The sequence below is a fragment of the Tenrec ecaudatus genome, chromosome 10 (genome assembly GCF_050624435.1).
Source record: "Tenrec ecaudatus isolate mTenEca1 chromosome 10, mTenEca1.hap1, whole genome shotgun sequence".
Classification (NCBI taxonomy): Eukaryota; Metazoa; Chordata; class Mammalia; order Afrosoricida; family Tenrecidae; genus Tenrec; species Tenrec ecaudatus.
Window position 1 is genome coordinate 111,449,119 of NC_134539.1, and position 53,510 is coordinate 111,502,628.

General features: G+C 53.1%; 2 protein-coding genes across 2 annotated transcripts; both read left to right on the forward strand.

Annotated features, from left to right (window-relative positions):
• The first annotated feature begins 5,952 nt into the window (after positions 1-5,952).
• On the forward strand, positions 5,953-6,654 carry BHLHA9 (basic helix-loop-helix family member a9). The gene has a single exon (XM_075559235.1). The coding sequence runs from the start codon at positions 5,953-5,955 to the stop codon at positions 6,652-6,654; it is 702 nt and encodes a 233-aa protein (XP_075415350.1).
• Positions 6,655-14,894: 8,240 nt separating this feature from the next.
• TRARG1 (trafficking regulator of GLUT4 (SLC2A4) 1) lies at positions 14,895-32,573 on the forward strand. The gene is made up of 3 exons (XM_075559236.1): positions 14,895-15,636; positions 28,967-29,099; positions 31,371-32,573. Exons 1-3 carry the CDS (start codon positions 15,250-15,252, stop codon positions 31,373-31,375), a joined length of 525 nt encoding a protein of 174 aa, XP_075415351.1. The 5' UTR covers positions 14,895-15,249; the 3' UTR covers positions 31,376-32,573.
• Positions 32,574-53,510: the final 20,937 nt, after the last annotated feature.

Sequence of the window (53,510 nt, forward strand, 5' to 3'; positions counted from 1 at the left end):
GTAGTAGTCTACATACGTATATACCATAGTGTGTTTACCCACTCATCCACGGATGGGCACGTAGGTTGTTTCCCTCTTTGGGCCATTGTGAAGAGTGCTGTAAGGAACGTAAGTGTGCACTTGTCTCTTCACGCCCCTGCTCTGATAGCTCCAGGATACATGCCTCGGAGAGAGGCTGCTGCCTCAGAAGGCATTTCTGTTTCTGGCCCGTGGAGGAAGAGCTATTGTTTTCCACAGTGGCCGCACCATTTTACAATCCACTTTTGTTTGAGAGTTCTAACACCCTCCCACCCATAATTTCACCAACCTTTGTTGCTTTCTGTTTTTTGATCATTGTTAGTGTCGTGGGGATGAGGTGGTGACTCATTGTACTTTTGCCTTGAATCTGTGAGCATCTTTTCATGTCTGTTTTAGTTTCCTCCGTGTTCTCTTTGGTGAATTGCCTGTTCATGCCCTTTGCCCATTTTTTATTGTGTCGCTTGTCTTTTGTTACTGTTTCTATATAGGTTAGAGATTAGACCCTTACTAGATTCATTGTTGCCAAATGTGTTTTCCCCCAGTCTGCAGATTCCCTGTGTATTCTGTTGGATGAGCGTAAGCATGTAATGTTTGTCCTCTTGGGTGGGCAACAACATTTGATTTTTGGTGGTTCATTATCTAGCGTCTGTCACTCTTACACTTTTCATTTTGTTTGATGTTTTTCATGCCGAGAACGAAGTCCCTAGTTTTGGCCCTAAATAATCTTGCAGGGATTTCATGGTTTTAACTTTAATGATGGGGTCTTTGCTCCACTTTAAGTTAGTTTTTGTGTATGTTGTGAGGTATGGATCCCGATTCATTTGTCTGCTTATGGATAAGCAGTTTTGCCAGCGCCATTTGTTAAAGAGATGGTTTCTTCCACGCCGAACGGGTTTTACCCTTTGCCAAAGATGACGAAGTTTACTTCTCGGTCCTTAATTCTACCCAGTTGGTCCATGCGTCTGTCACACTCCTGGTACCTGGCTGTTTTGATGACTGTAGCTGCGGAGTAAGCTTTGAGATGGGAAGTGTGAGGCTGCCTGCTTTGCTTCTTCATTCTTGTTTTAGCTGCTCCATGGCCTTCTGCTTGTCTGTGTAAAGTTGGAGGTCGGAAGAGCTAGTTTATTGGCAGCACTGGGAGTCAGTGGAAAGAACCGCTGCACAATTAAGTTTGGGAAACTCACAAGAGGCACCTGGAACTGGATGGTTGGGCCCATTAGCCCAGCCGGAAGTCTACGGCGGATGCCACAAGGACATCGGAGGCCACCTGCTTTGGGTCCTTCCACCTGCTACTTTGGGTCACTTGTCCCAGATTCAAGCCCAGGAGTCAAGACAAAATTTCATTTATTTGTACTTGGAAAGATATTTCACAATATATAATTACATATTGTTTTTGTGATTAATCACTATGCTTTAATTATGTCACAATAAGATTTAATTTGTCACAATGAAATACATCCTGCATATCAGATATCCACATTATGATTCCTAACAGTAGCAAAATTGCAGTTATGAAGTAGCAACAGAAATAATCTTATGGTTGGGGGTCACCACAACATGAGGCACTGTATGAAAGGGTCTCGGCATGAGGAAGGTTGAGAACCACTGCCTAGAGTCACAATGAGTTGGAATGAACTAGATGGGTTTGGTTCTTTTTAGTAGGCTCGAGGTGGCCCAAATGATTAAGCACTTAACTACTAGCCAAAAGGTTGGCAGTTCAAATGCACCCAATGGCACTGTGGAAGGAAGGCCTGCTGATCAGCTGCCATTGGTAGCCAAAAAAGTCTTTCGGGGCCATTGTACTCCACAACACAGGGACTTTCATGAGCCAGGGCCAACTGGATGGCAGGTAGGCAGAGTTAATTTGGTTTTTTTTTTTTTTTTGCTTTGGTCTGGTGTAGGGAATAGGGAGTGTTCACTATCCCTTAAACAAAATCCATCAAAATATTTAAATAGCAAAAAAAATTAAATAGCTTCCACCACGTGAAAAAATGAACCGTGCTTAGACTGAGATGGAGAAAACTTATAGTGGGGGGGCAGGGTGTGAGGAAAGAGCATGTGGGCCCCCCAGAGGGAGAGAATCCAGCAGAAGAGGAACTTGACCAGAAGCTAGGGAAGTGCCCGGCAGCCCAGCTGACTGCCTGCTGAGGCTGATGTGTACCTGGGCTTCCTAGGCTCATTCTAATGCTGATGGACCCTCCAGAACTGGCAGCTGCTGGGCTCCCAGGGAGAGGGAGCACTTGAGAGAAGTGCCAGGCCAGTGCCCATCTGCTGACTCCTCCTGCAGGAGAGGCCCGAAGCACTAAGCAGTTGTCTACTGGAACTGAGCCAGACCTCTGTCCACCAGGCTCAGCCTAGAAATCTGGGCTCTGCCCAGGTAGCCTGCAGAGGGGTCACCAGCCTCAGCGGTTTGCTAACCTTTCCTCTTCCATCAAACCTGCCCAGTCCTCTCCAGCGGGCCCCCTCTCTCTGTTTCATAACGGCACCTTAGAATTTAGCAGATCCTATTGCTGCTACCTGCCAGCCAAGGTCAGTTTGAAATCACCACCCGCTCCGTGGGAGAGACGGAGCTTTCTACTCTTGTCCAGAGTCACAGTCTCAGAATGTCCCAGGAGCAGTTCTACCCTAAGACTGCCACAGTGATTTGGTTGGGAGGCGGGGTGGGGTGTTTGTTTTTAATTGCATTTTTTTTATGTTCATTCATACTTGTCTCCATTGGACTGGGAGTGCCGGCTTCGCCCTTGGACCCACAGCCTCCTTCCCATCCCCTCGGGAAGTAATCTGGTTATCTCTCTGGTGCTTCGGTCTCTCAGTCTCCACTCCTCTCCCAAGGCCTGCTTCCCACATGTCTCAAACACGCCCGCCTGCGGTGGGGCTGTCCCAGGTTGGGGGGTGGGAGGGACATGCCTGTGCCAGTGGAAAAACTCCAGAGGGGTTTCATTTTCCACCAGAGCCGACTTTCGGACCCTCTACGTGCGTTTGCACCGGCTAGTTTGATGTCCAGCGCTTCACCGTGAGCCACAGGAGGACGCTCTTGTCCGGGACCCCGGGGAGGTGGAGACGGGCTTCAAATGAATAACCCTGAGAACCAATGGCCCTTATCCTCCCCCTCCCCCCTTGGCCTGGCCCTGTGTTGGCTCTGGCTGTGGCTGCCAGGGGTGGGGGACAGGACGGACTCTGGGCGACTTCAAAGACAGCGGTGCAGCAAGTATTTCCGTGGCACCTGCAGCTGCACCCCGGCCTCCCTCCCGCGCGGCGGGGACCCGCCCCTGCCCGGGAGCGCGGCGGCTGGGCCGGCGGTGATTTAGGGCCAGGAGGTTCCGTTGGCAGCCGCGAAGGTGCCTATTACCGCTTGGCTGGGCCCGGATTTCAGAAATTCCTCCTCTGTCTCTGGAGTTCCGGCGCCCACCAACCCCTCCCGGAGGACAGATCTTGGGCGAGAAAGCCCGGGACAGAGGGGTGGGCCTTACAGCGCAATAGAGCACAAGTGGGTCTGAAGCATGGTGTCCCAAGGGTCTCAGTCTTCACACCAGGGACTTGGACTCGTAGGTGGGCGTACCTGCATGGGGCGGGCAGGCAGGCCTGGTTCCTAAGACCATTGGAAATGTTTTACAATGGTTTTAGGCGACCCCTGTGAAAGGGTCGTTCGACCCCAAAGAGTTCACAACCCACAAGTTGAGAACCATTCCTGTATAAGGTTTCTAAGGCTTTTCATCTTCATGGGATCACATAGCCCCCTCTTCCTCCCCAGGAGCACCTGGTGGGTTTGAACTACCAATCTTGAAGTTAGCAGCCCAGTGCCTAACTCACAGCATCCCCAGGGCTCCTAGGGGGCCTACTAGTGAGCCTCTAACTACAGGCTAGGGGGAGAGGGGTGGTACAGGGGCTCTCACTGAATCAGGAATGCAGGGTCCAATCCAGAGGGTAAAGGGACTCGTCTTTGGGGGGGAGTAACAGCCCCTACTTTGAAAGCCTGACTCAGCCAGAGCTCAGGCTGACTTGTGGCAAGTTACTTAGCTCTTTCTCTTTCGGTTTCCAGGTCTAGAAAATGGATCTAATAATTATTAGGTCCTTCTTTATAGCTGGTTGTGAGTCTAAGCTAGTGTATGTTAAGAGGCATTTCCTTCAGTGTTTGGCCTATATAATCACTTAATGGTAGTCAGTGCCAATATCATCATTGTTACTGTTATTACTAGACAGCATCTTCTCCGACTGTACACGTGTTTTCAGGAGAAACCAGCCCCTTGAAGATAGGTCACCTCCGTCCTTCCGTGGAGGGGCTTTGAGTGTCCAGGGGACACCACAGAGAAGGACAAATCTGTTTGTGGTTGTACACAGGGGTCAGGGTCCTCTTCAAGGGAATCGGATGCAGTCTTGTATCACTTTATACTGTGAATTGGGTGGAGGTTCACAGAGAAAACCCATTTTCCGTTCAACCAATCACATACATTTGGTTTCATGTCCCTGATAACCCATCCCATGGTGTAGCATCACTTCCTCCACTTCTCTTGCTCCCCATCTTCATCCCTCCTCTTTTCGAACCCTTCCTGCCTCCTGAACTTTGTCCTTGGGCAGTCTGACTCTCCTTCAACGCTGAGTTCCAGCTCCCCTGTCCTCTGGGGCTGATGTCACTCGCACTTGGTAGGTAGAGAATGAGGCTCAGGGATCTCTCCAGGTTAGACTTTTGAAAGTAGTCGAGTCAGGTTCTCAGAGGATCATAGCCCCAAAGCTTGTGCCCTTTGCTCCTATACTATCCTGCCCTGCACTCCAGGGACACGGCACCTTGCAGTGGCTCTGTCCCCATGCTTAAAAGGGCTTGGTGTAAAGCTTTGCTGTCACCATCTGGAAATTCTTAATCATTTTGAACCAGGAATGCCACATTTTCAATTTACACTGGACGCTTCAAATTATGTAGCTAGTTCTGCCTACACTCCTTCACAGGGAGGGTGCCTTCTTAAGAGAGAGAGAGAGAGAGAGAGAGAGAGAGAGAGAGAAGACACACAGTATCACATAGCAAATTAGTGGCAGAACTAGAACCAAGCCTCCTGATTCCCAGATCAGTGAAGCACACATGTGTCCAAGTGCACCCTGGATGCAGTTGAAATGGGAGGCAGGGGCTGCCCATCAGCCTGCCCCTCCTACCTAGAGGGGCTTCCTAGTGTGCCCACAATTAAATGTGGGGATCAGGATTTCTGATGGGCTTGGCAAGGCACTGAACCCCAGAATCTTTGAGAGCAGGGGAGAGATTGGACTCTCTAGAGTGTCAAGGAGTTCATGGCCAGGGGGTGGGACAGAGATGATCATGGAGCTGGAACCAGATGATCTGGGCCTTGACCATTGAGTTGATTTTGACTCATTCTGCCCCTATAGGACAGGGTAGAACTCCCCCTCAGTTGCTGAGAGTGCTATTTCTTTCCGGGAGTAGAAAACCTCATCTTTCTGCTGTGGAGTAGCTGGTGGTTTGGGACTGCTGAATAATCTCATAACCACTCCGCACCAGGGCTCCTCGCCTTTGAGAATAGGACCCTGGAAATGCAAATGTGCTAAGAATGGTTATAGCCTAGTGGGTGAAGACAGCTAGGAAAAGAAATAGTCACAGAAAGAAATACAGATATTCTGCTTCCTCCGTGAGGCCTGCTCTCGGTGGCAGCCGTTGGAGCACTGCCCAGGGCATGGCTGGGCTGCCCTTCTGGTCCCCTGGTACAAGAACCTGCATGCTTCCTTCCTTCCTCTGGTTCCTCCCTCCCCAACCTACCTGGGGGCAGGTAATAAAGCAGGAGGGAGATGGATAGAAGGGGAGGGCGGGGAGCCACGTGGTGTCATAAAGCCTGGCCAGAGAGGGCTTGTTGGGGGGGAGTGTCCAGCCCACAGAAGCCAACACTCAGAAGGTGGACTGTCAGCTTGGGAGCCGGAGCCGAGGCCCGGGAGAAGGCCATGCTCCGAGGCGGGCCAGGATCAGGCCTCAGGGGCCTGAAGGAGACCGAGGGCTCCGTGGAGGGCTCTTTGCTGGAGGTCGGAAGGGATTTTGGGGTGCTGAGGGAGAACGGCGGCCACCGCAGCCTGGGCGAGGCGGAGGAGGCGGCCGGCCGGAAGCGCGCGCGGCCCGTGCGGTCCAAGGCGCGGCGCATGGCGGCCAATGTGCGGGAGCGCAAACGCATCTTGGACTACAACGAGGCCTTCAACGCGCTCCGCCGCGCGCTGCGCCACGACCTGGGCGGCAAGCGGCTCTCCAAGATCGCCACGCTGCGCCGGGCCATCCACCGCATCGCGGCGCTCTCCCTGGTCCTGCGCGCCAGCCCCGCGCCCCGCTGGTCCTGTGGGCACCGGGAGTGCCAAGGGCAGACGGCGCGCGCCGCCGGGGACTACGGGGACGCCGACTCCGGCTCCAGCCCGCCGCGGCCCGCCCCGCCGCCGGTTGCGCCCAGCCTCGCCCGCTGGGACGCCGCCTGCCCCTTGGCGTGCGGGCACCCGCACACGGCACTGGGAAGGCAGAGGGCGATGGCTCAAGGGCCAGCTTTGGCGCCAGCCTCCGGGGGAAGCTGGTACCGATGTCCTGGGGTGGCCTCTTCCGGTTCACTTCCCTGGCCGCGAGGCTACCTGCGAGCTGGCCCTGGACTGAGCTATGAGCACTCCTGAGCGGGTCACAGAGCGCACCGGTGTGCTCGGAGGAGCGACTGGCAGGATGATGGCATCAAGGCCCTGGCAAGAAGAAAACTGGACAGGACCCAGAGAACACGGAGGTGTCCGCGCTCGTGGTTGTGCTGAACCTTGGGAGCCGGGCCCGCACCCCTCGCTTCGCAGAAGGGCGAATGGAGCAAGATCTTGGCTGACCCTCCTTCGATAGCAACCTTTGCCTTCCTGTTTCTCATGCAGCTTTTTAGGAGGATGGGGACTTTGGGACAGGACACTGTGTGTGGGGTGTGTGTGTGTGTGTGTGTGTGTGTGTGTGTGTGCAGGCACTTGGTGGGGGTCTCCTCCTCCTGGCCTGTACTGGTGCCCCTAGTTTGCGATCTGGGAGATGCAATCAGAAGCAGACAAATAAACAGGAAAAGGCATGATGTGTCTGTTAGCACAACTCCTCTTGGCTCAGCGGTTCTGGGGCAGGAAGACCTGGTGGGAGGGGCTGGTGGTTTGAGGCCCCAAGGGCTCACCTTGGAGCACTGGGTCAGAGCCCAAAGCCTACAGGGCCGTGCCAGGGAACATTGGTTCATGACAAGACCCAGGTGGGCTGAGCACTATGGGAAAAGGGAATGGGACCCGGAGAGGCCGGCCTGGTCTCCGGACCTTCCTGTGAAGCTGCTGTCCACAGTGAGTCACAGTGGGCGATGCTCTGAGAGCAACCAGGCCCGTCTCCAAGGGCAGGGCCAGGGACTGGAGGCCAGCAAGGGCATTTGGTGGGGCAGTGGTTAAACACTTGACTGCTAACGGAAGGGTCAACCGTTCAAATCTACTAACTGCTCTGTGGGAGAAGGAATGGGGAGGTTTGCTGCCATAACAATTTCAGCCTTGGAAACCCAATGGGGCAATTCGACTCTGTTCTGTAGGGTGACTATGAGTCAGAATGGACTCCGCAGTAGACCATGGTAAAAAAGTCCTGCCTGTATCTTTAGAGAGGGGCAGGTGGAGCTCCCAGGGAAGAGGAGGCCTGTGCAGACAGAGCCTCTGTGCTGGTGGGCAGATTTAGAACCCAGGCAAGATTGTGAGGTACCCAGGCTGAGGCCGTGGGAGGCTCAGCTAAGGGTCCCTAAGACCGACACCCTTAGGTCAGTGGCTAGCCTCGCTGGGGTGGCTGGGCTGATGACGCAGATGCTGGTTGCTGGGGTGAGGACCACTTGCGTCAGGGGAGGCCTGAGGGCATTCTGGTCTCCTTAGAGAGCTGGACTCTTGGGTTCACATAGGCAGCCTGGAGTATGGGGCTCCATGCTCTTAGATACAGACTCAGTCAGGAGAAGGTTCCCTAGAGGCGGTGAGGTAAGGTGCAGCATCATAACTAAAGATGCCTTTGCTTGGCATCCTCTCTCCAAAGCCCAGGTGCTAGGGCCCCCAATGTCATGGGCAGGGCTGCAGCGCCAACCGAAGGATGACTTTGACTCTGGGTTGCAGAGATCATTGGGTTCACCTGGGAACAAGATGTGGCTCTTTGGCCCCAGCCCAGGTTCTCACGGAGAAGGTGTGCTCTGGTTTGGCAGTGCACAGAGAGGCACTGGGTCTGGGATCCAACACCTGCTCACGCCCTTCCCAGATGTGATGCCCATCACATCACCTGGGCCCCGAGCTCCTCACCTCTGGTGTGAGTAGTGCCTCTGTCTCAGGGCAGTGTGAGGATTAACACTTGCTACAATGTAGCTTTCGACTTAAAAGGTGTTCAATGCACAGTTGTTTGATAAGTGGTCGCAATCATATGATAGGCCTGCCTGGGCATTGCTGGTTCTCGCTTTGGCCTCTGGTTTTTATTCCCTGGGAAGAAGACAGAATGAGGTGCAGCCTCTGCTCTCTGAACTTCCAGAGTAGAAAGAGATGAGGGTCCATCTCGCCCAGCTGCCCTCAGTCTGCGCATGGCAAGGGTGGCCCCACCAACAGGCAGTGAGCAGGTGCATTCTGGGAAAGGGATGCAAATAATCCCCTCACTTCTTTTGGCGGAGGGACCTAGGGCACATCACCCACCTACCAGGTTTGAACCTTGGCTGCACCTCGCTTTCCCTACCTGTGTAATGGGCTAACAATAGTACGTCAGCTTTCAGACTAGAAGGAGACGGGCATTGAAAGCACTTCGCATTGTGCCTGGTCCACGTACGCACTCACTGCATGGAAGCTATTCAGAGACTCTAGTCACAAAGGCGTCGTAGGAGAGCACGCACGGGGTGGTTTTGGACATCAGTGAGTGCTGTTATTTGACCTGTACTCATCATGTGTGTCCACATCTGTATATGTGCATGTGTGTTTGTCAGGAGCCCTGGTGCTGTAATGGTTAACATTGAGCTGCGATCTGCATGGTCTGTAGTTCAAAGCCGCCAGCAGCTCCGCAGGAGAGAGACTGGGCTTTCTGTTCTTGTAAGCAGTTACTGTCTTGGACCCCCAGGGGGTAGTGATGAGCCAGCAGTGAGCTTGGGATGTGTATTTGTAATCCTGCAAAAACAAAGCAAACAAACCCAAAACAACCCTCCAAACTCACTGCCATCGATCCAGTCGATGTCGACTCCCAGCGACCGTCAAGGACAGGGTAGAACCGCCTCTGTGGGTTTCTGAGATGGTTACTCTTTATGGGAATAGACAGCCTCGGCTTTCTCCCGCAGATCTCCTAGTGGCTTTGAACTTCAGACGTTGGGGATCGCAGATGATGCAGTGGTTTAGCACTCTGGTGCTAACCAGAAGGTCGGCCATTCTAACCTGCCAGCCACAAGAGAAAGATGTCACCGTTGGTTTATCAAGATTGCAGTCTTAGAAACCTCGTTCTACCCTGTCCTATAGCATCACTGAGTCGGAGCTGACTGAGGGTAGTGTTTGTATCTTGGGTTGGTAGAAATGGTTAAACTCATGGCTAATTTACTGGAAGGTTAGAAGCACTCGGAAGAAAGGCCTGGTGACCGGCTTCTTAAAAGTCACGGCCTTGAAATCCCTTGGAATGCAGTTTTACCCTCAAACACATGTGTCACGAGGAGTCAGAATTAACTTGATGGCAACTGGCTTGGCTATTGTTTTCCTTTTATGAGTTTTTTTCCATGCACACGCGTGTGCTTATAGAGAGGCGTGTGGATGTGGGAATATTTGCGTGTGCGTGTGTTTATGTCCCAATCTAACTCCTCCTCTACCTGATGTTTGGGGACCCCAGGCCACAACAGTCATAGTTACATACACAAGGAAAGCTTCAAAAAGTTGGTTGAAATTTGGAATAAAAAGATCATGGAATTTTCCCACAAATCTTTGAGCCCATCCCCATTCCCACCCCCACCCACTCCAATGCCTTCCAGGTTTTCTGGAGGGCTGGCTTGATTCTTAAAAATTGGCTTCCCAAGATCAAATCCACTCTCCAAAATTACTGATGTGTTGGGGCCAAGAAAGTAAGCTTGTGATTATTAAAGACATGCAGGTCATTAACTAAGCCCAGATGGGTTTGTCAATGCTGCTACAATAATACGAATGAGATGACTATAGAGAGGAATGTACCAGAGAGGGCAAGCACACCTTTAAGTCAAAGTTATGCTACAAGATACATGGAGCACATAGACACACAAAGAGAAATTATACATAAGATTAATACTTAAATCATGTTCAAAGGAGACATCGCTCCCTTTGAAAGGACAATGGATAACAACAATGACACTTTTCAGTAGCATCACAGGGCTCCTGTCGCAAGTATGCATCTTCCAGCTCCTGCCCTGGTATGTGAATGTAGTATGTGCATGTTTGGGCACAACCCCTGGGAAAGCCCTGTAGCAGGTAGCAGGGTGGGCTGGGCAGAGAGCTGCCTCTTAGAGAGAGGAATTGACTTAATTACACCTGCTCTGTCAGCCCCTAGGGTTTCCCTGCCACCCAGAGAGATGCCAAAGATAAAACACACAGGTAAGAGGGGCCTGTATTACCTCTTCTCCTTGGATTACGCTCCAAGGTAGCTGTGTGCCTGTACTTTGTATCCCAGCCCGGCCTGCTCTCTCCCCAGAGGACAGTATCCAAGTGCACATTCCCAACCTCAACTGCTGCTCACATCCCCAACCTCAACATCCAGGCTGCACAGGAGGGGCGGGGCGGGCAGAGATGGAATTAGCGTGGCTGTGGACATACCCTGGGCACTCGCTGGGATTTCCTTGCTGCTCTGTTCATCCAGCCAGTGTTAACTGTGAGCCGGGCGCCCCTGCCCACCACTAGGAGTTCCCTGGGGAGAGAGGGGCGTTAATTCCCTCAGTTCTCAGGGTGGCGTGCACAATGAATGGTCCCAGGCCTGCCAGGGCTCACAGCTCAGGCCCTGCTAGTCTAGGTGGGTGCTGGGAGTGTAGAGTTGGCCAGGAAGTTCTGTGCCACAGCGGGTCCCGCTGCTTGTCATGCTGCAGGAAACGGGGCCGGGGTTCTCAGCTCTTCCTGCTAAAATTCCGAAACCTCAACTTTGTGCGTGTAATCCACTTTTTGAAAAACGCATAGTGAGCTAATATTGAGCTGGCCAAACCCATTCTGTAGCGGTTGAAAGGTGTCTTTCAGAATGTTATGTCCACCTTATCTGGAAAAGAAGTCTTTTGCAGCTGTAATTAAACGAGGGGTCGTAAGATGCGCTCATCCTGGATGATCCAGTGGACTCTAAATCCAATGACGAGTGTCCTTCTAAGAGACAGGAGGAGGAGGGGACATAGACCCCGGGTTTGATGCTATGCAACCCTATGGTAAACCAAACTAGAGCCACCAGAGGCTGAAGGAGACAAGGAAAGAGTTCCCCCTAGAACCTTCTGAGGGAGCATGGCCCTTGATTTGGAATGTCTGGTGACATTTCTGTTATTTTGAACCAAGTTTGTGCTAATCCGGAAACTCATACCGCCTCCTTCGTGAAACCGAGATGGGGCACTATCTGCAGATTGGAGTTGGATCTGGAGCAACTGGGGCATTTGAGTTCACCAGTCTTGGAATCATGGCTTGGCTGGGCTTGCCAAACCATGGTATTTTAAATCGCCTCCTGTGCATGTGAAAGTTGGACATCGTATGAGGAAGACCGAAGACCTGTGAATTGTGGCGCGGAAGATGGAAAAGCACAGACCAATCTGTCTAGAGGAAGTTCGGCCAGAACGTTCCTTAGAGGCAAGGATGGCAAGACTTCATCTCCCACACTTTTGGACATGTTGTCAGGAAAGGCCAGTCCCTGGAGAAGGGCATCATGCTTGGTAAGATAGAGGGGCAGCGAAAAAGAGGAAGGCCCTAGATGAGGTGGACGGACACCTGGCTGCAGCAATGGGCTCAGGTATAGAAACAGTTGTGAGGAAGGCGCAGCCCGGCAGCGTTTCGTTCTGTTGTGAGCAGGGTCCCCATGGGTGGAAACCCACTTGGTGTCATTCAAATACATTTCCTTTCTCTCGGGCTCAGACCCTGTGTGTCGCCACCAGGCCACTAGATGGCGCTGCGATCCCAGCGTCTCACAAGTCCCTGAAGCCCATCCAGGTGAGCTCACTGTCTCCCCTGGGGACTCCTTGACTTCTTTTCTCTTCAAATTTCCATCAAATTAAAAGGACCCCTTTATGTCAAGTTCCTTCTGTCCTCAATGCCAGCACTGTCCAATAGAAACATAATGCACGACACTTTAAAAATCCAGCCGGCATATTATCAAAGAAACAGATGAATTTAAATAACCTTTTTTCTTTCCAGCCCAGTGCAGCCAAAATATAATTCAATATATAATTATACAGATTGAGATATTCCACGTTTTTTGTTCTAAGTCTTTGGTCACCATTGTGTATGCTACACTGATAACTCAATTCAGACTAGACATATCCAAGAGCTCAAAAGCCTCCCGTGGCCTTGTTGTTGTTAGGCGCTGTTGGGTCAATTCTGGCTCAGTTTACCTAGTACAAGAGATCAAAACGCTGTCCAGTCCTGGAGCACCCTCGCAGTCTTTGCTCCGCTCGAGCCCATTGCTGCAGCTATTGTGTGAGTCACCTTGTGGGTGACGGACCTCTTTTCACTGGCCCTCTAGTGTGCCAAGCTGGCTGCCCTTCTCCAAGGACTGGTCTCTCCTGCTAAATTGTTCAACGGACGAGCGATGATGGCTCACCACCCGCGCTTCTAAGAAGCATCTGGCTGTGATTTCCAAGACAGATTTGTTTGTTCCTTTGGCAGTCCGTGGTGTTACTCTATATCCTTCGCCAACACCATGATTCAAAGGAATCAGACCTTGCACTGTCTCCCTTATGCGCTGCCCAGCTTTCCCGCGCAGAGGAGGCGATTGGAAATACCATGGCTTGGGTCAGGCGCCCTTCAGTCCTGTGGCTAGTGGTTACTAAATGGGGCTGTGTAATTCGGGCCCTAAGGGGGACCTGAGTCCTACGCAGGGGACAGTTTTCAGGTTGTGACATGGAATTCTGTCCAAGCTGGGTACTAACTTGAGCCTAGGAGTCCTTAGAGACCCAACATGTGTTTCTGGAAGCTCCCGAATAGAGGAGCCCAGCGGGTACCCTTTCTCCCGACTCACCAGGTTGAGTAAGAACCTTCCAAGACCTAAGGGAAAGAGGAAATTGTCTTTCGAGAGCAAGGCCCCAAGCCCAGATCCACTGCCATCGAGCTGATTCTGACTCATAAAAAACAAACCAACCTTACTGCCATTGAGTCGATTGTGACTCCTGGCACCCCTATAGGACAGAATAGGATAGACCCATTTGGGTTTCTGAGACTGTCAAGTTTTGCTGGAGAAGAAAAGCTCATCTTTCTCTCTCGGGGTGCCTGGGGAGTTCAATTTGGACTCTTAGCAGCCCATGTTGGGGTTCTGAGAGACTAGGAGCAGAGAGCCTCATCTTTCTCCTGAGGAGTAGTTATGAGTTTGAACTGCCAACCTTGTGGTCAGCAGCCCAGTCTTATCCCACAGCGCCACCAGGGCTCCATCTAAGCAGAGCAGGGAGCCTCAATGTCACTGCTCAGGAAGTCTGCACTTGGGTTTCCTTTATTGCAAAAAGAAATCATAATAAAATAAAAAATCTAATTCTAATATAGTCAAATTACACAACCCCAAACTGCAAACAAAATAGTTAAAATAAGAACTGGAAGTGCTCCCAGGTGTCCTTGTAGCTCCTCGGGCTCAGGGGCAGGCCAGCCTCGGCTCTTATCCCTGCCCTTCCTTTTCCTGAGAGCCACTCTGCACTCTCTGTGCATGCACCCCTCCTCTACTGTCTGTTTGCCCCCCCCCCGCGCCCCCAAACCCCTTTGCTGGAAGCAGCATTCCAGAGGCAGCTCCCGTCCATGTCCATTTTCACAGAAATAAATAAAATAGTCTACAGACACAGAGTAGGGAGTGCCGTCTGGTTGGGATACCATTTGAGATGGACGTCTCTTTCCATTTCGGAGTCTCCGTTTTTAAATCTGTAATATCGACGGATTTGAACCACAAAATCTCTGGGGCCCCTTCCATTTCTCACTTCCCATCCCTATAAGACCATAGGATCCTAACCTTTCTCTTCCTCCAAACCATACACACGGCCCCTGGTGGTTTCAGGTCCCCCTTGCCACTGGACGCCCCCCCTGGAGCAGGTCTCTGTCCAGAGCAGGATGCCTTGTCTGTCTGCTCTTCAGTGCCCCAGGGAGGCACTGATGGGCGGCAGTGGAGGCCTGCCCTCCCTCCTTAGGCGCCCTCTTGCCCCAGTCTCACCAACTGACCGGTCAGTGGACCCCTCCCGGCTCGGTCCAGGCAGGGACCTCCACTGACCAAGGTCGAGCCCTCACTGTTCTCTGAAGCCACGTTCTAGATGTCTTCTGGGAGCTGAGAACGGGGTGGGGGTGGGGTGGGGATAGACCAGAGCCTGGCATTGTCCCAAGAGATGGGAGGTAGCATCAGCCTACTCCAGCCAGAAGGAAGCCAAGGGCCGGCTTCCCCAGCGGAGCCGAAGCCACATCCCTCTGGGATGCATTTCACTCTGTTCTCCTGTCTAGAACCCCCAACTCTGTTGTGGGGCTGCAGAGGAATCAGACGCTGGCTCAGGCCCTCTGCGCTGGGCTGGGCCTGGCCCGGGCTGGAGTGGAGACGGATGCAGAGAGTCAGAGGCAGTTACTGAGCCGTCCTCTGGGGAGATGAGAGGGGAATTGGAAAGAAAAATCCTCTCAGAGGAGGGCGGGTGGGGGGTGGGGTGGACAGGCAGCGGTGTGGCTTGCACACACGGATACACACACACACACACACACACACACACACACAGAGCCGTCCTGGCTTAGCCTACGCCTCACTCCTTGGAAAAGAACCACTCCTCTCTCTGCTCTCTGAGCTTTCTGTTGCTTCCCTGCCCATCTGCGCCGTCAGCAGTGCCTGCAAAGTTGGCCTCAAACTTGATCAGCGCCATTGGAGACTCCAGCTCGGATCCAGCAGCAAGCAGGTCTCAGGCCCTGGGCTCAGCTGGCCTGGGCGTGCCCATTCTGACCTTCCCAGCCCCGAGGCAGGCTCGCTCCACTTGTGTTCTGCCCGCTCTGCCTGCGGGGCCTGTGTGGGCTGAGGGATGGTGCACTGAGGTTCTTCTGGGGCCTGGAGAAGAGGCAACCTGCCCCCCACCCCGGGGCAACATGGCCCACCCTGTAGAGCCTCAGTTTCCCCTGGCACAGGAGCCAGGGACCACCTCACCGCTGGAGCTGCCGGAGATGGAGAAGCTCCTCACCCAGGCTGAGGTCAAGGCTGAGAAGACTCGGAAGCTGTCCAAATCCCTCTCGGGGGCCCTGGACCTAGAGCAGAATGGCCATGGCCTGCCCTTCAGGGTGGCCTCTGAGCGGCACCTGGAGGCCCCGTTGCCCCCATCATCTTCACGGGCCAGCTCTAGGAGAGCATCCTCCATCGCGACTGCCTCCTACACCCAGGACCAGGAGATCCCTAAAGATTATCTCATCCTTGCCATCGCCTCTTGCTTCTGCCCAGTCTGGCCCCTCAACCTCATCCCTCTCATCTTTTCTATCATGGTAAGCAGGCTCCGCATCCCAGGGCCAGGGCTGGGGCCAGCTATTTCCCCGGTGGCGGGGTGGGTGCAGACACACTGCCTGGGATCTGTAGGGAAGTGAGCTGTATGCTGGGGCTGGGGAGGAGACCATTTCTAAGTTCGTGTACTGCTTCTCCTTGGACCGGGGTTCTAGGAGCTGGGTGTGTGTGTGTGTGGGGGGGTTCTGTTTGTTCTTCTTTCATCTTTACTCCTGGGGGGTCACTTTACCTATGTCCCTGCTGGGAGCCAAATCCTACAGGACAGCAAGACAGTGGAGAGGAGGGGAAGCCTTGGGGTCCCTGCCCCACCCTGAGACTTAAGGGGACCAAGTTGTGGGGCTTACCTTTGGGGTAGGGGCTCAATGGGACTGTGTTTGGCAGAGAAGGGCAGCCAGCTGGGGTCCTAGGGTCTCTATTTTCAAGGGAGCCCAGCCTCCACTGAGCTGGGAGCCACCAAGGTGGTCCGGGAACCTTTGCCCAGCGCTGGCTTCTAAGAGCCAGCAGTGGCTTCCCTCCCTGCCTGCAAGGCCTGGGGCTTCCCTTGGGGCAGCAGGGGGAGAGGAGAGTTAGCAGGCAGGCATGTCTCTGGGGGCGGGTGGGGAGGGTTCCTGTGGGAGCCTGTTTTGGACCTCCGTGGCTGGGCGGATTTCAGCATCTGGGTGCAGGGCAGGGGCCGTCTTGGCTGTTGGGGAAAGAGAGGCAGGGCTGAGGGCATGGCCGCTTCTGAAACAGGAGAGGTTCGTGTGCTAGGGTGCTGAGAAGTTAAACCACTGAATTAGAGTTACTTCCAGGGGATCCCACCAGGAATGACAGAGGGACAGAGGGAGGGAAGAAGACGAGGGAGAGGGAGATGGATGGATGAACAGACAACCAGGGCAGAGCCATCGCTTCTAGAGTGAGGTTATGGGCAGAGAAGAGTCAACTGCTGGCCTCAGGCTGCTCAGCCAGGGGACTGGGGCAGGAGACATGGCTTAGCTTCCCCCTGGAGTGACCCTACTGCCGAGTTGCCATCCACTGCCAACTCCCCAGGAGCTGTGGTCACTCTTGCTCCCCACCTCACCCCTACTCCCAGGCGGTCCCTTCTGAAAGTCCATAGTCCCTCACATATCCTGACCCCTTCACTGGGGCCCAGTCTCCAAACAGGCATTCCCCAATGCCCACCAAGCCCAGAACCCCTAGCCAGGACTCTGGGAGGGAACCAGGGGTATTCCTGATCTGAGGGGCGTGACGTGGCCTCCAGAACCAGGACTGGATCATGCCCAGGGCAAGGGCCTTCCGAGAATCCTCCCAGCTACCTGCTGCCCCAGGGCAGCTGGCATCAGAGCCAGGCCCCAGCGGAGCAGCCAGTGGTGCTGGGGCGGGCCCTTCTCGTGGTTACCAAGAAAGACTCCAGAGAGGAGAGGACCTTTGGGGAGAAAAACCATCAAGGGCCCAGGAGAAAACTGTTGCTAGAACCCATCTCCTCACGGGGGGGGGGGGGGCAGGATGCGTAAACCAGGTGCCATTGAGGTGATTCCAACCCATGGGAACCCAACACCAGGAACTAATGATTCTTTAGGATTGTGTTCAATGGCTGGCACTGTCCAAGTTGACCGCTAGGCCTTTCTTGGAGGCCCCCCTCTGAGGACCCCAACCTGCAACCTTGTGACTAACAGCTGAGTCATTGGCTGTACTCAGCACCCGGGGACGCAAGTTGAAGAAGAGCTGCCTTTGTCAAGTCTGTGAGACCACTGACTCCAGCCCAGTGCACCTCTGAGGGTGCGCCTGGTGTCCTAGGGGCTACACGTTGGGCTGCCATCCACAAGGTCATCAGTTCGAAACCACCAGCCACTCCGAAGGAGAAAGACGAGGCTTTCTACTCCCATAGGAGTTACCGCCTTGGGAACCCACAGGGGCAGTTCTCCCCGGGCCTCTAGGGCCATGCACTTCTGTGTCCTTTTAAGGTTCTTGGATCAGGCTTAGGAGTTGCTAGGCTGGGTGCAGGGAGCACGGTGCTGAGCCAGGTACCACCTCCAGTTCCCAGGAAGCTTCAGTCCAGGGGAGATAAGTTCATCCACAGATCCCTACAGCTCTCTTGGAGAGGCACCGCGCTAGACATAAGCACACAGTATTGTGGGTGGTGGGCCAGGCCCTCAAATCACCGGTCTCCTCGGCATTACCACCTGCAGGATGGGCGCAGCCATGACGCCAACATTGCTGAGCTCCGGAGGGGCCATGCGGCGGGTCATGCGGTGCTGTATGAACAATACCCAGCACAAATTCGGGCCTATGATACGGCAGTCACATTTAAGCAGCAGTCGGGTCTTGCCAACGGGGGATGGGAAGCCATTGTGGGTTTTGAAAAACTGTTCAGCCCAGATGTCATTCACCTACCATAGGATTCATTCATTTAAAGTGTACAGGTCATTTTTTAAAAAAAATGTATATTCACAGAAAGATGCTGCCACGCCCACGCCCTGTCTTAGGACACTTTCATCACCTCAGAAGGAAGCCCTGGACCCTTTAGCTGTCACCCCCAGGCGCCGCCATCCCCCCCAGCCCTAGGGAAATGCCCTTCTTCCTTCTGTCTCAGTGGACCTGACCATCCCGGACTGTCCACAGGCACAGACTCGTACCGGTTGTCGTCTCTCGTGACTGGCTCCCCTCGCTGAGCACGAGCGGAGGGGCAGGAGCGGAGCGCGGTTAGATTCTGTGTTGGCGGCTGAGTCAGGCTGGTTCTGGGGGAGAGGAGGGACTCGGGGAGCACTTGGCATTTGGGAGAATGTAGGAAGGAGTTCGGCTCCATGTCTTCATCGGGGCCAGAGCACAGCAGCGGGCAGAGGGGTTCCCACGAGCTTCTGAGACTTGGTTAGACTGACCAGTCCCTCCGTCCTTCGCTCGTCTATTATTCTTTCTACAGAAGCCATTGTTCTAGGATGGCTCAGCGGGAGAGATGGCGAGGGCCCTTCCCTGTCTACCATGGGGGGTGTTTCTTTTACAGACCGGGCAATTCTCTGGGCATCTGGCAAGCAGTGGCTAAGTCACAGTCTGCTTGGCATGGCGGAAGGGTGGGGGCTATGAGGAGGAAGGGAGGAGAGGGAGCAGGGGCTCACTCTAAGAACTTGAGTTTTATCCTAGGGGCTCGGGGGAAGATCTGACGAACCTGGGTTTGTTAAACAATATTTCATTGTGTGCATGACCGTTTACACAGCCATGTAGGCTCCCCCTTCAACCACTGCTGCACAAAGTGTTGTGTGGTATGGGCTACCTGTTTACACTGGGTGAACATGCTCATGATTCCCCTTCTGTTGTTCCTTCTCTGTCCATCTAGTTTCCCATTCCCTTATATTCTCATCACCATTGGCCATTTAGTGTCACTCGCTGCCATTAGTCAAATCCGACTCAGTGACCTTGTAGGGCAGGGTGCAACCGCCCCGTGGGTTTCAGAGCCTGGAGTAGAAAGCCTCATCCTTCCCTCTGGAGGCCCTCGTGGTCTTGGGACAGTGGACCTGGGCTAGCAGCCCAGTGCACAACCAGGACCTCGCCGGGGCAGTTTGTGATACTAGAATGTGAGACACAATCATCTGTGTATACCATCGATGTCACCCCAAACTTTTTTTTAAACAGTTTTATTAATTAGCCCTATATCCACATGTCAGACAATCTAATAATTCAATCATACAATTGTCATCCTACTCAATTCTAGAACATTTTCTTCTTCCTTATACTCATTGTTATTCATGTAGTTATTTATCATTTTTTCTAATTGTGGCAAAAATATCCACAACAGAACATTCGCCAATTCCACAACTTCTCCTTGTGTAATTCAGTGTCATTGATTATACCCTTTGCGTTGGTCAGCCACTATGGCTGTCCACCCCCAGACCTTTTCAAAGAGCACAGGACTTATGGGGAATGTTCTTGATTTTATGAGCCAATCTGTTATGGAGTCGAAAGACGACTTCAGGGTCTAGTGCCCTGAAGAGTTGGTTTTTTTAAAATTGTGAATTAGGGGAAGGGTTACAGAGCCAACCATCAGTCTCACCGGTCACAATTCACACACGTTCTGTTTCAACTCATCCACTGCAATGAGAATCTGGATTGTTTCACAAATTTGCATGTAATCCTTGTGCGGGAGCCATTCCAGTGTCAGTCCATGTACCGCGGCGCCGTGAGCATCCCTACGGAGTTGTGAGCAGAGGGCGGACGGCGTCAACTCCTACTTGTGAACCCGCTTTCAGTTGCACAGAAGCCCTGGAGGTGTAGTGCTTGTGTGTTGGGCTGGAATCTGTGTGCTTGCCAGTTCAAAACCACTAGCAGTCCCACAGGGCTTTCTACTCTGCTAAAGTCAGTCTCGGAAACCCACGGCGAGGTTGCTATGAGTCAGCATTGACTCAGCGGCAGGGAGATTGGTTTGGTTTTGATTCAGGCAGGATTGGGAGCTGGGAGACCCCCTGGGTTTTTTTCCCAATTAGTCCAGGCAGGACATGATGAAGGCCTGAAGTAGGCAGTGGCCATAGCAAGGAGGGGTGACCGGTGGGTGAGGTCCTTCAAGGAGTGGGGAGAGAAAACCCATGACAAGAAGAAGGTCTCTAGGAATCTCGAGGAGAGGCCATGGGGGCAGAAGCAGGTAGAAACGGGGAAGCGACAGGGTGAATGTGCGCTGCAGGGACTCTAGGCTCCTGGGGAGCAAGGAGACCAAGGTCATTGTTGAGAAATAGGGGTCCCCTGGGGAGCAGAGGGGAGGGGACATCGTGACCAGAAACAGACTGGGTTGTGTAAGTAGGACCAAGAGGCACAGATTTTGCTTGCAGGGTGGCCTCAATGATGTCCCAAGGGGTTCGGGCTGGACTGGAGGGAAGTGGGGTCAGGAAGACTTCAAGAGCCTTGGCGGAGAGGGAGGGTCCCAGGGCCGGCCTCAGAGATGTCAAAGGGCAGGGGGTGTGGCATGATGGAAGAAGAGGTAAGAGGTTCAGGGTCTCAGAGGAGGAGTCATTGGGGGAAGTGGGGTGGCTGGGGGCCCGGGTAGTGGTGGAAATGAATTCCTAAAGGGACATCTCAGGAGTCAGGGAGAAGGACATTGAGGGGGCCCAGAGGAAAGGGGTAAGATGACCCACATAGACCGAGGGCTCACAGAATGCCAAATCCTGTCCCTGCATTATCTCGCGACTCCTGATGTGACCTGTGAGGGCTAGGTGTTGTCATCATTCTCATGTGACCAGTGAGGAGATAGAAATTCAGAGAATGGAGTCACCATCCGGTGCACAGAAGCCCAGATTTGAACCCAGGCAGAGGGCTAGGGTGGGTACCCACATTCCTGCCTCCCTGGGGATCTGGGGGAAGCCAGGTGGGCACATCATGGGGTGTGCCCATAGTTGTCCTGTTGTCCCCTCTCCTGGGAGCCAGTCTAGCTCATAGGACAGCTTGTTCTCTTGGGGGGAGGCAGGGGAAGCCAAAGGATCTCACAGGGACTCACCCAAGCAGGGTCAGGAGGAGGGTGGAGAGTGTGGCCCCAGAGCAGGGATCCTGTGCTGGGTCACCCTATCCAGAGGGCAGGCTTCAGAAGAAGTCTCCGTTAGTCACCACGTGAAGCATGGGAGAGACCCACAGCTCTGCTGGCCCCCGTCAGGAGCTGGCCTCTGTCTGCAGAGCTCCACTCTAGGATGAGATGATGGAAGCTGGGTAGAAGAGCAGCATCTTTCCCAGGCCCCGTGGCTGGTCCTGCATTGGGTGCTCTCTAGATGGCTCCTGTCTGCGTTGTGGGCCCCTTTCTTTGATCCCCAGGGTCCTGGGTTCAATGCTTCCTTCGTGCAGGGTGGGATGAATCCCATTTCCTCCCCAGCGCCAATTCCTTGGTCCCCTGAACCCAGCGCCGCAGTGAAAGACTAATGAACTGAAGAACTAAGGACCATCCCTGTGCGGATTTGATGGGTCTGCGGTAGCTCGGCCTTTCTGAGGGGCCCACATGCCTCCTAGGTATCAGGGCCCAGCTCCACTTGGCACCTCAGCCTCCCAAAGCAAGACTGGCATTGGCCTTATCATATCTAGGCCAGAAATGGTCACACGCCTCAGTACCTGTCACCAAGGTGAGCTAGACCCTAGGCTGGGGGCCTTCTGTCAACCCCGCAGGAAAAAGAGCAGGGACAGCCCAGCCCCCTCAGAGCCACGTGACCGTGTCCAAAGCACTTCCTTCAGTCTGTCTCCAGGTCTATGAAGAGAGTATTATAAAACCATCCGCCCTTGGCAAACACTGCCATCCGGTCATTCCGCCTCACAGGGACCTGGGAGTTTCTGAGAGGGCAGCTGTTGAGTAGAAAGTCTCATCTTTCTCCTGCGGAGTGGCTGGTGGTTTTGAACTGCCGACCTCGTGTATCACGGCCCAACTCTTAACTATCATACCACCAAGGTTCCTCGCAGAGGGCAGCGAGCCAATGTGTAGGAAAGCTCCTAGGAAAGGCTTTCTCTACGGGAGTGGCCGCTGCTGTGGCCAATACAAATGGAAACTGCCCAGGCCAGAGGGCAGGGCAAACCCCCCAGTGGACGGGCAATTCTGCCCTGAAGCAAACTTAGGCTCACGGAGTCTCACCTGGAGACGGGTGGACTTGGTGCCAGCCTTGGAGTGGCTGGTAGGTAGTTCCTTCCTACTACACGCTGGGGTGCTGCCGAGTAGCTGTCGCCGCCGCCTTCTTGGGTCCTTGCGATCATTTCTGTAGACTCAGCACAGTTAGCTGTTTCCATCCATCGGTGCCTTCATCCCGTCACTTGACAATTGTCCCGCGTCCCAGCCAGCAGATGCCGCGAATGGATTCTGACTCCCAGCGACCCTGCAGGACAGAGTACAACTGCCCCAGTGGGTTTCCCAGACCTTGACTCTGGGTCCGAGGAGTCGCAGGCAAAATGGGTTGACAAGCAGCTGCTGGCTGCAGCCCCCTAAGCGCTAGCCGTCCCTCCCAGCCACCTGGCAGCTGCCCCACTGCGTCTCCTCCCTCCAGCAAGGGAAGGGTTCCCCTTGGCTCCAGCTGCCTCTGCGAGTCCTTTCTGCTTGATGGGTGCCAGGCCAACAGGGTTGTTAACGATGCATCGGGCCAAGGCACAGAATCAGGGGTGCCCCTGCCCTCTCACTGAGGTGGGGTTTTCAGATCTGTGAACAAGGCAGCCCAGGGATGGCACTGGAGGCGAGAGAGTGGGGTGAAGGCCAGGGGCATGAAAAAGTGTGTTCTTTGGCCTCATGGGTCTCAGCAGAAGTACTGATAGGTGGTCAGCCCTCTCGTAGCATGTCCATTCTCAGACTCGGTTCTCCCAGATCCACAGGGCCAAGTCTCGGGAGTGGAAGAAGCACTTTCCCGAGACATTTGGTCACCAACACGTCCTCCGTCCTCTGGCTGCTGCCAGCCTCTGGCAGCTCTCCCAGAATCCCCTCCTCTGCACCCCAGCTGAGCCCCCCACTGCCTCTCCCCACAGATCTGTTAACCCGAGCTCACCCTCCCCTCGAGGTTCCAGCCCCTAGCATCACCATGGACCTTGTAACTCACAGCCAGCACCGTCCCGCTCTGCTGGCCACCTCCCTGGCCTTCCATCTGCGCCAAGGAGCCCCTGGGTGAGGGAGGGGAGAGCAGGTGGTGATCGCCCCGTACAAAGACATGAAGGCTGCTGCTTTGAGAGCCGGCCAGGAGCCAGGAGCTTCTAGGGGCGACATCAACCGGCCGTGAGGCGGGCATGCTACCCCCATGTTGCAGGTGAGGGGACTGAGGTTGGGCGCTCTTTACTCTCCTGCTCTTCCACCTTGAAGAACTCTCCATGTGTCTCATCCACCCACTGGAGCAGCTCCACCATGCTCCCCTGCCCAACCCAACTCCCAGGAGCTTCCCCACTCTCTCTGGGTGCTCCCCCACCCCTGCCACTGCCACCCCTCAGCGTGGACATGCTCCTCTCCACGGGGCTAGTTCCCTCCTTTTCTTGCGTGGTCTCTAAGTATGGTCTGGGGCTGTGGACCACACCCTGTGGGGGACACTTCTTTTTCTTAAAAAATATCATTTTATTGGGGACTCGTACAGCTCTCATCACCATCCATCCATCCATCCATCCATCCATCCATCCATCCATCCATCCATCCATCCATCCACGGTGTCAAGCACATTTGTACATCTGCCACCATCATCATTCTCAAAACATTTTCTTTTGACTTGGGCCCTTGGTATCAGCTCATTTTTTCTCTCCCTCCCTCCCTCACCCTTCCTCATGAACCCTTGATAACTTATACATTATTATTATTTTTTCATGTCTTATACTGACCAATGTCTCCCTTCACCCATTTTACTGTTGTCAGTCCCCCTGGGAGGGGGTTATAGAGAGAACATTGTGATTGGTTCCCCCTCTCTCCTCCCACCTTCCCTTTCCCCTCCTGGCATGGCTACTCTCATGAATGGTCTTGAGGGGTTTATCTGTCCTGGACTCCCTGTGTTGAGCTGTCTGATCTGTACCAGGGTACATGCTCTGGTCTAGCCCGGTTTGTAAGGTAGAACTGGGGTCGCAATAGTGGGGGGGGGAGCACTGAAGAACTGGAGGAAAGCTGTGTGTGTCCTTGGGGCTGCTCTGCACTTTTCATCTGGGTGCCACCCCTCCCACACTCAGGCCACTCCTTTGCAGTCCCCGTTGTTGTTACAGGCTGCTTTGCCTGGCCCTGCCCTCTCCCCATTAGTAATGGGTGTTCCCTAATGTCCCACTGTGTCTCATCCTGGTGGACACGCTGCCTGGTGACTTTCCGCACACCCATAGCTTCAGGCACCACCCGCCATTTTGGTGACTCTTGACTCCAGATCCACATATCCAGCTATTAAGGGACACCCACACCCCCAGAAGGGCAAGTCCACCACTAGCCCTCCCCTTCTAACCTGCCTCTCGCTCGCTCGTGTCTCCCATTTGTGGAGCGGCACCTGCATCATCCATGACCCAAGCCCCAAACTGGGAAGCCCAGCCAGGCCCTCTCCCACAGCGCGTCTGATTCGCCAGTAGGCCATGTTGATTCTTCCTTCCGAAAGTCTCTACTCAGAACCTTTTATCAATCCCCTAATCTTGTTCCGTTCCAATCTTTCCATCTGGCTGTCCCCAACCCTCCTGCCTCTGCAACCCATACACTCCATACTGTGCTCAGAGCTCCTCCCTAAAATGCAACCGGAGAGTGCTCCCACTGAAAGTCCCTCCCGAGCCGCGCCCCCCCCCCCCCAGCCCTTCCCCACTCATCCGGCTTTCCTCTGTCTGGCTTTCCACTTGCTCTCCTCCCATGCGCATCTAGAAGCCCTCCCTCCAGCTCCAGCTCCTCATCTGTCAAATGGGCTATTCGCAAGCCCAGCGCACAGGAGTTACAGGAGGATGAACCGCTCTCATGGGGCGGGGCAGGGTGGTAGCTCTCAGCACAAGGTAAAGGTTCCCAGCATGTTGGGAGTGCTGCTATTCCAGTGGAAGTGGAGGGCGCTTGGTGGGCGGGGCAGGTGGGTGGGGATGCATGGGATGCAGACTGGAGAGAAGGCATGAGTGAAGGCAAGGAGGGGGAAGCTCTCAACGGGCTGGAGAGTCAGTTCAGGAAATGTGAAGCTAACCCGAGCTGCCACTGGGGGCTGTGGACACTGGGGGCCGTGGAAGATGCTGCTGAGCGGGCACGCACGATGGCCTCAGCCGCCATCATCTCGCTGAACTTCTGCAGGAGCTCCCACTTAACTCTGTCTCTCTCTGATCCCTGCACTGCAGCCAGGGAAATCTCTGTCCTGTCACATGTCCTCCTCCCCAGCTTCCTATCACCCATTGGCCCTCGCTGCTTTGAGGATGAGGACCAGCCTCCTTCCTGTGTCCCTTACTGGTCCCTCTTACTTTACTCCAGAGCCCACCGTCATCAAGGTGATCCTGACTCAGAGCGACCCTCTAGGGCAGAGTAGAACTGATCCCTAGATGTGTTAGTCTGGGTACTTTAGAGAAACAAATCCACAGAACCTCATGTATAAGAGAGAGTTTTATATAAAGGGTAAGTGCGCATCAAGAAAACATCCCACCCCAGTGCTGCCCAAGCCCACAAGTCCAACATTAACTCATTAATCCATATGTCCAACACCAACCCACAAAGTTCTCCTCCATCTCACAAAACAGACTCAGTGATGCCAACTGCAGGAGGAAAGCCGAGTCAGTGAATGTGTAAGCATCTCAGCGCTGGCAGGGGTCTCCACACGGCTGCTCCAGCACCCAGGGCTGCATCAGGGGAGGTCCATGTGGCTTCTCCTCAGGGATGTCTTGTAGGAAGTGAGCCTTGCCAGCTGAAGCAGGGAACTGGCTAAGGCAGCTGCACCCTGGTCTGACCATCAGAAAGCAAGACACCCGAGAACTAGAAAGGCGAGGTTCACCGAGCCATTTATCCCTCCGCCCTTCAATTCACCCCACCTGCGTCTATCGACCAGGTTGGCACAATGAACTCACTAGAGTTTATGAGGTTGCCATTTTTCAGGGAAGCAGAAAGGCTCATCTTTCTCCTGTGGAGTGGCTGGTGGGTTTGAACTGCTGACCTCACAGTTAGCAGCCCATCACGCAACCCATGAGCCCACCAGGACACCTTCGCTCGGTCAGCTATTTATTGAGCATCTACATATTTTCCACATGCCTATGCTGTTCTCTCTGCCTGCCTGGAACACTCTTCTTTCTTAACAATAGCACCAATAACAACAACAAAACCCATTTCTTCTCATTCTTCACATCTCAAAATGTCCTCCTTCCAGGAAATCTCCCCAGGCTCTCTCTTTTCAGAAAGCCCCCGTGTACAGCAAACATCCTCTGTAATGCTCTCCACAAACATCTTCATTTGTGGGACCACAGTCAGCCCAGCAGGTTGGTGAGGGTAGGAACACGGCTGCGTTCCAGGGTTCCATCCCAGTGCCCTGCATGCAGGGGCAGTGAGATGGTGCGGGGGGACTAGACAGGAAGCACAGAGCATGAAGCCTGGGCGATCGTCAGGAGGCTGTTGGTGCAGCTCAGATATGACTTGGTGCCAGACTGAGGCAGGTGGACGGGAGCTGAAGAGGGGCATGAAGAAATGGAATTGACTAGGAGATAAAACTAATGTGTTGGGTAGGGCAAGGAAGGCCCAGGTGGTGGCCAATAAATGAGGCTTAGACAAGTGGAAGCAGAACAGCTCTGGAAAGAAGAGTGGAGTCCCCAGGAGGTGTAAACGGTAAAGGTGTTCAGCTGCTAACCAAAAGGTTGGAAGTTCGAGTCTACCCACAGGCAGCTTAGAAGACAAGTCCAAAGATGCACTTCTGAAAAATCAACCCTAGGAATCTCTTTGTAGCCCAGTTCTACCTGTCACACACAGTGACTCACCGGTTTTATGATTTGGGCTAAAGGGAATACGATGCCTGGTGAGGCAGGCAGGTGGCGCTGTCCTGGAAGGACGTGGGTTGGAACAGGGAACTTCTGGGATGGGAGTTCCGGAGTAAGAATTCTCAGAGGTGAAGAGGTCACCCACCAAAGCAAACAAGGAGGGGAAAGCAACATCTCTGAACCCCAGATTTTTCATTACTGGGGAGCCAAGTTGCCGACAAATTTGTAGGATGATTCTGAGGCTTAATGAGAACACTTAGAATCTAAGTGGTCCTCAACCTTCCTCCTGCCGCGACCCTTTCCTACAGTTCCTCATGTAGTGACCCCCAACCATAACATTATCTTCATGCACAAAAACAAGACAGAGCAAAACCAAGCAACAAGATAAAACAATACCAACAAGCCAATGCCAAAAAAACCCCCCAAAACACCACCACAACAAGAAAGAAAAGCTTGTAGTTAGTTCAAGGACTGTTTGTTGGCCTTTAGGAGTGTTTTCCGGCTGAGTCTGGTGGGACGCCAACCCTGGCCCCAAAGTTTATTTTTGGTGTTCCCTGGGGACTCTGTTGCTCTGTTCCCCTTGCTGTTCTGTTGCACGCCCTTAGTGTTTTGCCTCGGAGTGGTGGGATCAGATCAGGTGCAATTCCCACACTGTGTCTCCAGTGTTGTCCCCTGTAGGGCTATGGGTCAGTGAGGGATGGCGTGTCTCATAGTGGGGCCGGCCATATGGTCTTCTCTGTGAATTGGCTGCTCTGAGCAGGAATTTGTTCAAGTCTTGGTGGGCCAGGATGTGCTCCCCCCATAAAATTATTCTCGTTGCTTCTTCATAACTGGAATTTTACTACTGTTATGAACTGGGCGACCCCTGTGAAAGGGTCATTTGAAACCCCCAAAGGGGTCACGACCCACAAGTTGAGAACCACTGACTTAGATAAAGTCTTTAGCAAGCACCTGGCATAATCATCACCACCATCACCAACATCATCGTCATCACCAACATCACCGTCATCATCATCATCAAAGTACTTGACTATCTTTCCAGGCAGAACTCAGAGTCCCAGAACATCAAATAACCAAGTGACTGGCCTGCAGCCTGAACGCAGTAACACCTGTGCCTGGGGCGGCTGGGGAAAGCCCAAGAAGGTGAAGAGGAAATGGGGAATTCTAGGGTTGGAGCAGCGTAGGGCGGCCATGGGGCTAGCCCTGCCCTCCTTGGAGATGGTTTATCATGAGGCTGGCCCAAGTGTCTCAGGAAAGACCCTCTCAGGATCCTCTCTGTCCCTAAGTCTCCACTCCTGCCCTCGCCCATCAGCTCTCACCAGCTCAAAGAGCCAAGGGGGTGGGGGTGGGGAAAGCACTTCCTGAGAAGAGGGATGAGCCAGGAACCAGACCCCAGCCTTGCCAGCTCACTCTCCTTCTCGGGTGATCTGGGGAGTGGCTTTGCTCCAACTAGGGCGTGGTCCTTGAGGGAGAACGAGGGGAAGGAAGGGCCGTGGGTGTTTTCTGGTGTTGTCCTTATTTTCCGCGTGGCAGGATCGGGCTGATGAAGGGCAAGAGGCGGGCGCATCAGGCCATAGAAAGAGTCACAGGGCTGTCTTGGGACATTGGTGTGGCTGGGGAAATGAGGGGTGCGCTGGGGTCTCGGGGGACCTGGCCTATCAGCTCATGCCAGCACCATAGCTGCAACTCCTCAGCCTCTGGCATCGCCTGTCCCCCACTGCCCTGGGAAGAGCCCTCCAGCAGGGCTGGTCTCCGCTCCAGGCAGTGAGGGGTGGGCTTGCCTCCAGGAGAGATCTGGGCCACTTTGGAGTCCAAACTATGTTGCCAAAGAGTCCTCTTCCTCTCCCAGGGAGGGGCTCCTGGAGTGGGGCTGCAGCACACATAGGGTAGGACTTGGGGCGATCTGCAGGGCTCGGGGCTTGCTGTGTGTGACCCATAGACAGACTGCCTGAGACCTCTTCCTCTCTCTGTCCGCAGTCTCGCGGGAGCGTGCAACAGGGGGACCTGGACGGGGCCCGGAGACTGGGCCGCCTGGCCAGGCTGCTCAGCATCACCTTCATCGTCCTGGGGATCGTCATCATCATTGTGGCTGTGACTGTCAACTTCACAGGTGAGGCCCACACGTGCACAGGGGAGGGGCAGGAGCAGGCAGTCGGCTTTCATGGTGTGAGGGCTGCGGGCAGCGGAAGAGTACACGTAGGGCTCAGAACCCGAGGACAGGCACTGTCTCAGCCGTGACAGCCCTGTGACCTGGCCGATGTCCTGTGTGGCCGAGCACGGGAGTTTTCATCTATCACCCAAGAGGCTTTTGGGTGATGCCCTGTGAACGGTGGACTCCCCCAGCAGCAGGCTATCGACATCAAATTGGGCAAAGGGAATTTGTATGCTTTCCCTAAAAAAAAAAAAATTCAAATCAAGCATGGGTTGTTCCATCTTCAGGCATGGCTGTATCCAGGTGTTCAAACTATGTTGGCCTTCATCCTTCTCTCCTCCTTCGCTCTGGCTTCTCCGGTGTTGACTTCAATCCTGAGCAGGCTCTCCCCTCAAGAGAGCAAGCTACTCCTCAAAGTGATTTTTTTGTTTGTCTGCTTTGTTTTGTTTGTAACTTTTTCTTGTGACTTGGGTGCAGGTTTACAGAGCAGGCCATCAGGTGTACCTTCAACAATTCATTACTTAGTTTGTATCAACTTTTTCATTGTAGTCCCCTCGAGGCACCATCACGCTCCCCACTTCCTCCCTGTGTTTCCTGTTTCTGTTCCTCCTTCTGTCCTGACGCTCTGGGCTTCGTTCCTAGGGTCAGGGCTGCTCTGTGGTCTGAAATGGTTGATGACAGTAACACTGGGGGGTGGGGGGGGGGTTTGAGTTCAGTTACGGACCTGGAGGGTGACTACAGGTCTTGAGGTTTCCACTAGTCTTCCCTATACATTTTTAGCAGTCTAGTAACAAAATCAGATGTTCTGGTGGTATGCTGGTGACAAGGTGGGCTGTTAACTGCAAGGTCAGCAGTTTGAACCCATCAGCTGCTCCATGGAAGAAAGGTTTAGTCTTGGACACGATTTAGTCTTGGACTAAAGATTCCATAAATATTTAGTCTTGGACACGATCCCTGAAGACAGAGAGGGTGTATAAGCAAATGTAGTGAAGAAAGCCGATGGTGCCCGGCAATCAAAAGATATGGCATCTGGGGTCTTAAAGGCTCGAAGACAAACAAGCGGCCATCTAGCTGGGAAGCAGCAAAGCTCACATGGAAGAAGCATACCAGCCTGTGTGATCACGAGGTGTGGATGGGATTAGGTATCAGGCATCAAAGAACAAAAATAATCATATCATTGAGAATGAGGGGGAGTGCAGATTGGGGACCCAAAATCCATCTGTAGGCAACTGGACATCCCCTTACAGAGGGTTGCCAGGAGGAGACAGACCAGTCAAGGTACAGTGTAGCACTGATGAAACATACAACTTTCCTTTAGTTCTTCAATGCTCCCCCACCCCACTACCATGACCCCAATTCTATCCTACAAGTCTGGCTAGACCAGAGCATGTACACAGGTAAAAATAAGAGCTGGAAACACAGGGAATACAGGACAGATAAACCCCTCAGGACCAATATAGAGAGTAGCCATACCAGGAGGGTAAGGGGAAGGTGGGAGGAGAGAGGGGGAACGAATCATAATGATCTACCTATAACCCTCTCTCAGGGGAATGGACAACAGAAATGTGGGAAAAGGGAGACATCGGTCAGGGAAAGACATGAAAGCAATAATAATTTATAAATTATCAAGGGTTCATAAGGGAGAGAGGGTGGGGGAGGGATGGGAAAAATGAGGATCTGATACCAAGGGCTCACGTAGAAAGAAAATGTTTAGAAAATGATGATGGCAAAAGATGTACAAATGTGCTTGACACAATGGATGGATGGATGGATTGTGATAAGAGTTGTCTGAGCCCCCAATAAGATGACTTATCAATCAATAGATAGTATATACATCTTATAACTATATTTTTAAAAAAGATTCAGTCTTGGAAACCCACAGGGGCAATTCTAGTCTGTCCTATAGGGCCGCTATGAATGAGAATCTACACAAAGACAATGAGGGGGGTGGAAAGTGCTCTTTCCCAACCATTTTAGCAAAAGTCCCAGGGTGGATTCTGATTGGTCCAGCTAGGGTTGCACGCCCTCCTGTGAACCAATCCTGAAAGCTGTGGTCCTCTCATTGGTTGAGGTTCGTTTTACCAGGAGTCACCAAACCAAAGCGAACCCAACCCTGAGCGTCACCCCTTGTTCCTGCTTCCTGTCAGGAAACAAACCCCATACCCTTGAAGAGCGGCTTGAAGACAGGGGTCCCGTGTTCTGAGCTCTGCGCTGTTCTTTTCTTTACAGTTTAGAAGAAATAAGATTCACCAGGGAGCAGATGAGCAGAGGGAGGCCCTGGCCTGCTGGACAACTCTGAACTCACACACTCCTTCACCACAGAGGACAGGCTGGAGTTCCCCAAGCCCCCAATGTGACTGCCTGCCTGTCCCCCACCACCCAAAGCACAACGAGGGAACCCTCCCCGCCATCCCACTGTCAGCCCAGACCAGCTGGAAAAGGCAGGCAGGCCAGAAAGAAACCCGATCATTGAACCAGCGCAGGATGTTGACACGTCACCAACACGTCTCAGCACTTGACCCGGTGTCAGGCTTCTCTCGCACACCCACCGTCTCCTGGGGTCACCAAGCAGCAGAAACTGCCAGGAGAGAAAACTACCCCACAACGAAGCCAGGGCACCTGGAAAAGAAGCAAGCGGGAGACCCCGCCTGCCGCCGACCAGGGACACAGGCGCGGGACTTCATCTTTTGTATTTTTTGTGAGGGTCCATACACACGGCTTACATGTCTTGAACTGCATGCCCGCCGTGACGCCGGCCCGAGCTTGGAGCCGGGCAAAGGGAAGCATCGCTGCTCAGCCCAGGACCCCCATCGTCCCCAAGCTTTTCAGCCTATGCTGAGGACTCCGCTCCCAGCTGCGTCTGGTCTGCCCGGACAGCCCAACCTGCCTCTTGCTTTCACCTGGACCTGACCCCGCCCAGGTCACCAGGGTGAGGAGCTCCAGCTGAAGCTCTGGGCTTGCCCTGGCCTGGGGCACATGTGGAGGTCTCGAAGCAGAGGCTCAGGTGGGACCTGGGCTTCCAGCTCAAATCCAGCCCCGTCAGATGCTCTCCTGTCCTTGATGTCCTGTGCCCTTGACCCCTGACAAAGGACCAACAAAGGATCTCTTGGAAGAAGGCCTTGGAACCATCTTGGGGCTTCCCACGGGCACCTGCAGGGAGCATGGGCTGGAGAAGTTTTATGCAAGTTTCTTGTGTCCTGGGCCTACAGATTCTCCAGCTGAAGGGCCCAGGAGAGTGAGGGGCAGGACTGCAGGGCCTGGGGATGCATTCACATGCCCAGAGGAGGGGGCCAGGATGCTGGGCCTCTTTGCCTTGGGCAACAAGACTGGCAGGACCCAATGGGGCCCCAGCAAGGAACTGAGAGGCCCCCTGATCTCTTTGTTGGTTTTCAACTCTTAATTCTTCCAACTTTCACCTGGGCAGGCTCTGCTCCAATGTGTGTATGGGGGGCGGGGATGAGGGGGTGAGGAAGAGGGGTATCTCGTGGTGGGCAGAGGGGGGGCAGCTCCCAGCCCTACTGCCACTAGGATACTCCAGAACCCAGGAAGAAGAGGGTAGATTCCTTTGGTGCCTGCGACCCCTCCACACAACTCCCCACACAGACACCTGTGTTCCCCTCTCCCCCATTCACTCATTCACACCCCAAGCACAGGAACGCTGCCTACAGGGCAAGCTTTGGCCAGAAGAGTTCCTTTCAGGCAAGGACAACACCAGGGGTTCCTGGTGGTCCCTCCACAGATGGGGCGAAAGAGCAGAGCTGAGAAGGGCCTTGGACAGAAGGAGAAATCGGCTCAGAGAAGACTAGGGGGTCCCCGCGGCCCAGGGAAGCTCCCCTCCCAGGGTCCAGCTGCTGGCTGCATGAACTCAGCCCCCTAGCTCAGGGCACTTCTCCCACTGTGTCCAGGGAGCAGCAAGAAGCACCCTGTTCCCTGCCCCACCTCCTCTCACGCCAGGCAACTCCTCTGTATCTCTGAGCATGGAAAGAAATAAAGCTGAACATGCGTACCCACCACCAGCCTGTGTGTGCTTGTGCCACTGGGGGGCCAAGTGTCAGTTCCTGAAGGGGAGCGAGAGGGGAGTCTCCCTGTGTGCTGAGGGAGTGGGGACTCCGGGCACACAGTCTCCAGGGCCAACTCAGGCCTCCCCAGGCCCTCCATGCAAGCCAGTTTGTCCTCTTTGGGTGTCTGTTGCTCCCTCTGTGAGAGAGAGGCTCAGGCAGCTCTCCAGCTTGCTCCATCCTGTCTGCCCATGCACCCAGATCACAGCGACCTGGGCTTCAGGAATGGGGCCCGAGGACACACTGTGCCTGGTTCTCTCTCTCTCTCTCTCTCTCTCTCTCTCTCTCTCTCTCTCTCTCTCTCTCTCTCTCTCTCTCTCTCTCTCGACGTGTGTGTGTGTGTGTGTGTGTACACCTGCTGGCAAGCCAATTCTGACTCCTGCTGACTGTGTGTATGTCAGAGTATGTGTACCAGAGGGCTTTCAATGGCTGATTTCCCACGCCCCATCCCCGAAGTAGATAACCAGGTCTTTCTTTCCAGGTCCCTGGGGTGGACTTGAACCTCCAACTCTTCCTTGAGCGCTGAGCGTGCTACCTGGCTAGCATTTCGCCAGGGGCTCTGCTGGGCACACAGACCATCACACCAAACCCATTGGTGGGAGTCCATTCCGCATGTGGTGACCCCAGATGGTCCAGGGCAGAACCGCGCTGTTGCGTTCCCAGTGGCTGAATCCAAAGGCTGGGGGTGACCAGGACTTTCTCCTGGGTGGCCCTGAACCACCAACACTGTGGCTAGTAGCCAAGCGCACACCATCTGCACCACGCAGTTACCCAGAAGGTACTTCTACGTGTTTGGTGAACTGACTCGATCCCCTGGCAAGGTCTCCAAGTTGGCTACTTTTCACCACGTTTTGCTGCCCACGAAGGAAAAGCCTTTGGCAGAAAGGTGAGCTTTAGTTGTGTGGAGGGAGGATGGGGAGAGCCATTTCCCAGGCTGCAGTAGGAAAGGTGGTGGGGGCAGGACTCTCAGGAGGGCAGGCCCAGAGAGGGAGATGGGGTTGGGCACCACAGGGCCAAGCCAGAGCCCCCAGCTGCGGTTGCTGGGAGGGGGGGAAGGGGGAGGAGCAGCCTGCCTAGAGGGCTCTATGGTTATGAAATCTGGAGCCCGAGGCCCGCAGGGAGGAGGGGAGGAGCAGGGAAGGACCCAGCGCAGGGTGGGGCAGCAATGGGAGAAACTACAGGGCTGGGGGCAGCCAAGCTGGGTGGGTGAGTGCTTGGTAGCTAGAGCAGATGCCCTGGGTTCAAATCCTGCCCCTTACTAGCTGGGTCCCCTTGGGGATGCGCCTTAATCTCACTGCATCTAAACAGGAGGCTGATACTAAACCATAGCAAGCAAAATAACAACAGTGCCTACCTCACAGAACAGCTGGGAGCGTTCAGGGAGACAGACAATCCAGGGGAAGACCCGAGCATACCATCCGGGGCTGCCCACTCAGCTCCACAGCCCCTGGCACTGCTGGATGGCCTCCTGCTAGTGGACCAAGCTTCAAAGGCCCCGCGGGGTTTCCAGAGGAGCTCCGTTCCAGCACCCAGTTCAGGGCGGTGTCCTTGTTGGAAGATTAATCAGCTAACAAGAGTGCATCAGAGTTGCTGGAGCGTTGAGTCTGAGTCAGGGTGACATGCTGGCTTGTGTTTGCCCGTTATTATCCTGGTGGAAGGCTACCCAGCCAAAGATGCACTATGACCTCTGGGAAACAGAGGGTGGGCATTCTGCCCAAGGCACCTCTGGGTTGGTGCTACCCTCTCAGATGAGCCCGGAGGTGCTCGTTGGCACCTCTGGCAGCCGGGGCGAGCTCTCTGGGCACCAGTGGGGCAGCAAGGTCAGAAAGATGGCGCCTCGGCAGCTCCTCACTGCCCCCTGCCTCCCCCACTCCCCCCCCCCCCCAGCCACGAATCCACCCTGCTCTGTACACAGCTGCCTCCTCCACATAGTTCAGATAAATGGGCTCAATGAGTGTCTGGCCGGCTCAGGGATGTCAGACCTCGCGGGAACCTCACGCTGGAGCCCATGCACTGCTTCTGCTCGTCCCTGAGGGACACTGGGGTGTTCCCACCTTCGGGGTATTGTGGAGTGCGGAAGCAAACCTCTCTGTGCACCTTTTCTGTCACAGTCCGACCTGCCACGGCTCTCGAGTAGGGAGATTTCAAGAAGGGTTCCAGGCAATGCCGATGGTCAGTCGAGACTTCAGACCGCTGGCCTAGGTTCTAGAACCTCTCACCTCAACGTGTGGGCTCTGGAACCTTAGCAGGCGTAGGACCGAGAGAGAGTAAAAAAAGCAGAGTCTCAGGCCCCTGCCTTGACCTACAGAATCGGCACCTGCCTTTCCACAGGGGATCCCCACGGAGGTGGGTTAGATGCTCTGTCTGGTCTAGGTGCCCGGAGCCCACTCAGCCTCTCAGTGGACTGGTCTCACGGGTGCCGCGGCCAAGTCTCCAGCAATGGGAAGTCAGGAGGCAAACTCTGCTGCTGTCAGGTGGCCACTAAGCCTGTTCTGGTCTTTGTACAACACAGCGCGGTGCTGCCTGGTGCGGCGTGGCCACCTTCACCATCGCTGGCGTGTGGTGGCTCTGCTGTCACGTGCCTTCCGAGCAAGGGGCTTGTCTTCCAGCATGCCACACGACGACATGGGCTAATCATCAGAAATGGACTGCCAGGTGGTCTTAGCTTCTCTGCGTCTGGAAGCTCCGCTGAAACCTGTCCTCCCTTGATGACTCTGCTGCAGGTAGCGCTTCCACAACCGCATGACCACCCCCAGTTTGGTGGGGAGCCATCTGCCCCTCCAAAAGGATCAGTTGCTTCTTCCCTTCTTATTACAGGGGCTTCTTGTAACAGTCAGAGATTGCAGAGCCGATCCTGTCCTTCATTCATAGCAATTTTAAAATTATTCGAGAGCCATAGTTGCACATAAATATATATTGTAAAATAAATTAAATCACCACCATCTGAATAATATCCTTTAAAAAATTTCAGTGTTACATCAGAGCCACATGTGTGTACTGCAAAAACCTCTTATGGCTGCCAGGTTCATTTGCGGACCCCTGGTCTCGGCCATACTGAGACACAGAGAGAACAAGAGAAACCCCAAGGGAGTTTGGAGTCTCGGCTTGGAAGAGGCCTGCCCCTCACGTCCCCACGTGCAGGGAAGGCACTGAGTGGGTGGGTGGGCAGGGGCAGCTGCAGGGTCAGGGTCAAAGCACAATTCCTGAGGAATCTAGACCTGCAAAGTGTCCCCACCCTACTAGCCCCTCCACAGCTGGGACCTGCCCACAGACAGAAGGATGCTGCTCAAATGGAAGCTTCTATTCACAACCAAAAGCCATACCCTGGGCTGTCCAGCCCCCAGCTTCCAGGCTCTGGGGAAAGTGGGGGGGTGGGGGGCGGGCAGGAAGCTACAGAGGGTGCCTTTGTGCAGAAGACAAAACATGGGTTAACCCCTAACTAAACTGTTGCTATGGGGTCAAAGAATCCCCCCATAGGATGTCCATCAAAGGCCCACATCAACCCCTATAGCAAACCTATTAAAAAAACCCTCAACCTCTCTGCCACGGTGTCAGCGGGACCCATCGTGCCCCTACAGGACAGGGTGGAACTGCCCCCTGGTTTCCAAGACTGCACATGTTGGGATGCTAAACCCCAGGTCAGCAGTTTGAGCCCACAAGCCGTTCCCAGGGCAAAACCAAAGCTTTCTACGCCACTGAGGAGTCGCCCAATTGAGTCGCTATGATTTGGAATCGGCTTGATGGCTGTGAGTTGGATTTGGTTTGGTTTGGCTTGGTTGATCTTTATGGAAGCAGACACCTGCCGGTGGCTTTGAATCGCCGACCTTCGGGCTGGCACGGGGCCACCAGAGCTCCGCCCCAAAGCTGTACAGCGATTGAGAATGGCACCTCATCTTCCGGATGTTTGCAGCCTGGATTCCCGCATGGGGGCTGAGAGGCCAAGCAGGGCACACCCATACAGACCTTCCCCAGGGTCGGCTGGTGTGGGTCCCTCCCCAGAGAGGCAGGCATGGTGGAGCTGGGGGTGGGGGTGGGGCTTGGTGGGCTGAGAGCTGGGCGCAGCTAGGGATTCTACCTCCTGCATTATTGATGCGCTGCCTGGCCGTGGGGCTGAATAATTCATCAGGGGAAGGAAGCTCTGAGGACTGCGAACCTGAGGCATCCCGGCTCCGGCTGGGCTTTACTCCTCTTTGCTTAATGGGCCTCGGAGGGGGAGGCCGTGCGCACTCTGAAGTTTCTCCTCCTGGAAAGGCCTCTCGGGCTTGGCTGGCAGGGAACCCAGCTCCCCACCCCCAGCGGGGATCCTGCTGCCTGCCGCCCCTAGGGAGCCCAGCCTGGTGCCCCCTCTCTCACTGCGCTGGTCCTCAGGGACCCCAGACACTTGCTTGTCAGCCTGGGTCCAAACGCTGAGCCCTTTCACCTCGCTGAGCCTTCGCTTCCTCCTCGGCAAATCGGGACATGGCTGGCAGGTGACCCGAATTATGCAAGAGAAGCGGCCTGCGAACCCCGGCCCACAACACGTGCTCAATAGACACAAGCTCTTCCGGTTGGCGCTGTTATTTATAATAAATGATGCTCCTTCCGCGCAGGGAGGGAGCGCAGGATGACGATGGGCCTGCTCAGGAGGGTTAGGGCTTCAGGGGAGGGCGACTGCTGGATGTGGGGGTGGGGGGCGATACATGAATGATTCAGGATCCCTCTCGTGATGTTTTCTTCCTGATCAGGCTTTTCCAAACCAGTCTCCAGAGAGAAACCCTCAGCCACCGCGCAAGGCGGGGGCGGGGCGCAGGGGTGGGGGGCTGGGACTGCAGGCAGTAGACCCCGTTGGACCTGGGTGGACCTGGGTCTCGGCAGCTCAGCCTTGCTGTGCTGGCCCTTGGGCTCATTCTGTGCAGTGGTTCCATTTACCTCTTACAGCCACAGCCGAGGGTGGTGACAATGACGGAAGGACCGCGGAAGGCCAGAAGACAGACAGAACCCATCTGTCATGGAGGAGGTGCAGCCAGACTGTCCCAACAAAGCGAACGTGGGGAGACTGTCTCCCCCACTTTGGCCGTGTTCAGGGGACCACTCTGGGTCTGAAGGGCTGCCACAGTGGTTGGACTTAGGAATGGTGAGATGAGGGCGTGCAGTGAGGGGAGCAGGATTTCATTCATTCTGTCGTGTACTTCTGTTGTGTACAGGTCTGCCATGCGGCACCAAACAACTACAACAACAACAATGTAGAATCTGGATATTGGTAGTTCTATGATTCTTTTTTAAAATGGCCCCAATTAAATGATTAATTAAAAAAATTATCACCAAAATAAAATCCAAACAAACATGGATCCATTACAAATGTCACTGGTCGTCCATTGAAAAGAGGTGGGGGGTGGGGCCTTAGGACCCAAGATTAGTGTGTCAGGCTCCAAAGAGAAGGTACAGTCAGTGGAGACCTCCCTCTTTGCCTGAATCCTCGCCGCTTCGACTAGGACTGGGTGAAAGCAGAAACCTTACACTGCTTGGTTCCTCTCGCGTGTATTCCTGGCCTTCCAGAAGGGCGAGGGAGGACCGGAAGCTTCCCCACATCGAGACACATGGATTCTTTCTGGATGGGGAATCTTCTCAGAGGTCTTGAAGCAACTCAGGGAGAAGTGAAGTGGTTTTTTTGTCCCTTACCCATTGAAAGCCTCTCTCCCCCGACAATCTTCTTTGTTGCTTGTTTGCTATGTCACTCATCCATTATTCTGTCTCGAGTAACAAGCAGTTCAGGGGCAGGCAGTCCAAAGAGGGGAGATGGTTTGATGACGCCATCTTCTGTGTGTCAGGCGTCTGCAGCCTTCTTGCTTCACGAGCTTAGCGAGGATGGTGTCCTTCGGTGTTCCACCTCATGGTCGCAGGATAGCTGCCACAGCTCCAGCCCTTGCAGTTACAAGAAGGGAGGGGCGGAGTAGGGCTGAACGGATATGTGAAAGCTGAATAGGCGCCCCTTGAAGAATTGCCCTGGATGTCCTGTTTAGTCACTTCTGCTGTATCTGTTCATCATAACCAGGTCAGCGACCACTCCTTCCTGCAAGGGAGACTGGGAAATCTCATCTTGTTACCTATGTCCACTGGGTTCTGCTAGGAGGGAGAATGAACGTTGGGGAGCAACCAGCCGTTCTGGCCACGTTCGCCATGCTGGGCAGCAGAAACTCAACGAGGCTCTGCTAAGGGCTACCATCCACCATGGATGGAAGAGGGAACACAGCTCCTCTCGCCTCCTGGACCCTAGAAACCAATTTGAGGGTGCATTGCCCTTCCCACTACCACCAACTCCACGGGAACCAAACTTTAAGGGAAAGACAGGGTCCCTTCTCAGGAACCCCAAGCCGATGTCTCTATTTGCCCACTGACCAGAGAACTAGGAGGTCAGAGTCAGTCAGTCTTTCAAATCAGCTCCTTAAGCCCTTAGTTCTTTCTAGACTCGTCGCTGTTGGGTACATGCCAACTCATGGCCAGCCCCCCGCGCGTCAGAGTAGACCTGTGCTCCGGAAAAGACCCATGTGGCAGGCCACAGGGCCGGGAGCCCGAGTCAGAGCAGATGGGGAGGGGAGTTAGAGATGCAGAACCTGGGCAAGTAGCTCCTCGGGCCTGAGAGGGTCTAGGAAGCCAGCCATCTGCGATACACCCTGTAATGTGCTGGCAGGGATTCAGCATCTCTGACGCCCTCGGAGAGCAGGAGGGCGCTGTGGAAGTGGGACTCCATAAGCCAGCGAAACACTGGCTGAAATGAAATGAAACGAGAGCTTTTCAGACGCTAAGGACAGCAGGCATCTCCCAGAGCAGGGGGAATGCGCAGTGTCCTGGCTGCCGAGCCCTTTCTCTGAAAGGGCTTTCGTCCAGACCCACCTGAGAGTTGGTCAGCCATGCAGTTCCCTATTGTGTTGGTTTTCTGGGACGGCCCTCACAAGATCCCACACCCTGGGTGCCTTCTGAGGCCAGAACTGTAGCCCTAGAAAGAGGCTCGAATTCCAGGTCAACCTGTTGGCAAGACCATGCTCCCTCTGAAATCTCTCAGAAAGGATGCTGCCTATCTCTCCCAGCCTCTGGTAGACACAGGTGTTTCTTGGCTTGTAGATGTCGTGTCCTTGGCCATTTGCCTCTGCCTTTCTCCTCATTTTTTATGGATGGCACTCAGATGGGATCAGGACCTGCCTACCTCCTGTCCCATCAACTTTGGCATGTCATCAGGAGGGACTGGTCTCTGGAGAAGCGCATGCGTGGGAAGCAGAAAGTCAGTGAAGAAGAGGAAGATGCTCCGAGGGCTAGATGGACACAGCGGCTGCAACGCTGGGCTCCAACACAGCCATTGTTAGGGTGCCGCGGGGCCTGGCAATGGCTCCTTCTGGTGCCCACAGGTTCGCGATGAATCAGCGCGGACTCGATGGCACCTAACAGCAGCAGCAGCAGCAGCAAGCACTTCTGTTGACTGAAAACAGATCCAAAGACCCTATTTCCAAACAAGGTTATGCTCCTAACGACAGTTAGGAGTGAGACCTATCTTTTGGGAGGACACCATGAGGTTCACAACACCGATCCGTGCGGGTGGGAAAATAATCAGAGGAAATACTTAGAGCAACTAGAGAAGCTGCATTAGCCGAGGAAGAAGGAGGCGTCGGGGTTGGTCCAGCTGTGAGGACTTTGGGCCTCTTCACATGGAGTTGTAGTCCACTGAAGGCTGCCGTCCTGGATCTTCATCAGCAAGTTGTCCTCGCTGTCAGCAAGCCAGGTGTGTCACCTGCATATCGCAGGTTGTTGACAAACCTTCCTCCAATTCTGATGCCTCCTTCTTCATGGGATAATCCCGCTTCTCTGATTATTTGCTATAATTATTCCCTTTGATTATTTGTTGGTCGACACTTGTAGGTGTTAGGAACCAATTCGATGGCACCTAACAACAGCAACACCTGTATATTACTTTGACCACCTTTGCTCAGCATGCTTTTGAATGGCTCTACGAACTGTAGAAACTGTACCTTCTTTATCTATTCGCCCAGTGCTAGCCTCCGACTGAGGTGCCCAGTTTCGTTCCCCCCTCAATTTCATCCTTCTTTGTAATTTTAAAGCAGGTGAGACCAAGAAGAAATGTCTTAGGGTGCTTCAGGAGCAGCTGTAGCTGTGGAGGCCCTGCTGGCTTCCACTGCCCTCCGCTCACCAGGGGAAAAAGCTAGCCAGACCCCTGACTCCTCTGTGGTAGTTACATAATGTGTTGTCAATTTGAGACTTAAGAGTGGAGGGGTGGAGTCTAGCCTGTCAATCAGGTCGCAGCTTGATGGCCTCATTTGGCGGCACTAAGGAGAGAAATAGCTCGCTGGAGGTGGGATACAGGCTCATTCCCTGTAAGACATTACTGAGGACAGGCCTGATGGAGCTACGTTGAGGCTGGAGGAGCCATGTGGAGACTCCTCCCAGTGCTGATGCTTCCACTGCCACTGGATCCACAAGACTTCCCACCCACTGGCCTGTGATCTTCCTGCATTCAGCATCATTGCATGTGTTGCATGAGTCTGAAGAGGACTTTATAGATTGGTATCGGACATATGGGCTAAGATTGGATTTATGGACTTGATCTGGACTGGGCTGGGATGTTTTCTCAATATTCAATCACTCTTGAAAATAAAGCTCTTTCTTATACACACATGAGTGTCTACGAATTTGTTTCTCTAGTCAACCCGAACTAACACATTCCTCCCAGGTTGACTGACTGGATCATTATGACAACCACTGGGGTTAGCAAGAGGGAAGGTGCTTCTGAGATGAGGCTAGTACCAAAAGGGGGGGGGGGTGAAGGCGGGCGGCGGGTCATTCTGAAGAAGTTACTTCTTCATAGTAACCCCATAAAAAGTTCCCAAGACTGTACATCTCTATGGTGGCAGACAGTCTTGTCTTTCTCCCTCGGAGTGGCCGGTGGGTTTGTGGCCAATTCATACCTCTAGGGCCACCAGGGTTCCTCGGGGGAGCTAGTAGCTTGGGGTGGGGGGGCGGGGCTGGCCAGACCAGACTGGGGACTTGATGGTGATGGAATACTGAGCTCCAAAGTGCCCTCACTCTCTCCAAGACTCCAGGAGAAACCTCCTCCTTCTCAGGAATGTGTGTGGGGCTTAAGTAGGAGGCTGAGGTCCCCAGTTGGGAGGAGGGTGTCAGAGAGCAGAGGCCAGCATTCCTCCCTGTCTGTTTGCTCCCACATCTCCAAAGTTGTTCTGCTGTCTCACGGGGGAAGGATGATTTTCCGTTGATTTCTCAATTTGGTTTGAATTCTAGGCTCCTCAAGGACAATTTTAAATAAGAATTCACTCGAGGTGCATGAGGGTCCCTGCTGGTGCAGTGTTGACACACTCACTGCCAAGCACAAGGTGGGCGGTTTAAACCCACCAGCTGCTCCGTGGGAGAAAGATGGGGCAGTCGGTTTCCATAAAGATTTATGGCCATCAGCCCCACTCTGAGACATGATGTCCCTCACTGACCCATAGCCCTACAGGGGACAACATTGGAGGTACAGTGTAGGAATTGCACCTGATCTGATTCCACCACACCGAGGCCAAACACTAAGGGCGTGCAAAAGAACAGCAAGGGGAACAGAGCAACGGAGTCTCCAGGGAATACCAAAAATAGACTTTGGGGCCAGGGCTTGACACCCCATCAGACTTGACTGGAAAACACTCCTAAAGACTAACAAACAGTCCTTGAACTAACTACAGGCTTTTCTTTGTTGTTGTTTGTCATTGGCTTTTTGTTGTTGATGTTTTGTTTTCTTCTGTTGCTGTGTTTTGCTCTGCCTTGTTTTTGTGCATGTTATTATCTCTGCAGGTCTGTCTAAATAAGATAGGCTGGATGAATAATCTGGAGGAGAAAACAATGGGACCGACGGTTCCGGGGGACATGGGAGAGGAGGAGGTGGGAGGAAAGGAAGTGGTGTTAACAAAACCAGGGACAAAGGAACAACAAGTGATCCAAATCGGTGGAGAGGAGGGTGTAGGAGGCTGGTAGGGCATGACCAAGGGTAATGTAACCGAGAGGAATTACTGAAACCCAAATGAAGGCTGAACATGATAGTGGGACAAGAGGAAAGTAAAAGAAAATAGAGGAAAGAACTAGGAGGCAAAGGGCATTTATAGAGATCTAAATATAGGCATGTACACATGTAAATATATTTATATATGAGGATGGGAAATAGATCTCTGTGCATATATTTATAGGTTTAGTATTAAGGTAGCAGACGGACATTGGGCCTCCACTCAAGTGCTCCCTCAATGCAAAAACACTTTGTTCTATTAAACTGGCATTCCATGATGTTCACCTTCCTGACACGATCTCTGAAGACAAATGGGTACACAAGCAAATGTGATGAAGAAAGCTGATGGTGCCCGGGTATCAAAAGATAAAGTGTCTAGGGTCTTAAAGACTTGAAGATAAACAAGCGGCCATCTAGCTCAGAAGCAACAAAGCCCACATGGAAGAAGCACACCAGCCTGTGTGATCACGAGTATCGAAGGGATGAGGTATCAGGCATCATCAGAACAAAATATCATATTGTGAATGAGGGGGAGTGCAGACTCGGGGTGCAAGACCCATCTGTAGGCAACTGGACATCCCCTTAGTGTAGCAATGATTAAACATACAACTTTCCTCTAGTTCCTAATGCTTCCTCCCCCACCCCACTATCATGATCCCAATTCTACCTTACAAATCAGGCTAGACCAGAGGATCTACACTGGTACATATAGGAACTGGAAACACAGGGAATCCAGGACGGATGATCCCTTAGGACCAGTGGTGAGAGTGGCGATACTGGGAGGGTGGAGGGAGGATGCAGTAGAAAGGGAGAACCGATTACAAGGATCTACATATAACCTCCTCCCTGGGGGATAGACAACAGAAAAGTAGTTGAAGGGAGATGTCAGACAGTGTAAGATATGACAAAATAATAATAATTTGTAAATTATCAAGGTTTCATGAGGGAGGGAGAGGGAGGAGGGAGGGGGAAAATGAGCTGATACCAAGGGCTCAAGCAGAAAGCAGATGTTTTGAGAATGATGATGGCAACAAATGTACAAATGTGCTTGACACATGGATGTATGTGTGGATTGTGATAAGAGTTTTACAAGCCCCCCCAAAATGATTTTTTTTAAATACTAAAGATTTACAGCCGCTGGAACCCACCAGGGCCATTCTATTCTGTCCTGCAGACTTGCTGTGAATTGGAATGGACTTGACTGTGAACTGGAACAGACTTGACTGCCGATAGATCTGAGTTTCTGTAGTCAGCTGACTGTCAAAGGAAGAGGTTTCTGGAGAAGAGGAGACGCTGGTCCTCTTGGGACACGCTCAGGAATGCCGTGAGAGGGGATCGTGTCACAAGGACCAGTGTTCCGGAGCCTCTGTCTGACGTGCAAGTCAGAAGTGGGCATGCCAGCTCCTCCCCGAGCGTGTGCTGTGCGCCCCGGCCATGTGACGCTCCCTCTTGCCATTCTCCTCCTTTCCAAATACGAAAGTCATACGAGAGATCAGCGCCCCAGCGATTCCTGTGGCCACCTTGCGGTGGGCGGGACTGTGGAGGTGGTGAAAGCTACCCTCCCCGTTGTAGTCCACAGACCTTCTACAGGCCAAGCATGCAGACCTGCATTACTTTTATAGTTTGGAATTCCATTTTTAAAATTGGAATGTATGAGAGGAAAACCATTCCTCATGATCCATTAGCTGAAGCAATCAATGTTAATATCGGAGCTTTTTTTTTCTTCTTCTTCTTTCCTTCCAGGCTTTTAAAAAGGACTTCGTTTTCAAGTGGCCACGGCCACTTGAAAATAAAATTGCTCAACTAAGTGCTCTTTGCATGGAGCTGGTCTTTTCCCCTCATTTGTAACTAGCTGGCCAAGAACACGGCACAGGGAAGAGATACTCACTCTGCTGACCATCATCTTCTGGTCATTATCCCTTGAAGAGCAACAAGTCGTCACCTGCACGAGAAAGATGATGGGGCCGTCTGCTTCGGTAAAGGTTACAGCCGTGGCGACCCTGGGGTGGGGATGGGGGTGGAGGCCCTCCTCTGCCCTCCAGGGCGGCTACAGGAGAACCAATGGCATGACAATGGGTTTGGGTTCATTGTCACTGCCTTCAGAACAGACTGAAGTTTTGTTTTTCCCCATTGTGGGTGCATAGATTTCACGGGCCATTTGTCATTGCGGTCTTTTTTTATGTATGTATTATGTACACAATTCCTATGAAGACATTCTACAAGTCCTACTACCTGTCCGTCAGGGCTCCGCCATGGGAACTATGGGGAGGATGGCACAGGGCCGGGCGGTGTGTCCTCCCACAGTGCACAGGGCTGCTGAGGGTCGGACTGGCTCGGTGGCACCTCACAACACCATACGGACCATTCAGTGATGTTGCTTCCATTCAACACGCCGCGGAAGCCTGACCCAGGGCTGAGCTCCTGTGGCTTTACCTGACCGATGTCGGTCGCTGTGGAGGCCCTTCTGACTCCTAGGGGCACCATGTGTGCAGAGAAGAAAGCTTCCTTGGGTTGCCTGGGCTGTAATCTTAATGAACGCAGCTGGCCAGGCCTTTCTTCTGCGGCACATCTGGGTGGGCTCAAACCAGCCAACTTCAGGTAAATACTTGGGTGTAACAAGGTCTGGAAGCCCAGAGAAGTGGCTCTCCGGCCTTGGGCTAACTAGGCTGTTCTCCAGAGCAGGCATCGCCCGCCCCTTTCCTGCGCCCCAGGGACCTCCCTTAAGATTCACTTCTTGCTCAGTCTCTGCTCTGGATTCCGTTCTTGTCCTTGGTCCACATTCTAGAATGGTGTGCTCAGGCCAGCTCCTGTCTCCTACACGTTCCTTTTGCTATCACCAACTTGTCCTGTTGGGAAATCCTCAGGTACCCCACCGTCGCCTACTGAAGACAAAGTCCTTCTTCCCACCGAGGCCCTGGCCAAAGTGGCTGTGGCCTTGGGCAACTTCGGTGTCTGGGATACCCGCGTGATGGGGCCGAGTCTGGATATGAGACCTGGCCTGAGGGATTTCCAAACCACAACCCGCCGCCTCGGGAAGCCGAGGGGACAAAGGTTTCAGGGGACAAAGGTCTCCCTCTGACTGGTTGGCGAGCAGAGCCGCTCTAGCATCGGAGGACCTTCCCCGGAGGGAGACACACGCAATTCCAGGCAGGGCAGGCCGCCATCCCAGGGGAAGCGAGTGATGAACTCATGTTTTGCTCCCGGCCCCGAGGGAGCGGCTCCGGGATCAGTTAAGCAGGCGGCAGGATAAACAGGCGCGCAGCACCCGAGCGCGCGCTGCTCCCTGCACAGCGGCCACGCAATTAGCGGAGCGCCCGGTGACGCGCGGGCAGAAAGGATGGCGGGTGGGAGGAGGGAGGGGATTTCTCACAAACCCTACTGGCCGGCCTTCTACGTTCTCCCGCCAGGAGGGTGGAGTGGATGGGCTTTGTTGTTTTTGTCAACCATATTTTTATTCTTTAAGTAACTGGGATCATTTTGTTCAGATTGTTAAGAGAATACACTCCCACGGTGGCAAACGTGGAAAATGCCAAAAACATAAAGAAACAGCTCCAGCGTCTACACTCCCCTCTCGTTGGCACTAAAGGAACCCCCAAACCCATTGCGGTCGAGGAGTGATTCCCACACAGCCCCCTGGGTGGCGCTTGTAAGACCGTATACCGTCACCTGGGCGGGCAGCTTCATCAGCTCCTGGGACACCCGCCAGGGGAGGCTCTACTCTGTCCTACAGGGTCACTGCGAGTGGAAACCGGTCGGGTGGCCCATCAAGACAGGACAAGGTGCTCAGAAGGTGGGGCCCATGCCGAGCAGCTCCACGGAGAGGGACAGATTGGGGAAAGGCGTCCCTGGGTGAGGCAAGTGGAAACGTCTGTGGTTCGAGTCCCCCCCAGAGGTGCCTGGGAAGAAAGGTCTGGAGAACTACTTGGGTGAGGCTGGTGGCTGGAAAAATCTGCACTGAAAACCAGTGTTGCACAGTTCTACCCGGACACACGGGGCGACCCGAATAGGGGGCCCCTCGACAGCAACGGGTTGGAATGAGAGGAAGCTCTGACTCAGGCCAGGACTGAGCCGCTGGTGGGACTGTCAATTACTCTAAGAATCGCGTTGGAAAACACTTGACCGGATATGATACAGCTGACTCTGTTGTTTGCGGCTCTTGGTGGCCCCGTTGATGCCAATGCACAAACCCCACGAGCGCGGAACAGAACCGCCCTGTGGGATTTTCAAGGTTGTGATCTTTCGGCCTGTTTTCCTACATACGTCTGAATCCAAACTACCAACCTTTGATGAGGAGTCAAGTGTGAACTCTTTGCTCCACTAGGGCCTCCGATCCACAGGCACATGTGCCCAACAGAAAACTACATGGGTGCACCAAAGACCCATGTGCAGAGCAACACACTTTGAAGCAAAAATCCCCATTGACAATACCATTGAGACCCAGAGGGCAATGGAGGACGGCCGAGCAGCGGTTCACTATCTTTAGTGTACATCAAACCCCCCTGCAGAGCTTGTCAACGCATAGGCCGCTGGGCTCCCCCTGTTGTCTCCTGGCACCACGCAGAAGACAGCTCAGCCTGGCTTTCCCGTGGTGGCCCTTCTCATCATGAAGATGGGGGCTGGCCACTTCGTGAACATTCCCTGCCCCCGCAGCCATGGTCCCCCATTAGCAGTAGAGTGGACTAAGGATGTATAAGAGGTAGCTTTTAAACCATTAGTCCAGACACACTCTTCCTCTGCCCAGACTTGGTTGATACACTCATGAGCACCCCGCCAGCCTGTGATTTCACGGGGCAGTCAGCTTTGGCCCCATTTCCCACCACCCCACTGCCTGTCGAGTAGATTCTGACTCACAGCAGCCCTATAAGCCAGAGCCGGGCTGCTCCCTATGGTTCCTGACGCTATCAATCCTTATGGGAGCAGAAAACCTCATCTTTCTCCCTGGGAACGGCCGGTGGGTTTGAACGACTGACCTTGCAGTTAGCAGCCCAATGTGTTTGAGAGAGAAGGAATTAGCTAGCTTGATGGCAAGGGCTAAGGCTCTCAAGGAGATGGATTGGCACAGTGGCTGCATCAATGGGCTCAGGCACAGGAACAATTGTGAGGAAGACCCAGGACCGTGCAGTTTCATTCCGTGTGTGTAGGATCACTAGGGGGTCGGAGCTGACTCGATGGCACCTAACAACAACGACGGCAAGTTTTATGTTAACACGTGGAACTAGAGATTCAAACTCACATCTCTCGACTCTGGTCTAATGCTCCCTCTCCACACCGGCAGCCTCCTAAAACATGCCAGGCCAGCCTCTCCCCTTTCCCCACATATCCAGGTGCTACCAAGCTGTCCTCATCTCCCATAAGCACTGCAACGCAAACGCAAGGTGCTTCTGTCTACGTGACTGTAGGAGCGGTTAGCTGCAGACTGTGCTTCTGGGTATTAAAAGCTCAGCCCTGAAAGGCCCCCTTTAGGCAGCGTCTGCCGTTTCTGTGGTTAATTGGCTGTCTGGGGAGGTGGATGCAGCTGCAGTGAAATGCTGATCTTTCCATCTAATGACGTGGAGAGAGCTGGGATACCCAGCTTCCTCCATCCAGCAGCGTTTCCGAAACAATTGCTTTTGACTTGGGCAGAGCCAGGTGGGAAGTGCGGGAGCCCCCTCCCGACACCCCCCTCCCCCCCAGGAAGAGCCTGTAGTCGGAAGACCTGCAGCACCATGGCCAGCGAAAGCAGAGCTGTTCTGAACCCTGGCTGTAGAACAATTCTGTATATAGAACAATTCTGACGGCTGGTCCCCACTGGAGTCTGAGTGGATCCGAATTGTGTCCTCTTGCGATTTGAACATGAACCCAGGATCGAGACCTACTGCAAAGAGCAAGCGGGTAGCGGAGCGTCCCGTAGACTTGGTAGCGCAGGACACCTCTTTCTAAAAGGGACCTTGGGAGGGAGGACCTTTAGTCCTGCTGCCATGGAAACGATTTCTGGTCCACGCTAAAGGGGCAAACACCGTGCTCTCCATGCTGGGCCCCTCCTCCTGAAGCTTCCACCATCTTACACGACTCGGTCCAGTTCATTAACACACACCCAGAAGGGAGCCTCGCGCTGCAGACGTAAGAGCAGCATGGGCGTCCACCGAGCGTAGCCCAATTTCTAGATGTTTCAGAAAGCAGCGCGAGGACTGCACTGCTATTTATGGTGCCACAAAAGTGGGCAACCGGGTTAGGGTTTAATAAGCAAGAAGCAGGTTATTTGTAGAATCACACAATGGGCGGTGTTTGAGCAGCTGAACAAGGTGATTCGGGGCAACCTCGCCCAGGCCTGGAGCCTGTGGGTCCGATGAAGAACACTGGAAGGTGTACACGCTGTCTTAAGATGCCCCCGCCCCCCTCAAAAGAATCTTGTCCCCAAATAGTCTCTTCTACCATATCATCTTAAATCCATCTGCTTCTCAGTGTGTAGACAGTTTCAACACGGACACGATAGCAAGGTTAGCCTTTATCATAGACTGTTGGGGGAGCAATAACCTCTATTTTCTTATGTTTCGATTTGATCCATAGTTTCTATAATAAGTAACACATTCGCTTTTTTAGAAAAACGTAATTTGAAAAAGCTGAGGTGTTAAGCCAACGCATTCGTGGCTGACAACGTGCCATTTTTGACAGAGGAATGGGGGGAGGGGCTTCTAAGCAGAAAGGAAGCTCGAGACCCAAACAGATGAAAATCAAAATAACGACACCAAGCTCGAGAAAGAAGCGGAAAAAAGAAACATGCTTGAAGGCTGAGGTCCATGCTTCCTCGGAGTTAAATATTAATCTGAGAGGACTCAGCCAGGGAGAGGAATCGTCCTTTATGTGAAATTTTTATGAACTGATTAGTGGGGTGGCTCAAGGAACAGAACCAGAATAGAGCGACCAAGAGGCCTTAAAAGATAAAGTGTTTCTTGTTAATTGCCCGTTACTTTCTTAAATGGACACGTGCTTGGATGGGGGACTTACCTACCTGAGGTCTGCAAGACAACCCTATGAACCAAAGTTACGTCCCAGCTGGGAAGCAGTGGCGGAAGCAAAATGCATTGGGAGAGAAATCGGGGCAGGCCACTGTCTGGGTCCCTTGCCATAGACTACCTTCATCAGGGAAAACAACCCCAGCACACCCAATCGAGTCCACGCTGACTCATAGCGACCCTCAACGACAGAGTAGAACTGTTCCAAGACTCAATCTTTACAGAGGCAGACAGCCTCATCTTCCTCCCACGGAGCAGTTGGTGGGTTTGAACCACTGACCTTGCAGTTAGCAGTCCAATGCTTACCCCACGATTGTCACTAGGGCTTCTTTTCAGCAGAGAAGAGGAAGGAAATGAAAAGGCTGGAATAGTTTTCACATTAAGTGTAAGTACGAGCGCCTGCATGATGGGGTCTTAGAGGGACCGTGGTCCCTGGGTCAACCCCTTGCACCACCTTGTAGGCTTGCAGAAGCGCCAATATCAACACTCAGTTCCCTTAAGAGCTCAGCGCTCTAACGTACTCCTGAGGGTGCAGCTGCTGAAGTGCTTCTGGCTAAGCCGTCTCCGTCCACCCTCTGAAGCACATGCTTTCAATAGTAGTATTGTCAAAGCAGTCCCTTTCTTTGAAAACCAATATAATCTAAAGCTTGAAATGCGCACATAATCCAAAGACTGAAGCCACAGGGACTGTGAAAGATAGCGTATGCCAACGTTCATTGCAGCGTGATTCACAACAGCCCAAAGATGGACGCAACCCAAGTGTCTGCCCAGACGAGTGAAGGAACAAAATGGACGTCGCTACACATTGGGAGATTATCCAGCCATACAGAGAAATCTGGTGCCTTGATACACGCTAAGACATGGATTAACCTGGAAAACATTATGCGGCGGGAACTAAGTCAGACACAAATATGGTGTGATCCCATTTATATGAGATATCTAGAATAAACAAATGTATAGATACCAAAGCTTCTTAGTGGCTGCCAAGAGTGTGTGTGTGTGTGTGGGGGGGGGGGAGACACAATGGGGTTACTGCTTAAGGGCTCTGTTTCTGTTTAAATGATGAAAAACATCTGGAAGTGTGTAATGGTGATGGTTGCCCAACAGTGAATGTCATTCACGTCACTGAAATTTATTAAAGTGGCAAACTGTTACATGTTTCATCACAACAAACATTTTTTAAATGAAAAATGTAATCCATGGAGTGAAAAGTCAAGAGTCTTCCTATATCCAGTTCTCCTGTTCTTTTTGCCAGAGGCAACTGCTCAAGTAATTTTCCTGAATATCTTGCCTGATGTTCTACATACATTAAAACAATAACACCCCAATAAAAAAAGGGGCAAAAGATTTGAGCAGACACTTCACCAAAGGCGTACGTATGGCAGATAAGACAGACTTTGATCAGTCTTCTGACAAACCTTCGGTCACAATGTTCAGTCATGGCGGCTGGATACCACCTAGTGCTTCTGGTCCCAAGGCAAAGGAGGCAGTTGATCTTTGCTGGTCATTTGTAAAATGCAAATGAAGGCCACAAGAAACCAGCCTGTCGACTGGCTAACATTAACAAGCCCGTGTGTACCAAATGTTGGTGAGGACACGGAGGGCCTGGGACTCTCCTACACTGCTGAGGAGAATGTCATGTGGCACACTCTGGAAAACAATTCGGCACTCAATTTCCAGAAAATCAAGCATACACTTGCCAGTGGATTCAGCCATTCCATCTCAGGTATTTAGTCAAGAGACAAGAAATGGCCTGACATGTCCACACAGACACGCGCCTGGCAGTCAGGCAGCCTTATTTGTAAAAGCCCAATACTTGAAGGAACCCAAGTGCTCAACAACAGATAGTCCAACTGTGATATGTTCACATAATGGAATACTATTCAGCAATGAAAACAGAAGGAACCTTTGATTTGTACAACATAGATTCTCAAAAAGAATTATGCTGAATGAAAGAAGCCAGGAGTCCCATAGGAAAAAGAATCCTATTTACATAAAACGAGATAATGCAAACGAATGTACCTGTTGTGATGTACAGCAGACCAGTGGTTGCTTGAGGGTGGGGTGAGGAGAGACTAGCGGGGGATTACAAGGCAACCTCTGGAGATGATGGAGATAGCTCCTATCTTGATGGTGGTGATGGTTCCATGCACAAAACTTATTAAATTATTCCCTTGAAATATATGCAGTTAATTATAACCCAATAAATTTTTACAAAGCATGTTTGTGTATACATAGTCACATAAAGAACACACATATCATCTTAAAATTGCTTTGCTGTTGAGAGTATGCACAGCAAAACATACCTGAATTCACCAGTAATTTCAACATACACAATTTGGTGACACGAATTCCAGTGTTGAGTTGCTCGTACCCTTCTTTTCTGAATTGGTTCACCCCTGAGATAGTTAAAGTTTACTGTGCCAACCTGGCCGATAAATGCATGTGGGGTTAACTGAATGTGGGGCGGAGGGATAAATGGCTCGGTGAGCCTCACGTTTCTAGTTCTTGGGTCTCTTGCTTTCTGATGGTCAGATCAGGGTGCAGCTGCTTGAGCCAGTTCCCTGCTTCAGCTGGCAAGGCTCACTTCCTGCACGACATCCCTGAGGAGAAGCCACATGGACCTACCCTGATGCAGCCCTGGGTGCTGGAGCAGCCGTGTGGAGACGCCTGCCAGTGCTGAGATGCTTATACATTCACTGACTCGGCTTTTCTCCTGCAGCCGGCGTCAGTGTCTTTTGTGAGATGGAGGACCTTGTGGATTGGTATCAGACATATGGGCTAATGTTGGGTTTATAGGCTTGGGCAGCACTGGGTTTGGATGTTTTCTTGATGTGCACTTAACCTTTATATAAAACTCTCTCTTATACATGAGTTTCTGTGGATTTGTTTCTCTAATGTACCCAGACTAATACAACCCCCAACATAAACCCACTGCCCCTATCTGATCTTTTGAGTTGCAATTGTCACTTTGATGCCATAAAAGTTCTTAAATTGGTATAATGCTCAAGGCAGACTTTTTTTTTTTAACTACATAGTTAAGCTAAATGATTCCTCTGTGCTAAGAAAACTACAGGAGATATTTCTGGTTTTAAATGTAAAGATTATCTCACAGCAATAGTTTCAGGGATTAACTCAGCCTCCACAGCTCCAGAAAATCTGGAGTCCATAAGAATTTTAAATTTGGTTGTACATTTCTCCCCTTTTGATTAGGATTCTGCTGTGAAATCTTCAACCAAAATACCCAATAATAGTAGCTGGATTCCATCCAATTCCAGTCTCATGG

Coding starts and splice junctions, on each gene's coding strand:
- BHLHA9 (XM_075559235.1), top strand. CDS start 5,953: ATGCTCCGAGGCGGGCCAGGATCAGGCCTCAGGGGCCTGAAGGAGACC.
- TRARG1 (XM_075559236.1), top strand. CDS start 15,250: ATGGCCCACCCTGTAGAGCCTCAGTTTCCCCTGGCACAGGAGCCAGGG. Junction 15,637..28,966: donor CTCTCATCTTTTCTATCATG/GTAAGCAGGCTC, acceptor CTCTGTCCGCAG/TCTCGCGGGAGCGTGCAACA.